Below are 72,089 nucleotides of genomic sequence, written 5' to 3'. Positions count from 1 at the left end.
CTCAATGCAATAAAAAGAGCAATGAGAAATTTAACCCTACCCTAAGAGTTATTTGTGTCATTAAAAGCATGAGCCAATGTCTAATCTTTCCTAGTTCTGTTGATGATGTTAGTTCATATTGAATCATGAACGTAGGAACCTGTTTATTGTGTTTTTTTCCTCTATGAAAAAATATACAACACGCCTGTGGTAGCTTGTTATCTATAATGGATTTGGCCAGTACAATCATTAACAGCACTAAAATAAAATACCCCACAGTCCAGCAAACTTAGCCATTCTTAATCCAGAAAGAAGACTAAGAACAGACATCATCGAATGCCTTGGATGCCAAGATATCAATGTAGGCTTTTAAAAAGACTCTGCATCTGTTCCTCAAACTCAATGTGGAACCTTCTGCTTTTTTCTCAGAATAATTGCCTTATGGGTACAAAATGGCAAATGGCAAATTCAAGAGGATAGGATTTTTAGACACAGGACAATCAGACCATCAGGGTAATTTACTAAGCTATCTCCTAAAGTCCTCCTCCTGAAGCTGATTCTTCATGTATCAATATTAGACTATTCCTTTAATTTTTTCTTCTGGTGCTTACCATCAGAGCTCGAATACTATGTATGTGTCCACAGGTAAGACACACAATGTTTAATAATGTATATGTCACAGGCACCGAATAATCGCAAAGCCCTTGTGTTCCAGTTGATTAGCACTCTAAATTTTAACATTTTTAATGACAATTTAAAAAAAAGTACTTGGTAAATTTTTTGTCTCTTGGGCAAGATTTGTAATACAGGATAAAATTGGCATATTTATCTGACAAATATATTATTGTGTTTTATCATTATAAATTAGCTTTGTAACTTATTATAAAATAACTGTCTTATAAATGTTCAAATACAGACACCCTAGTTGAACACTTTCCTGCTTTCCTTACATTAAGGGTTCATACCAAATTTGTTTTCATAGTTAGAAGATACACTTATCATAAGATCTTTTTAAAATGTATTTTTAATTGCCTTCCTTCTCCTTGATGACAATAAGAATATTCATATTCCATCTATCTCACTGTTAAATATTCTAGCTCATATTTAACTTTTTTTCTTGCAAAGCTATCATTTTAGGACATATTTTACTACATTGCCATTTGTCTTGGATACTATGCCTTTTTCTGACATTCTCCAGTATGTGACTTAATGTTTTGGTGGGGGAAAAATACCTCAGTCTTTGATATTCTGCTTTATTCTGATTTCTAATATTTGTTTGATAACTGATTACATATTGTTAGTTTCAAAAGCATTTGTCCTTGAAATTTAAAAGCTTTGCTCAACTGTCTTCCATTACAATTTTTAAAAAGATTCCATTTATTTGAGACAGAGAGATAGCAAGAGAGGGCATGAGCAGGGTGGGGAGAGGGAGAAGCAGACTTGCCACTGAGGAAGGGGATGAATGCAGGACTCGATTCCAGGACCCTGGGATCATGACCCGAGCTGAAGGCAGAAGCTTAACCAACTGAGCCACCCAGGCACCCTTGTACCATTGATACTGAAAATACTGCTGCTGTTAATTGCAATTATATTATTATTAACAAACTTATTTTCCATGGACCTTCAGAAGCTTTTATTTAACTTTCATATCCAGAACTCACAAAAGTTTTTCTAAATGTCTAAGGTATAGGGTTAATTATTTTCCCACAACAGTAACATTTAATTGATTTTTTTTTTGTCTGAGAGATATTGTAAGATTTCTTTAGTTTTTTTTTTTTCTTTATTTCCTCTAGTCTTTTTTTTTTTTTTTTTTCAGTATTATGAAATACCCTTTGGCCTATATGGATTGATGCAGCATGTACAAGGTTTTTATCAAATTTTATCTTCCTTATAGTCCTTAGCCCCATTACACTATATTATTTATTTTCTTTATATTTCGGATACTTTATTATTTTCTTACTGCCTTTCAGTAAGTTTTTTCATAGGCAAACATTTCCCAGTTATCATTATAATAGCCTCTTCTACTTTTATGGATACTTATCTTCTTAAATATCATGGCACACTAAATATGTCATTTAAGTTCTCTTATGTTCTGAATTATATGTTTCCTCTATGGTTAACTTGTTTTGTCATCATTCATGCACCTCTTTTTACTGTTGATAGTTTTTCTCATTTGCCTTGAGATCATTGTTTGCTTTTTACTCCAAAGATAGATTCTTAATAATGTAATTTTTTTCTAATATATAAAGATACAGAAATGTCTACTTCTGTTCAGGGATGGATCTATTCACTGGCAGTTATCCCTTTTGTGTGCTTAACAATCAGGAAGTTATGCCAACTCCACTCTTAACTACCATAAGCAATACCAATACAAGAATGCTCTATTCTATTCTAGCCTTGGAAGCACCTAACCTAGTGGAGTCTTTTTTCAGGCTTAGTTCTCCAGTTTTAAATTGGTGGTAAAGATCTCAGCCATAAATATGATAGGAGGGACGGAGAAGAAGTATGCAAACCTGAGCTACAGTTTGGCTAATACTATTTTAATATGTCATCTTAGTTTTAGTCTTTTTCCTCACTTTTGCTTTTAACTGAGGATTTCCAGGGTTCTGTAATGCTTCCTACTATACATCTTTCTTTCCTGTCATGTGAGATGGAATTCTCTTAATATTTGTTATTAATGCTAATATAGCTTACTTCTCCCTCATTGCTTTTCTGAATGTATCCTTAAATATGTTTAATAATGTAATTTCAGTAGATTTGGGAAAGAAAATAATCATCTCTGTGAACCCCATCTATAGTCTATTACATTTTAGTTTATTTTCTAGGTAGAAGGTATTTTGGAAAAAAATATAATGAATCAGTTATCAGAAAGATAAAGTTAGTTTTAAAAAGCTTCACAAACAGAAATTTGTTTTATTATAGAGTGATCTAGATTCGTACTTTTCTTATGGACCAAAGAAATTCTTACAAAATTGAGTTTTTTTCCTCCTTATATTGAATAGAAGTGATATGCTCTTTTAGAAATTATTAGTCATTGACACATATGAATCCTCTCTATTTTAATGATGTTCATCATCTAGTGGTTATTGCCTAATGGAGAAAGTTGATTGAAGGTGGAAATCTTAGAAAATAAATTGACAGTTGATAGGATTTATACACAAATATATCTGAACTGTGTAATTTCTTAATAATTTTAGGAATATGAAAACTGCTAAGGAACACACTTAGTGTACCTGAGATCACCAAGACAATGATTGCAAAGGGATGAGAGAGAATATCAGACATTCTTAATTCCAAAGAATGAAGGCATATATATTAGAAAATGTAAGTGTTCAGGAAAGGAGAGTAGAGAATAAATTTAGTAATATTCATGTTACCTGATTTTCTTCATGAAGAGAGATACAAGTGACACATGGATCAATGGATTAGAATAGAGAATGCAAATATGAGCCTGTGTTTATATAGTCAATCTGGGACAAAGGAGGGAATAAATTGTAATGGAGAAATGACTATATCTTCCACAAATGGTACTGAGAACAGTGGATAGCTACACGCAGAAGAGTGAAACTGAACCACTTTCTTAAACTACGTACAACGATAAACCCAAAATGGATTGAAGACCTGAAGATGGGTGTGAAACCACAAAACTCATAAAAGTGAACACAGGCAGTAATCTCTTTGACATTTTCTATAGAAATATTTTTCTAGGTAGGTCTCCTTGAACAGGGAAACAAAAGCAAGAATAAACTATTGAGACTACACCAAAATAAAAAGCTTCTGCAGAGAAGGAAACCACCAACAAAATGACAAGGCAACCTACTAAATGGGAGAAGGTATTTGCAAATGATTTATCTGGTAAGGAGTTAATATTCAAAATAGATAAAGAAGTTACACATCTCAACACCAAAAAAACAAAACAAAACAAAAACAAAAAAACTTCCAAACAATCCAATTAAAAATGGGCAGAGAACCTGAATAGGCAATTTTCTAAAGACATACTCATGGCCAACAGACATATGAAAAGATGTTCAACATCACTAAACATCAGAGAAATGCAAATATAAACTACAATGAGATATCACCTCACAGCTTTGAGAATGGCTAGAGTGAGAAAGACAAGAAATAACACTTGTTGGGGAGGACAGAGGAGATGATGTGTGGGTGGGGGAAAGGAACTCTCATGCACTATTGGGGAGAATGTAAATTGGTGCAGCTACTCTGGAAAAGCATATGTGGGTTTCTCAAAAAATTAAAAATAGAGTTACCACCATAATTCCATTACTGGGCATTTAACCAAAGAAAATGAAAACACTAATTCAAAAAGATGCATGTACTCCTATGTTTACTGATACATTATTTACAAGAGCCAAGACATGGAAGCAATCCAAGTGCCAATCCATAAATGAATGAACAAGTAGTGGTATATATACAATGGAATATTAACCATAAAAAAAGAATGCATTCTTGCCTTTTCTAACGTGGATGGACCTAGAGGGTATAATGATAAGTAAAATAAGCCAGAGAAAGACAAATACCATATGATTTCATTCATACAAAAATTTAATAAAGAAAAGAAGTGAACACACAAAGAAAAAAGACAAATAGATTCCTCAATATAAAAAACAAACTGATGGTTGCCAGAGAAGTGGGTTGGGGGATAGGTCAGATAGATAAAGGGGATTAAGAGTACATTTATTGTGATAAGAAATCAGTAATGCACAGAATTGTTGAATTATGTTGTACTGAAACTAATATAATACCATGTTAATATTACTTCCTTAAAAATTAAGTGGTTTGGACTAGAGAACTTAATATAAAATGTTGTAAATTATTTTCCAGAAGATAGCAGATCCATGAAACACAATTTAGTAACAAAATATAATGGAAATATTAAATCCTAACAATACATGCATAGATTTTTAAAAAAGATATTGTACTGCATCTGGAATTCATTACTAAGTGCCGATTGTGGAATGAGGCATAGCTGAGTTATTGTTCCAGTGCTCCACCAGTTGCTAGTTGTGGCACCCTGGGCAAGTAAATTATATTAAGACTCAATTTCCTGTTGTCTAAAATGGGGAAAAATAATTGCACCCTCCTTAAGGGATGTGTATAATTAAATCTGATAATGCAGGTAAAGCACTTAGCATAATCTGTGACGTATTCCAAGTCCCCAGTGAGTGTTGTATCTATTTTCCATCTTACTAATAGTAACCACCTTGAGGTGTCATTTTACTACAGATTGTGACTAATACACCATTTTACAGATGAATAACCTGATCCATTACAACATGTAGTATTTATCATAGCAAAACCAATGGCCAACTGGCATTTTATTCCCAAGTACCATCTCCAGAGCTCATTGACTAAACTTGGAAATTAATACTTCTTTCATATAATCATGACCAGTGTCCTTAGATAATTTAGGTGGAATATTTTATCTACTCTCTAGGGACACTGATTAGGATTCTATGAAGGAAGTATTCATTTAAATAACTAATAAGCTATTACTATATTCAAGGCATTAATGTAGTTTCAGTGAGATAGGCAAGCAGGAAAAGGACAAAGCATTTGTCCTCAAACAAGTCACTTCTAGAAAAAATATGAATATTAAAACAAGTACACTGAGCAGTTTCCTGTTTCTGGTGGGCTAGTTTACCGGCATTAATCCTCCTGCTGAATTCAATACACAGTGATAAATGTGATGGTTTTTGTTTGTTTCAATCATGAAAGCATCAAGATGTTGTCAAGTCCCAATATTTAATGACCTAAGAATTTAGATATGCAGTCAAGCATGAGAATTGCTCTTGCCCTAAGGATATTTCTCTTCTCCACACCTTGGAAACCTGTTTTGATGGACTTTTCAGGACAAGGAGAATATAAAAGTTCAAGTTAACATCCAAGGAGATAAATAAAAGCGAAGATATTTCTCCCTCAAACATACAAGAGCAAATTATAGCAACTTCAGAGTAAAGGTAGCCAATGCAAAAATCATAGACCAGTTTTAATTCCCTAGCTAATACAAAAAATTTAGTCTTGAAATTGACTTAATGTGGTCTTTAAATGGGGAAGCCACCAGATGCCTCACAGAAGCAAATAGTTATTTCCATTCAAAGAGGATTTGTATTTCCTCAAAGTAACTTTACTGTATTCTTCAATTTTTACTGTATATACATATAAAGATATTATTCTTCAAATATTTTATTTAGCCAATGACTAAAAACAAAGCACAGGAGTAAACTAGACTCAAAAACCAAGAGCCAGCCAAAATACCTGAGACACATTAAATTTCTAATAATTTTGGAAAGAGAATATATACAACACTAAAATATAATGAAATGAAAAGAGTAAATTTAAGGCCAGAAGAGGCAAGGTGGAAATTATTTCATGATCTGGAATATCTCAAAAAAATTAGTGAGAATGTGTAGGCAAGAAAAAAAAGGGGGATGGAAAATGCTGAAAATAAGTTTGGCAGAGCAAAAATGAGCTCTGATGAACAAGTAGTAAAGTATTTCGTTTTCCTCATAGGAGTCTAGGTGAAGAAAACAAGATTTTAACACTAAGTTGTATTAGGGATTTAAGCATAAGGGATAGTTTTTGTGTGTGTGTGTGTGTTTGTTTTTGGATTTTGTTTGTTTGTTTATTTATTCATTCATTCGTTCATTCATTCATGAGATACACACAGAGAGAGGCAGAGACACAGGCAGAGGGAGAAGCAGGCTCCATCCCAGGACGCCAGGATCATGCCCTGGGCCGAAGGCAGGTGCTAAACCGCTGAGCCAGCCAGGGATCCCTGAGGGATAGGTTTTTTAGAAGTACTCAGTAAAACCTACTACACATGAATTTAAGTGTTAATGAAGAAGATGGAAATGAGCACCACCCCAGTATTTCCAGATCAGAAGACTGGAGGAGCTACAAAGTAGAGTGAATTTTTCCTTTGTATTACACATAAGGTGCCTGTGAAAAACCTGAAAAGAGACCTTTAGCAGTAAAGAAAAACCATGGGTAAGGCAAGAAATCATCATATCCTAGTTTTATCAGAAGATTTGCTCCTTTTCTTCCTTGGCAATACCTAAGATAATGATGCATTTTATGACACATGAAACTTCAGCTTAAGAAATACAGGTAACAAAGGTAACTGACTATTGATCATTAGAGTAAAATATTCTGGACTCAATTCGAATATTTCACATTAATAATGTTGCAGATATTTACATTCATCTATTTAGATCTCAAATTCCTGATGAACAGAAATAGAGATATTTACTCTATTTGAAACTGGAAAATTATTACTACAGAGCATAGAGCTGATTACCATTTTACTTTAAAAATACATATAAAATACAAAGATTTTGATTTAAATATTACAGAAATTAAAAATATAAAATTGTAAATGTATTAGTGTTACTATGTACCATGAAAAGTTCACATATATACAAGTTCTATACTTTATCTCCTATAGTTCTGAAAACTTACAGCAAGAAATTAACTCTACTATAAAATATAGGTTCTGCTTCCCTCATAATTAGCCAGTGGGTTAAAACTTCAATAGTCATTTGGCAATTTTGCCTTCTAATTTATTCTGAATCTCATTTATTTGTTATATTTCATAGGTTTACAGCCTATTGTAAGTAGATCTTAAGCAAAACTTTTTGGTAAAATACAAGATTTGGTGTCATAGGTATTATCATTGTCAGAGATGTTCTTTTAATCTTTAAGAACATCAGGGCTAAAAATAACCCCTGATTTTACCAAAATGTAGTTGATTGCCTATTACCTTGGATACTTTGATGAATCTAAGTACACTTCAGATGTGAAGGGACATTATACTCCCATTGAGCACGGGGAAACGATTTCATTGTTGAGCTTATGTAGCATCAGTAGCACCATAAACTATTCTGCAAAAGCTGAAATTGAACATCCTTCAGTGACACTGAATGAAGGGATATAAACCTCAGAAAATCTAAAGAAGCAATTTCATCAAGTTCTTGATGTTTTGACTCTTTAGAAGAGGGACTTAAAGAATTATACTGATGATTTTTAGTGCTAATCCACATGGGTCCTTGTATTACATTTTCCAGGTTCTAAACCTAATATTTCAAATAAAAGATTTTAAATAAATTCCAGAAAGCATAACCCAGATGAATGGTATCAAAGACCTGAAAGAATTTAAAATACGTGCTAAGTTAAACTTGAATGCTTTAAATTAGAAGCAGATTGATGCTTTTTGTTATTTTGAGGATTAGCATTATCAAGGTATGTATTTCCCCAATATGCCAATTCAAGATAAGGATTTTAACCAGACATCTAAGGAAAACAAACTAACTCCTTCAGTGGTCTCTCCATTGTAAACAATATAAAAATAATTCCACTTTGCACTAAGAAGTGAACCATGTTGACGTCAACAAGTTATTGATTCAGTGTGTAACAAGCAAACTGGCACTTTAGAAAAAAAATGAAGTGGCACCATTAATACTTCATTGGTTATCAAATACGTCCCAAATGAAAATTGTTCTGCTGGGGGAAATGCCTAAAAAGGAAAATGTCATTAGTTATCAAAGAACTCCTAACATAAAAATCAATCATTCATTTCATTTAATAAACTATTCTTGGAGGTATTTCTAACCACAGTTTAGGTAATTGCTGTAAAAACTAAAGGAAAAAGAGTAAGTCCTACTAGAATATTACTTTGTATTTTTTTTAATAATTCTGTTCCACTCTTATTATACACCTTAAAGGGAAAACAGACACTCCGAATCCAGGTAGAATGAAAAAAATATAGTCAGGTAGTATAATTATGAATTTGTTCCTTCTGGTTTGATGAAATGCTTCTATTCTATGCTGTATAGTCTACACACTTAGGAACATCAGTACTTATATTGTTGTGTAAAATGAACAGCTACTGAGCTCTAATAGGCTTCATTCTGGGTTTTAAAATTCCTCAAAATGACTTTGAGATCATTAGCTCTGCAAGCACTAATGCATGCTGCACTCATAAAAGAGTGTAATAAAGACGAACATGAATAGCTAACCTTACATCTGCCTTAATTTTAAGAAGAAATGTGTATACGTTTTTGCCATCAAGGCAAGGAATAAAAAGACACATGATATATTTTTTTAAATCTTGTTTTTAAAAAAAAAACAGATAATGGATTTGTAATAAGCAGAATTTTTCCTAGGTAAGGTGAAGGAAATTCTCAAGGCTTTTTGCTTGTAACAAGGCTTTTTGTAACAGTTTAGTTACCTATCCAAGATCAGGTGATCATCTCTGGGGACTCAACACTAACTTATTTTTTCTATGAATACTTCTTTACACTTTTTTTTTTATTCATAAAAAAATAGTGTGTGTGGGGGGGAAACTTACTAGTTGATCAAGTTATCACTTTGATACACAGATCAAGTGCCCTCCTCTTTCCTTAGCAATATATTAACCTTGGTGCGTGGCATTATGCAAGAGGAAATGGATTGTCTACATTGCACATATAACGATTACATCTGCAAAACTTTCCAAACAATGGAAAATAAGTAAAGTGCTTTCAACATCAGATCCAGGTCACGTGCTAACTCTGCTTCCCCAGATCGCCATTCATAGCCTCGAAATGCTGCCTCAATATAACTCACCCAAGTTATCAACTCTACAGGTCTGAATTAAGTGATGTTCCGTTTACTGAACAACATGACCAAATGAAAATTGTAAGCTATTTTCATATTATTTTAATATTAGAATATGATTTTTCATAGCTGACATGGGTAAATATGAAATTTCCTAATACCTCTGTCAGTGAGGTACAAAATTATGATACTGATAATGCAAAAGAAAATTTTATCTTCAAATTTCAATTTGTCCACCAAAACTCTAGAGCTTTTATTTATAAGACATATTTCCTGAATTTGTTGCAAATATATTCATGTATTCTTACAGTATTAAAAGGAAAACAGTCATCAACTGTCTTATAATCAAAGGTTAAAGAATTCCATTAAAATACATTATCTGTTTACATTCAAAGTCTATCAGTGTTTCATAAGTGTCTTTCCATCCAGATGAGTGCAAGTCTATAAAATGTGTTTCCCCCCTCTTCTCCATTGAAATAACCCCCTGCTAATGACCATAGGGAAGATATTTAGAATGTGCTTCAGTATTGAGAGCCACAGGATGTTACTAACACTTAACAAGCCTCAACAAATTTGTTAGATCAATGAGATAGTCAATATACTTTAAGATAGAGAGAACTAAATCATATCTTCTGTTCCCAGGAAAAATTATTAGAATTAAGAGATGTATTAGAATCTTTCTACATACTCCAAATCGAAGAAATCATGGTTGAAGATCCAGCTGGGTGAGGAGATATTTTCTCCACAGAATTCAGAACCAGCTTAAATGAGAAGGCCAAGGACAAATAAACCCACACCAAAAAGAAAGCAATTAAGTGACATGGATTATTCTTCATGTAGATTTTTTCTGAAGCAATTGGTTATTTTTTAAGATTTTATTTATTTAGTAATGAGAAACAGAGAAGAAGCAGAGACATAGGCAAAGGGAAAAGCAGGCTCCCCACGGAGAGTCCAATGTGGGACTCGATCCTGGGACCTGGGGATCATGACCTGAGCCACCCAGGTGTCCTTTTTTTTTTTTTTTAATTTTTATTTATTGGAGAATGAGAAAGAGAGAGAGGGCATGTGCCCAGGCCCGAGCCACCCAGACGCCCCAATAGGTTTTTATTTTATGTGTAATCACTTCATGAAGGCAGTAGAACATGACACAAAGGGAACCCAGAATGATGACTCACGTAAGGAAAGCACAGGGAATCAAGTTGCCCCTTTCTTTTAGTCCTCTTTAATCCTGAATATGCACAGCTGAAGTAAAACAATTTCATACAGAGGACATGACTGGTACTTTCTAAAGCTTTGTTTTTGAGCCACATGAATAGTAGTATCAAGTTCATCTTAACGGCCTTGAAAGTTCAACAAATTGTTAAGTCTGATTCATATGCCACCAGAGTACTGAGATTACTTCTACATGCAGTCTTTTGAAGCTCCGTGCATAAACATCATTTTTAAAAGAGAAAGTTAAAGTAATGCTATAGTTTTGAATGTTGATTTATTTACCTGTTTATTACTCCTGTGATGATATGTTAGTTCCATTTTGGTAATAGTTGCAGAAAAATATTAATAAATAAAATGTGATAGTTTTCCCTTTTTTTTTAAGCTACTCAGACAAGCAAATTAGAACACTGATATTATTTCATAAATATGAATGAAAACTCTTTTTAGAAGGTAGTATGGAAAATGTAAAAATGCAGAGGTCAAGGTTCACATGTTTTCCCACATAAAAACATAACTCACTAAGCACCATTTTTAGAAAAAGCCATCCTATCTCTAGTGCACTGTTGTGTCACCTTGTTTGTAATTCAGGTAAGTTTGTACATGCATATGGGTTTGTTGTTGGACTCTGGTCTGTTGCTATTTGTGTGGCAATCACCTTATCCTATTTATTGAAGTATAATGATTAATATTTTTTTAAAAAAGATTTTTATTTATTCATGAGACACTCCCAGAAAGGCAGAGACCTGGGCAGAGGGAGAAGCAGGCTCCCTGTGGGGAGCCTGATGTAGGACTCTATCCCAGGACCCCAGGATCATGCCCTGAGCCAAAGGCAGACGCTCAACCACTGAGCCACCTAGGCTTCTCACGATTAACATTTTTTAATTAAAGTTGAGATCAAAAGGTCAAATTCAGGAAATCTTATTTCCTGGTGGAAACCGAGACTTACATAGTTACTTTATGTAAAAGATAGGATTACTTATTTTTCTCCTTGAGAAAATTCAGGAGGCGAGAGAGATTTGTTTTCACTAACCATGTATATAAAATGTACTTGCTTGTAATTTGGATTGCCTCAAATCTTAGAAAATGGTTCTATTAATTTATATTGTATCTATTATACAATATATATATATATTTAGATTTTCTCAAAACTATTTTATAGCTTGGAATCTTTGCATGTCATTTATTAGCTTTATTCATAGGTATTTAAATACATTGATGCTACTGTAAGTGACATTATTTGTTAAGTTTTTTAATTGTTTACTTCTGGTTCAAGGACTATAATTATTTTCTCTCTACTGACCTTGCAACAAGTGACTATTACTTGAAATGGGGAAATTTTGATTTTCAGCATTACTATAATATTAAAATGTCCAATTTTCAACCACTACAAAAAAACCACAGGAATTAAATCAAGATAGTAAAAAAATAAAATTAAAATTATATATAACATGACCAAGTGGGGCTTATTCTATAAATATGATTGGTAAAGTATTTGAAAAATCAGGGTAATCTATGTATAATGCTTAAAGATATTCACTGTCAGCACTCTTATTCAATATTGTGCTAGAATTTTAGTCTAATTAAAGAGCAATAAAGGAGATACAAGGCATATAGATTAGAAAAAATAAAATTGTCCTTATTTGCAGATGAAATAATTATCTGTTTAGAATATCTCAAGTAATCTAACATACATGCACAACTAGTTAGCAAGTTCATTCAGGTCACAAGAAATATGCCAAAAAATTGTAATTTGATATATTAGCCATGACCACAAGTATATCAAAATTGAAAATACCAATTTCCGTTGCTTAAGAAAATGAAATATACTAGTGTAGATCTAACAAAACCTGTACAGGACTTGTGTCCTGGAAAAATCACAACACTGATGAACCAGTCCAAAGATGTAAATAATGAGTTACTTTATCTTCATGGATTGGAAGCCTCAGTTAAAATATCAATTTTCTCAAAAAAAAATTTAATCTAATTTCTCTCAAAAATTCTGTTATTGTAGACATAAACAAAATTATTCTAAAACTATATGGGATAACAGAACTAGAATAGTTCATATAAATGTGCATAAATTCAAAACTTTAATGGCCACAGTAATCAATCCTGTATGAAAATGGTAGAAGGATAGGCATACAGATCAGTAGAAGAAGAGCTCAGTAATCCATTGAAACAAATATGCACAACTGAGTAAAAGTAAATCAACAGAGGAATAATGTTTTTTTATTTTTTTAATTTATTTTTTATTGGTGTTCAATTTACTAACATACAGAATAACCCCCAGTGCCCGTCACCCATTCACTCCCACCCCCCGCCCTCCTCCCCTTCTACCACCCCTAGTTCGTTTCCCAGAGTTAGCAGTCTTTACGTTCTGTCTCCCTTTCTGATATTTCCCACACATTTCTTCTCCCTTCCCTTATATTCCCTTTCACTATTATTTATATTCCCCAAATGAATGAGAACATATAATGTTTGTCCTTCTCCGACTGACTTACTTCACTCAGCATAATACCCTCCAGTTCCATCCACGTTGAAGCAAATGGTGGGTATTTGTCATTTCTAATAGCTGAGTAATATTCCATTGTATACATAGACCACATCTTCTTTATCCACTCATCTTTCGTTGGACACCAAGGCTCCTTCCACAGTTTGGCTATCGTGGCCATTGCTGCTATAAACATCGGGGTGCAGGTGTCCCAGCGTTTCATTGCATTTGTATCTTTGGGGTAAATCCCCAACAGTGCAATTGCTGGGTCGTAGGGCAGGTCTATTTTTAACTGTTTGAGGAACCTCCACACAGTTTTCCAGAGTGGCTGCACCAGTTCACATTCCCACCAACAGTGTAAGAGGGTTCCCTTTTCTCCGCATCCTCTCCAACATTTGTTGTTTCCTGCCTTGTTAATTTTCCCCATTCTCACTGGTGTGAGGTGGTATCTCATTGTGGTTTTGATTTGTATTTCCCTGATGGCAAGTGATGCAAGAGCATTTTCTCATGTGCGTGTTGGCCATGTCTATGTCTTCCTCTGTGAGATTTCTCTTCATGTCTTTTGCCCATTTCATGATTGGATTGTCTGTTTCTTTGGTGTTGAGTTTAATAAACTCAAAGACAACCTACAGAATGGGAGAAGATATTTGCAAATGACATATCAGATAAAGGGCTAGTTTCCAAGATCTATAAAGAACTTTTTTTTTTTTTTTAAATGGTAAGCTACTGGACCCAAGTTAAATAGAAATGAACCTTGACTTAAGTTTCATATTTTACAAAAATTATTTAAAATTGATCAGAGTAATATCTTAAACATAGAGTATATAATTTTTAGAAAAAATATAGGAGAAAATCTTACATCTAGGGATAGGAAGAATTTCTTAGATTTGGCACCAAAATATAATAAAGGAAAAACTTAAATATTAGATTTCAAAAATTAAGAACTTAATAGGTTCTTGCTCAGTGCAAGAACCTATTAAGAAGATGGAAAAAAAAAAAAAAAAAAAGAACTCCCAAGTGGGAGAAAACATTTCACACTGCACATCTGACAGACTAGTATATAGACTAAGTCAACAACATATTGACAAAACACAGTAATAAAAGAACAAAAAAATTCAATTAGGAAATGGGCAAAATACAAACAAAACTTTTCAAAGAGGATATACAGATGACAGAAACACGTAAAGATGTTCAACATCATAGTCTGGAGGGAAAAGCAAATTAGTGCCACAATGAGAGATCAGAACACACCTATCTAAATGGCTGAATTTGGGATCCCTGGGTGGCGCAGCGCTTTAGCGCCTGCCTTTGGCCCAGGGCGTGACCCTGGAGACCCGGGATTGAATCCCACGTCGGGCTCCCGGTGCATGGAGCCTGCTTCTCCCTCTGCCTGTGTCTCTGCCTCTCTCTCTCTCTGACTATCATAAATAAATTTAAAAAAATTAAAAATAAATAAATAAATGGCTGAATTAAAACAAAAGAAAAAGGAAAGAAAGAAAAGTGATACCACCAAGTGCTTCAAGGGTGAGGAACAGAACTCTCACCACTGCTGTTGGAACAGTAAAATGGAAGATCAACTCTGGAAAAGAGTTTGACTGTTTCTTAAGTCTCAATATACAATGATCATATAAACAGTAATTGCACTGTTGGGTATTTGTCCCAGAGAAATGAAGAATTACGTTAGCAGTAAAACCTGTACCAAATGTTTTTTAGCAGATTTTTAACATCCAAAAATTGGAAACACAGACATCTTTTTAAACAGATGAATGGTTAAGTAAACTGGTACATCCATATCGTGACTACTTCAGAGCAATAAAAAGGAATGGATTATTGATATGTGTAACACACTGAGGATGAACCTCCAGAGAATTATAGTATTACAGAATATCCTGGAAGGTTATATGGTGGAAGATTTTGTTTTTTTAACATTGTTGAAATGAGCAAATTGTAGAGATGGAGAACGAATTAGTGGTTGCCTGACACAGCTATTAAAGAGCAACAGGAGAGATCTTTGTTGGAGAGATGGTAATATAGGAGATTCTAACTATATTAATGTCAATATCCTGGTAGTGATATAGTTTTGCTAAATGTTATCACTGTAACCAAGAATGCATGGAATGTTTGTATTATTTCTTACAATTGTATGTGAATCTATAGTTATCTTAAACTTTTAAAAGAGAAAAACCAATCGTAGTTTTTCAAGCATTGATACAGACTAATTGCACACAGAATTCAAGCTTTAATATTTGATTTAGCTTCCAATCTCTTGTGCAGTACTTCTAGTTTCCTTTTAGTAAATGCTTAGCTATCACTGCCTACTTTCACACGTAGAGTATAGCAAGTCCATGTTTTCACCACTGTTTGAATTTCTCTATCTTTCCCTATGAATATTGTTTTTGAAACTAGATATCTATTTTGTATTTCTTATAAATTAGCATCCTGTCTCTTTATATACACACTCATGTCAATTTATCTAAATTTATCTTAATAAAAGTGCTTCATACTATTTGTTATGCAATCTGGATGGGAAGTACTTCAGCATGAAAATAAATGTTTAGAAAACTTGCTGTCCCCAAACCCTTGCTCAGTGTGGAATATAAAGAAACTTATTAGATCTAATAACATTCAGAATTGAAAATTTGTTTAGAATCTAGAGTTTATAAGGTTAAAGTTTCATCGCATAAAATAAATGGTTGGCTGTTTGAGCTAATAAAATTTTCTTACTTGTCTTCAGTGTTTAATCAGTGTGGGGGAAGTTTATTTGGAAAATGTCCTCCCAGAAGGATTATAATAGACCAGGACAGGAGTTAGAGGCGTGTAATTTTGTAAAACATAGAACAGCAATATTTCAAAGATTATGAAAGCCAGCATTTGTCTAACACACAACTGAGAAACCTCGCAATGATGATCATGGTGTGGGTCAAGTCTTTTGGCATTAGAAAAATGCCTAACCTTTAGCTTCTGATCAAATACAACAGAGACAAGGTGAGGGAGGAATGCCCCAAGAGAATGATTGGACTTGCTACATATTTCCTGTTTTTATTCAATAATTAAAATATACATATTCAAAAATATTTATAGGGTAGCTACTTGATGTTAGATACGGTTTTTAGATAATGGTGACAGAAAAAAAAATGTTCATTCCTCTACTATGGTGCCTCTATGTTATTTTAATAGATAAGTGATACTCAAGTAAACAAAGGTGCCAAGAAGACAACATAACAGCAGTGAGTTTAAGACAGGCATGTTTTATGCAGTTTGTCAAGTGAGTAATTCTCTTAAGAGTTGATAATTTAGCTGACATCTGTAAAAAAAAGAATGGCCTATTAGTGAATTCTTATGCAGAAAGATATTTTTGAGCATAACAAGTGAAAAATGCCGAGAACAAAAATTGTGATATTTACACTCAAAATGTGTTTTCATTATGCAAATATAAAACTATATTGTTGAATTTTAATTGTAATTAAGAAAGATGGACTCATCTTTATACTAGTTCCTGAGATATATTTTTAGATGTGAGAATTCGTAATTGTACCTGAGAAAAGTACACATTTATACATGGCTATCCTCTCCTAATATATAAATGTACATTAAGCTATGTTTATTTCTGCTAATCTTGTGTCCTAAATGCTAAAAACATCTTATCTTAGCAAAAGATATGGATATTTTGATGCCATTATCATGTTTATAAATAATTTTTTGTAGTGTAAGACCTGTTAATACCTACCAATATTTCCTCGATAAAATGTATCATTTGTCTCATAAAGGTCTAATTTATTGGCAATTTTGGGGGAAAATACAAGCTAATCCATGAATGGATTAAGTAATCACACAGATACTTTCCATAGGGTTTGATGTGTTGACCACATTTTTAAGAGTTAATAGCTTACTGAATTATTTCCTACCATACTCTAAAGACAGAGCTCACATCTTGTAATCAAGTAACATCACTAATATGTCCAATACATAATAGTGGAAGACTTGTCTGAGATAAAATTAGGTCATTCTCAGAAAAAAGAAAAATACAGGAAAAGAGGAAAAGGAACTTAATTTTTAATACTTACCAACTTGACAACTTAAGTGCTGTCAGCATGAACATATTCTAACTGTAAAGAAATTTAAACACAAAAGTATAAGTATGCAATATGACCTGATCACTGTCCTTTTCATAATTACTTTCCTAAACATTTATGTCATATTTACTCTTTTAAAACTCAGGAGGAATACATAAATATATTTTCAGTTAATAGTATTCAGAGAACAAAGATGAAAATTGAAACCAAATACTATCATAAACCCTTGATCTTAAATCCTTAAGTTCAGTTTCTTTTAAAAAGTATGGAGAGAACCCAGATGTCCATTGATAGATGAATGGAAAAAGGAGATATGGTATATACAAGGGAGTATTACTCAGCCATCAATGAAATAAAATCCTACCACTTGCAATGATGTGGATGTAACTAAAGGGTATTATGCTAAGTGAAATAAGTCAATCAAAGAAAGACCAATGATTTCACTCATATGGAATTTAAGAAACAAAAGAAAGGATTGTAGGAGAAGGGAGAGAAAAATAAGTTGAAATCAGAGAGGGAGACAAACTGTAAGAGACTCTTGATTATAGGAGACACCAAGGGGAGGTGGGTGGGAAGATGGGATAATTGGATCATGTACATTAAAGAGGACACTTGATATAATGAGCACTGGGTGTTATATGCAACTGATTAATCACTAAACTCTACCTCTGAAACTAAAAAAATAAAACTAAAAGTTCCCAAGTGATGCCGAAAAAAATAAAAGTAAATTGATAACCATTTGGATATGTCCCTTTTAAGCCTTCTGTTCAACCTGTTAGCGAATTTTGGATTCAGAGGATGGCTACATTCCTTGTCTTTTCCCTTTCTTCTAATACTTTATATTTCAGGATTCTCTTTACCCCTGGATTTATATACTACTACTAACGTAGGTGTAAATTTTAGTTCATCTAGTCTGTGAACAAATTTGAAGTTGAGAGAAACTAATCAGTGTTCGACTTCAGTTTGCACCTCTTAGAAAGTAGATAAGAACCACACCAATATAAATATACACATACATATAAATGAAGTGTTAAATATTAACTTAATTAGGGAGCCATGAATGCCAAATCTTGCCTCTAAGGATATCCCCCATGTATTGACTCTAGGTTCTTAAGGAATTAAGTATTCACAAGGATTAACACATAAAACAAAAATAAAACTTTTGGAACTATTCTGTGACCTCAGAGTCAACAGCTGACATCATCAATGAACCACAGTAGATATATAAAATGCCCATTTTTGCTAATTAAAGTCCCTAGAGCAAGACTTTGATATTGTTTCCGCTCTTAAATTTAATACTCAACCTTTTGATTTTATACAACCTTCTGACTACATGAAAGCTACTATTTAAGAGGATAGCTGAGAGCTAGGAAAGTTGGCCCTTCCTAGGCCTCTTTGAGCTTAATAGTTTAATCTAAGAATGATCCAAAAGAGGTCTTTTGTGAAAGGTGAGATGAATTGCATAGGAGGAAAGATGAACCTAAATTTTGGACCGGCTACTTTCTAGGTATTTTTACTATAGTTTTAGAAACCCTCATACAAAGACTTGGATAGTTCCAGTATAGCTTCTAGAAGCATATAAAATGGGTGCAAAGAAGGCTTTAAATATGTCAAGTTAAAGATTGAGTCTATAATTACTCAGATACTATCTCAGATTATAGCCAGTTATCGAATGAATAGAAGTTTATATGGTAAATATAACCTCAGAAACTGAAAAAAAAATGATTGAAATTCTCGATAAGAAACTCATACACAATGTTAAAAGAAGCAAACAAATATTCATTCATTGCAGGTCATCAAATCTATAGATCGTCTTTACCAAATTTCTTCTTTGTGTACTCCTATCAGAAGAGTCTTCATCAAGGATAGGATTTTTCTCAGTTGCATTGTGAATCAACCCCAAGTGCAAATTATATGGTTCCTCCAATATCTTCAAAGGTTATCTTGACCTCTGTATCTTGACATTTTGTGAAGTTTAATATACAAAATTTGAAGATATTCTCTGAACGTTATCTACATTTAGATTATAGATACTTTAATAAAAATTCGACATAAGAATTAAATATGCCTATGAAAGTTTAAAAATCTAGCAAGTACTCACTTGTGCAAGGTATAGAGTGAGGTATGCATGAGCAGAAGCATATTTATCAGAAAACTATTCTGCATTTCAAAATGTAGCAAAGAAACAAATATTGGTCACTGAGTATGGCTATAATATTTTTCTCCAAGAAATATCTAGATTGACTAATGCGTATATTTATCACTTTAAAAAAACACCAACAAATCTTAATGCTTTCAAATAAACTATCTTAATAGAAACTCCTAGTAAACTACCAAAGGCTCTGCAATCACAAAATACTACTTTGCATAAGTAATTGAGTTGCTTTGAGAGTTTTTAAAATTTTTTAGCATTCAGTCTTCAAATCTACATTCAGTATGTTCAGATTGCTTTGGAAATAGTTGGTTTAATGTCATCTTGGCAATAGTGAGATAGCAGAACCAGTGGCCCATCAAGCACACGACTTTTTCCACAGTATTTTGTAATGGGGCTTATAGGATAATGTACCTCTCTCCCTTAAAGGAAAATACAATGAATCTTGGATATAAAACTTGAACACTTAGGAATCAAGTACCACTTAAAGGTAAGAGTTTGGGTAAGCACATCACTGGATCAGCTTTCTGACATCTTTACCTGATCACAAGGCCATGACTTTTCACAGCCTTGAATTGGCTAGAATTTGTTAATACATATTTGCCTTAACTTCTCTGGGACAAAACTTCTCAGTTTTCATACAAGCATGTTTTCAGTAGCTTGAGATGAGTAGAATAAGCTGGCTTTTGATTATTTCCAGTTGAAGCTCCAAACATTAAAAAAAAATGCCATCCTATATAATATATGTAAATGCAGAGCTTAAAAAAATCCCTGAGTAATAAAATGTTTTATAGCACCATAATTTTCTGCGTAGCAGCAGCATATGGAACAGAAATGAAGTAAGCATGAAGGAGGAAAAAGATAAATTCATGGTTACAATAGAAAACCAGGGGCGAAGAGAGGGCAAGAGTTATTTAACTGTCTCCTAGGTCTTCAAACTGACAAAATTCAAATGACTGTGACATTATACATTTTATTTATTTTTTTAGAAATCAGTGTTACCTCAGACATATTTCATAGACATAAAGCCCTTGAATATTTTGAGCATCTCTCCAGATATTTAAATATACATAATTTAGGGTAAAACTTGGAACCTATTAGCATTTCTGCCTTTTATAGGTATTAAGGTGAAAGTCAATTTCAATTTGACTTCCTTCATCTGTATCCCCAACCAAGAAAGAAAAGCCTTAATAAGGAGATCTTCTTTTAATGCTTTTATAAAGGTTCACCAGGTCATTCAGACCAATTGTTCCACTGAGGACAATCAGAAAAGCTAAAGGATTTGCATTTTATGGAGTCAGGAAGCTAAAAATATAGTGAAGAACTATCATGCAAAAATCAGGGAAAAGATGGGAATTTTGGATACTGACCTCATCATCTGGGGCCATTTATGCCCTTAGGGACTTTAGCCTCTCCTGACTCCCATGAAGTTGGCATATCAGACATAAAAGCAGATCAACTTTTGTGCACAATCAGAAGAGATTGGAAAATTACCATATACCGAGGTACGAAAAAAATTTCTGAAAATTTTCAAAACCTGGTATATTATATAAATTAAACTAGTATTTAACTACATGAAGAACATAATTATATCCTTCTATGTTTGTGTTATGCTTTGAATTGTGTCCCTGCCTCCTTCCCTGCAAAGCCCTATGTGGAAGTCCTAGTCCCCAAATGACCATATTTAGAGATAAGGCTTTTGTAGAGGCAGTTAAGGTTAACTGAAGTCAGAAGAGTGGGGTCTTCTTAAGAGGAAGAGAAATCAGAAGTAAATACAAAGAGAAAAAGCCATGTGAGGACACAGTGAGTGGACAGTCCTCACCAAAACTAAGCCTGCTGGCACCTTGATTTCGAATTTCCAGCCCAGAACTGTGAGAAAATAAATTTCTAGTATTCTTTTGTTTTGTTTTTCCTGTTTAGCTTGATTGCTTTCCATTATTCTGCCCTCTGGATTGCTTATCTGTTCTTCTTCTAGTCAACTACTTATGCCCTCTAGTGTATTTTTAATTTCAGTTATTTTCTTCCTTTTAGGTTTTCTTTCTTTTAGTTGCAAAAAGAATGGAGGATCCCAGTGAGACCCTCAAGACCAATGAGTATCTTTAGGAGTATTAATTTAAACTATCAGTACATTAGTTGTTTTATTTAGATCTCTTGCTGTGATTTTTGTCTGGTTCTTTCATTTGGGGCTTATCCCTCTGCTTCATTTTGTCTGACTCTGTTTCCACATGTTAGCAAAGCCAGAGACATCTCCTGCTCTTACAAGTAGGGGCCTTATGAAAAAAAAAAAAAAAATTCTGTAGCATCCCCTAGTTCAATGTATCCTCTTCACCTGGACTTCAGGGTTATGTCCTACAAGTGTTGTGTGTGCTCTACTTTTGTGGCTGAGCCATCTTTGCCTTCACTTCAGTCATCCACGAGGACTCTCTTTGCATTTTGTGGGCAGGGTTTGGTCTCTTTGTTGTTAACGGGCAGTCTAGAACTGCCTTGGGCTTGAGTTGGGTCAGCCAAGCATTTGCCAGAGGTGAGGTCACACAGAACCCCAGGGCCTGTGTTGATCCCTGGAGGCTTTTGTTGGGGCAGGGCCTGCAGTTAGGATGTCTGCCCTCAGCCCACCACTAGGGCCACAGTCAAACTGATGTGTGTAGCCAGCTTCCTTTCTTCCTGGGGCCAGAGTCACTTTGGAGAGGTGCTGGCCCTTGTTGGGGCTGTTTGCACACCATGCTTATGGCAGTACTTTGAATGGGGTCTTGCTTTGGATGGAGGCCAAATTGGAGGGGGCAAGTCCATGGTGGAGCACAGGAGTGGAGTGTGCCCTTAACAAGCTAGGCGAAAGGGTTTACTGCATTGGTTTCTACAGGTGTCTGTATATCCAAGCTGGTGAGCAGGGAGGGAAAATGTTGCCACAGCTCTTTTGTTCTTAGAGAAGTCTCCAAAGGTCCCTACCATTTCAGCCCATACTCTGAGATTAGTAAAGAGATCTTCCTCCTGTATACCCCACACGTTTTTTTTTCTTTAAGATTGTATTTATTTATTCATGAGAGACAGAGAGAGAGAGAGAGACAGACAGACAGAGAGACACAGGCAGAGGGAGAAGCAGGCTCCAAGCAGGGAGCCCGATGTGGGACTCAATCACAGGACTTCAGGATCACGCCCTGGGCTGAAGGTAGCACTAAACTGCTGGGCCACCAGGGATGCACCCCCCCCACCCCTCATCGTTTTTCAAACTGTTTCTTCTGCACTGTATGTCAGGCGGCTATTGATTGTGCCAGCTTTCTTAGGGTAGGGGCTCAGTGTACTCTTGCCTTAGCTCTCCCAGAGCCAAGCTGCTGATTTTTAAAGCCCAGATGTTAAGTCTAGCTGATTTTAAGAACTGAAAAAGTGATGCTCCTCTTGTTTTCAAAGTCAAATGTTTTGGGTATTCCTCTTCCCAAGGCAGGTCCACCATGCCTGTTGTGCTGGTGTGGGGTTTAATTTTCTCCCTTCTCTGTGCCTGCTTAATCCTTCTCCTAGGAAGTCTCATAGGTCAACTTGGTTCCTAGCTGCATCTCCATCCTCCTTACCATTTTACATGTGGCCTGTTCTCTACATTTAGCTGTAGAGAGAGTCTGTTCTACTAGTCTTCCAGTCATTTTCTGAATCATTTACACTGATAGGAGGGTTATCTAGCTATATTCATGGGATCAATTGAGTTTAGGATCCTCCTACTCCACCATCTCTCCTGGAAACACCCATATATTTTCTTAAGCCATCTACTCTGTGACATTTTGTCATGGAAGACTGGGGAGACTGAGACTGTTTGGAAAATATTTAGTGCATTTTTCAACAATGCATGAGATTTGCATTTCCAGCCATGAAGGAGTGAAAGAGCCCACTATTACCCTTGCTTCATTAACAAATAGAAATATGGACAAAATAGAGGACTAAAAATCATATTTTACTCAAATAACAGGCAAAAAAAAAAAAAAAAACTGATACCTGAGAAAAGGGAAACAAATTTGGTAGGACCTAGGATCTAGGACTACCAAAAATATTGTTTTTTGGACACAAAACAATTCTCAATGGAATCCCAAACAGGTTACAGACCTCTTTCTCGAAAGAAAACACCAGGAATAGAAGAATTCAGGGGAAAAAAAATGGCTAGAATTCATAGGGCAAAATAGCCAAGTTACTGGAGCTACACAAAGAAAGAACTGTAGAAATTTGCATGGAGTCCCATTGCGTCTTCAGCTGAATACCAATCTCGAGCATGAAACAAACCAAGGGCAGTGAAGACAAAGTTCAGAAAAAGAAGTTATTAGTACCTCATAATTGTAAGTTTAACAACTACCTGTGTTAAAATAGGACTAGACATTGTTAGTTTTTAGCAGCCCCAGTGATGAATGAACCAACAAGATAATGAGCAAAAAACTAAATGTCCTGCCTTAGAATTAGAACTCCATTAGCTATAGAATAAAGACAATCACAGAAAGAGCAGAAAAGCAAGCTGAAATGGTCAAGCTGGATATTATACAATCTAACTTTCTGCAACAAAAGTCAAACAGTCCTTAAAGATAGAGAGGTATAGTACCCAACATTTAAAATTATTACTACACTTAAAAGTATACAACAATCAAGGGGGAAAAACCTATCAATACAAATGGAATAAGGTATGAAATGGATAATTGAATCAGCAGAAATCGAAAGCAATTTTAGACATACTCCTTATGAACAAATCTAAGACTTAATATTAATGAGAAAAAAGGGAACCCTGGGTGGCTCAGTGGTTTAATGCCTGCCTTCGGCCCAGGGCATGCTCCTGGAGTTCCAGGATCAAGTCCTACATCGGGATCCCTGTGCAGAGCCTGCTTCTCCCTCTGCCTGTGTCTCTGGCTCGCTCTGTCTCTTGTGAATAAATAAAATCTTTAAAAAATAAGGAAATGCATTTATTAAAATGTATTAATGAGAAAAAAAACAAGACCGAAATTCAAATTACAAAGATTAAAAATACAATATAGGATGCCAAAAAAACAAAACAACCCATTTCTCCAATGGATGGAATTATAGCTGATAAGGAAGAAGGGAGAATTAATGATTCCTAATAGCAATAGAAATCACAAATAAAGCAAGAAAGAAAAACACTGAAAAATAAATGAACAGATGATTAGTGGTGGGAAGGAACAGAAAGAAATAAAGATGTAAGCAGTTTAATATATTTATTAGAGTCTCATGTGTAGAGTTTAGGGGAAGCTGGATTGAGGAGAAAGAGCAATTTTTATTAGACTATAGTTTGGAGATTGTCACTTAAAGACATAGTGGAACATGTTTTAAGAAATATTAAAACATACATCCTAGAAAAAAATTTCCTAGATAAAATCAAATCTTAACAAGAATTGTAAGAAAAATCCAGCAAAGGCACATAATAAATGAATTACTTAGAAACACTACTCAGATTATCATTTTAAGAGTAGGCAGAAAAGAATTGCATATAGAGGAATATGTATCATCATTACAACAGACTTCTCATCAAAAACTATGTAACCCAGGAGACAATTAAAATGCAGTTTAAGTATTAAAATTAAAAAAAAAAATGCCTGTCAACTCAGAATTCTTGACAAAGTGAAAACACAAAAGTTAAAGTGAAATCACATCTTTTCCAGGCACAAGAAAAGCTGAGAGAAGCACTGGCAAAAAGATGAACTTCAGAAAATGGTAAAGATAGATTTTCATAGAAAATAAATTACTCTTAAGGGAGTTATAATGAGAGAGAGACTCCCCTCACCACCACACACACCCACGGAGAAAGAGGAGACCTCTCCACACACACACAGACATACACACACACACACAGATGGAGACAGACACATGCACAGAGACACAGGCAGGCATGTACCTGGACAGATGTGTGGATACACACAGAAAGACACACTTGCAGAGACACATGCCTGAATGTAGACACACTAAATTATGTGATTCCTAAGTATGAAGAAGTGAAAATATGGCACCTGCCAAAAATATGAAAAAATGAATTATTTAGTTGAAAGTCACTAATGTATATATGAGGTGATACAATATCATTTTAACATAGATTATTGTAATTTTAAGACTTATCATGAGGGGTGCCTGTGTGGCTTAGTGGTTGAGCATTTGCCTCTGGCTTAGGTCATGATCCTGGGGTCCTGAGATGAATCCTGAATCCCGATAAATGGAGCCTGTGTCTCCCTCTCTCTCTGTCTCTCATGAATAAAATCTTTAAAAAAAAGACTTACCATAAAATAGGACAACCTCATTTATGCACCCACCTATGAAAAGATGCAGTTCATAACTCAATAGTAGAGATAAAGGGATTTTTAAGAACAGTAAATTAATAGAATAAAATAGTAACCAAAACCAAATGGAACAAATAGAAAATAACCAGTGATATACGTAAACATAACTCTTGTAAAAATTGTGTGAAAACTGAATGGTATAAACAAAGACCTAGTACCTAAATATGATTATAAAGTGATACCCAATGTACACTGCCTATATCAACCCTTGTGAACTATAAAGTCATGGGTGTATATAGAGTACGACAATGGGGGAGGGGGGAAGCATGTACCATGACACCATTGATAAAAATAAATGGAAAGAGAACTATTTTATGATAAAATGTTTAAATTATCAAGAATACATAAGAACCAGAAATATGTACAGGACACCAAGTTGTATGTATGAATCTAATAGAATTCTAAGGGAAAGAGAAAAATCCACCAATATAGTTTAAGATTAAAAAAAAGAAGAAGATTATTTATTTATTCATGAGAGACACACACACACACATAGAGAGAGAGAGAGAGGCAGAGAGAGAAACAGGCTTCATGCAGGGAGCCCAATGTGGGACTCAATCCTGGTACTCCAGGATCACACTCTGGGCCAAAGGCAGATGCTCAACCGCTGAGCCACCCAGGCTTCCCTAGTTTAAGATTTCAAAACTTCTCTCTCATACCTAGTAGACAAGAAAAAAGAAGTATATAGAGACCTTGATCAGTAGTAACAGATTCTAAGAGAATAGGGCAGACATTTAGAATACTTTCCTCAACACCATTATTTTAAGTCCTTTTTAAGCCCAAAAGAAACATACACTGATACAGTTAACAGTGTGGATTTTTAAAAAGTCTTCTTTAAAAAGTTTCAGTAAATTTAAAACAATTTTAAGCACACACAGTAAATTTTCTGATCACAACTAAATTCCCAAACAGAAAGTTTAACAGAGTATCAGTTAATATTTATAGGCTAAAGAAGAAATCATAGGGAAGATAATACATGGAAATCAATGACGTTGAAAATATAGTATATCAAAATGTGTTCAATATAACAAAAGGAGTGCTTTGAGGGGACATTCATATTAAACCTCACATGAAAAAGCATAAATATCAATGTTTTTAAAGAATCTAAACTTCTACCTTAGGAAGACAGAGATCCAAATTAAGTAGAATTTTTTAAAAAAATAGAAAAAAGACAAAATAGTTTTAAAAATTAATGAAACAAAAGTAGGTTCTTTAAGATAATTGGGATTGATAAACTATTAAAAACCAAAGATTAAGAAAAAAAATGTAGCAGAAATGACCAATACTAATAAAGGATTAAAGTTCAATATTAATATTGAACTTTTCCCTATCAAAAGAAATTGGGAACAAAGGATTCAACTCTAATCATTTCTATGTAGTATTTTTCTGTAGATTCTAGGGACTGCAATTCAACAATAAAGAGGGAGGAAGGAAAAAACAAAGATAAAAAAAAAGGTATAAATTTTGTAATGTATAAAGTCAGACCATTTTTATTTGCAGAGAACATGATTTATTTAGATTCCTAATGAATTTTCAAAAAAGCTATTTTTATGTTGACATCAATAGCATTTATAATATTATACATAACAATTTGAGGAATGCAAAGTCATACATTAAAAATAAATCTGTATCCTTCAATACATGTATTTTCAAAGAAGAGTGGCAAATTATGTCCTAATTTTCCCTCCCAGTATTTTAAATGAATAACAAATTAAACCAAAGGTGATAAATGTAAATAAAAGAGAAGACTGACAATGCAATATTCTACACTTCTGAGATGGCAAGTATTTTAGGAAATAAATTTTTTTTATTATACTTTTATTCAATACTCTTCTGGAAGTCCTAACCAGTACAGTAAGAGGAGTAATGGAAACCAAAGATAAAGATTAGAAATATTAATGATTTGTGTGTTTATACAAATCAACATAATCCATAAATTATTCAAATTAGTAAATTAGTATAGTTATGTTTACAAGAAGCAAGTTCGCAATCTATCCATTTCCTCTGCTGATGGTACAGAGATTCTCCTCCCAGGAAATAAGGTAACCTACTCAAATCTTCTTGTAAGATTACCGACAGACGTCTTAGCAAACAAATGGTATTTTCGAGTACACGGTGTTTGGACAATATATATGTAGCTTTCCCATATTGCTTATGGAATCTATAGATTATCACAGAAGCCAGGACTCAAACTTCTATAAATGGGTCAGATGGTAAACATACTAGGTTTTGCAGGTGCCATGTGGTCTCTTAAAGAAAAAAACAAAAAAAAAGAAAAAAGAAAAAAAAAGAAAGAGAGGGAGGAATTTTTGACAGTAATTTAAAAATATAAATGGTATTCTTAGCTCATGGACCATAGAAAAACATGCTGTAGGCCAGACAATGGGCCATCATTTGTCAATCCCTCATGTAAACTAGGCGAATAAATGGAGGGGTTTCATGTCCAAAATGACTCTACTTTGAAAATTATGTAGTTGCATACATTAGAGACTTCATATTTTAACCTGAAAAAGGAGTAGGCTAATCTTACTGCAGCTCAAAATGCAAAGTTTAGTTGAGTTGCCATTGGGTACCTCTTTTCCTGCATATTGTAATTACTTGTATCCTTGAAACAAACTGTAATGTTTGACACAAGGTGAGATCTCTGGGTTGTTTGAATCTCACTGAAAATCTGAATTATTGAAATATTTCATGGTCAACATAACAATAAATCATTATCTCCCTTATTTCATGATTAACAGAAAACATAGTTAGCCTACCTTAAACAGACAAAAGGCCAGACAAAACATGAAAACATGGTTTTTAAAGATTGATCAACAGGAAGCTAAGATAGCAATCCATGAGCCATGGAGAATAAAGGAGTAGAATCTTGTTTAATGTAGCTCTTCAACTAGAAAGGGTTTTGGACTAAGCAGAAGGAATTAAACAGAGCCACACTAGCAACCTAATTTTATATGAAAGTTGGAGGGGGGGGGGTTGGTGTGGAGGCTAGGTTTCCAGAAATCCTAGAGAATTCAGTCTACAAGAAAATCACTTTAAATATAACAAACTCAGGTTAAGTAACAGAAAACTGAAAAAAAAGTACACCATGCTAACACTAATGAAGATAAATGTGGACTAGTACATTAAGACCAAACAAAATACATTGGAGTATAAAATGTTACTAAATATAAAGAGGATAATTTCAAGTAATAAAAGGGGCAATTCACCAATAAAACCCAACAAAACTCAATGTGTAAATGTCTATAAACATAGTATGAAGCAATAAAACAAAGTCACAATAAATCAAAATTAAAATAATTCAAAGCATATCCATTGATAATAGTAATAAACTGGTATTACAAAAAGTGACAAGTATCAAAATATTTGAGAATTAAATAATATTTTCCTGACTCTTCTATGGGTCAAACAAGGAATCACAAGGCAAATTACAAAATACTTTTAACAAAGTTATAAGAAAATAAGAGATGCTCAAAGCAGTGGGATGCAGCTAAAGCTTCTAAATACCCATATTAAAAAAAAAAAATCAAATGTAGGACCTACATTTCCTACTAAGAGTAGGATAAGCCCTATGCTAGCAGAAAAAAGGAAGCAATTTTTTTAATCAAATAGAAAAAAGAACCACAACAGAATGAAACCCAAAGCTCATTATTTGAAAAGATCAATACTTTTGATAGGTCTCCTGCCATAATTACCAAAAAAGGAATATTCAAGAAATAACAAGCAGATACTATTCAAGAATGATAAAAGGAATTGCCACTAGAGATCTTAAGGGTATTTTAAGTATAATAAAGGAATATTATGAAGAATTTTGTGGAAATATATTCCATAGTTAAATAAATTGTTAAACTACTTGAAGACAAACTACCAAATTGATAGCTTAAATAGCCATAAATCCATTATACAATTTGATTCATAGTTTAAAACTTTCCAGAAATAATATTCCAGACCTAGATGGTTTCATGGGAAAATTCTATAAAATATTTAGAGAGAAGTTCAAAACAAACTCTTTCAAGAAATACAAAAAAGCAAATATTTTCTAACATTCTATGAAACCAGAATTTTCCTGATACCAAAACCAGAAAAAAGCATTATATATAAACTCCAGACCGATATCCTCCATGAACATATGTAAAAATTCCTAAAAAAACTAAGTCAAATTTAAAAATATGTAAATAAGTAAAAAGATCATGATGAAGTGGCTATTATCCTGCATGTGTGAACTTGATGCAACACAGATTGTATTCATCATGTCAATGATCAGAAGTACAAAAATAATTCTTAGGATCATGTCAAAACATACAGAAAGATATATTAACAAAATTCAACGTCTTTTTTTTTTTTTTTTTTTTTTGAGGATTTATTTATCTGGGAGAGAGAGAGCAGGGGAGGGGACAGGGCGGCAGATTCCTCACTGAGTAGTGGGGCAGACGCAGGGCTTGATCCCAGGGACCTGGGATCATGACCTGAGCCAAAAATCAAAAGTAGGCTGCTTAACTTACTGAGCCACCCAAGTGCCATGCAAGATTCAACATCTAATAATGATAACCACTAGCCAAAACAGGAATAAGGACAACTCTTTCAATCCGACAAAAATAATTTATGAAAAATCTGTAGTACCTGGTATCAAACTTAATGATAAAGCACTACGTTTAACCAGAGACCAAAAAAAAAAAAAAAAAAGGGCTTTCATATCCGAAATCCGCTTTCATATCTTCTATTCACCATATCAACAGAGGTTTCAGCTAGTGTTATTAGGGGAGAAAAATAAATGCAAATTAGAAGAGAAATGGTAACACTGTGCTAACAGAAAACATAATTACCTCCATAGATAATTCTGAAGAATCTACCAAAAAAACAAAACGTTAAAATAATTTATTTAACAGTGTTACAGGATAAAGTAAGGGTAGAAATGCTAATTGCATTTTACATGTTCACAACTGAAAAACTGAAAGTTAGAAAATGATTTAAAATAGTGTTGGTAAATATGACGTAGTATGCAATGTTTGTTAGACGATACGCCCAATCTAATCCCTAAAATCTGTAAGACACTGCTAAGAGAATTTTTTTAAATATATAAATCAATGGAGAGATACCATTCTCTCTCGGAAAAACTCAATGTACATAATAGTTTTTAGATATGTATGTTAAGTGTCCGTATAAATTTTAAAATAAAAATTGTCTTAATCTACAAAATTCAGATTGTACACTGGAAATATATCCTGACCAAACGTAACTTACAAAAACCCATAGAATAAAATGCCAAGTACTTAAGACTAAATATATAGGGCAGCCTGGGTGGCTCTGCGGTTTAAGGCCACATTCAGCCCGGGGTGTGATCCTAGAGACCTGGGATTGAGTCCTACCTCGGGCTCCCTGCATGGAGCCTGCTTCTCCTTCTGCCTGTGTCTCTGTCTCTCTCTCGGTCTCTCGTTAATAAATAAATAAATTTAAAAAAAAAAAATCTTCTTAAAAAAAGACTAAATATATAAAAACTCTAACATTGCTTTAATGACATCTAAACCACTATTGTGGTAAACTGAGGAGGACAGAAGAGGTAAAACGTTTCATTTATTGGGCAATCAGGAATGAGAAATGAGGAGCATCATTCATTTAGTATAGATTCATCATAATACAATCCAAATATCAATTCACTGGTGTATTTGTGTGTAAACAAACTGATCCTTGCCAATTATACAAATTAACAAAGAACCAATAATAGCCAAAACAGTCTTCAATAGAAACAAGGGTGTGTGTATGTTTTTTTAAACCAAACAGTATAGGCCTTGTATCTACAGTAATTAAGGTGGTGTGATACTGACACAGATACCGTCACTGACAAATAGACCAACACAACAGACTAGAGATCACAAAAGCACACTTCTGCATATACTGGCCTTGATTTGGGTCAAAGTGGCATTCTAGATTGATTCACTACCATTTATCTAAAATACAACTAGACATTTACGGGGTGGGGGAAAGTCTCATATACTCCCTATACTATGAACAAAAATTCAATCCTAAATAGAATATAGAACTAATTGAATAATATAAAGTTACCTATCAAACTTCTAGAGGTCAATATATTAGATTATAGTCATGAACGTGGACTAGAAAGAATTTATTAAATAGACTATCAAAAGCACAAGCTGTAAGGAAAAAGAGGAGAAGTGTGATAGTATTCAAATTAAGAACATCTATTCACCACCAAATAAGACTAATTTACTAAAAGCATAACCCTTGGAGTAGAAGAAGATACTTGGAACCAAGACACAATGCTGGTATCCATTATCCTTGATGCAAAAACAAAGTCAGATAAGATTGTAGTAAAATGTCCAAATAAATCTATCTCCCCATAGTAACTGGGGACACGTAGCATCATTTGTATTAAGCAAAACTTTGAAAGGACCCCAGTGGTCAACAGTAATATTGTGTATATTCTTGTGATGGAATGCCATGCACTAAAGGAAGTCTTTAAACTAGATGTTAAACAACAGGTTTCAAAAATGTGAATTTGAGGGAAAGAAGTTAGGCAAAGTAACGCATGCTGTGCAATTCCATTTATCCAAAGCTTAAAAACATACAAACCACCCGGTAGTCCTGAGGAGTGTATACTTAAGTCAGAATAATAGAAAAAAATAGGAAAGCCTGAGTGGCTCAGTGGTTTAGCACCGCCTTCAGCCCAGGGCCTGATCTTGGAGACCTGGGATTGAGTACCGCGTCGGGAGCTGGCTTCTCCCTCTGCCTCTCTCTGTGTATCTCTCATGAATATATAAACAGAATGAATGAATGAATGAATAAATAAATTTAAAAAAGAAAAATAGAAATGATTACCATAAAGTAATAGAAGTTTCCTTCAAGTACAAAGTAGTGGAGAAGTTGGACTGGTAAACACGATAACCAGCATATTAGATGTGGGCAATATTAAACATTCTCAGTTGAGCCTCTACAAGCATCTGTAGTGTAAGGACTTGAGTACCCTATATTTACACCATAGTTGCTGTATTTAAATTGAAACACTTAGGTCTTTATCACACTGGTCTGTTTCTTCTGGCAAAGTTGAAGAGAGTGATTTCAAAGGCTTTGCTAATGGTTTGGATGGGCAGATACTACCCAATAGACTAAAATCTGCATTTCTGCCCCCAACTGATAGACTTCCATACTCCACATCGAGCAAAATGCTTTGCATCAATTTTTTAACTGAATGGACTGATTCTAGATTACCTTTGTGCTTGCCCAGCCAGCAAACTACTAGGGTAGCAGTTTGAAAGCTAGTTGAAAAGCAGAATAAAAGAACTGCAAAAATGATCTCACACACACACACACACACAAAAAAAAAACCCACCAGCTAGAACCAAAGATAGGTTAGTTTTCTTTGAGCACCCTTAGAGGTATACATACATTATTTTTTATTCAAATAGATAGACTCAAATTCCTGTATTTCCTCGTATTTTCATTCTCGTCTGTCTCCTTGATTCTGCATTTTGCTTTGCCCTTATGGTCAGCAGAGAAAGCACCCATGCTTTGTTTCAAGGGGATTCTTGCCTTGTGTCTAGGGAAGACAGAGACCTTGTTCAGCAGTAAGCTGAGGTCTGCTTCAGAAGGTTCCATGAGGCATTCTCGTTATTACTGTTTTCTGTCCTGATCAAAATGTTAACGTTACTTAAGGATTCTAGACAGTTGTGATTTGTAAAGTCAATCTCTGGATTTTATCATTTAATACCATAAAGAATAGTATTGAGTGTGTGATATAAGTTCCCAAGATTTTATCCATGATTGGAGGTTAAGGTTGAGATATGTCCAAGAACTCTGTCAATCATCCTTTTATTCATGTGTTATCCATCCGTTCATCTGCTCATCCCTCATCTACCACTGTACTATCCTACACAACCACCCCACCTTCAGATTTTGTGATTTTCCTTTAAAATGATTTCCAGCAACTCTTTCTTGGTCCCCAAAGTTAAATTGTCAGAGGCCTCATGTTTTTGGGTAACCTAAGATAAAACTTGGTTATTTCAGTACTAGTGTGAAAGGATAGCAATCTCAATAGCTGTACTCATGAGACGTTCCTTCAACAGGTTGCCTTGACACCATTGAGTTCTAATAGACTACTCTCCTAATAAATCGACACAGAGGTAAAATTTCCCCAAAGAAATCTGCTCCAGTGAGGATTCAGGTCAAAAGCCTGTTCTCTGGATCTGAGGTTTTGAAATTGGTAGACAATCAGAAATGTGTAATAGAATGGAGACAGTCCCTCAAGCAAATTGATGCTAAGAGGTAAAAAGGAGATGCTTGGTCTGTTACGGAATAAATAAACATGAATTCAAGTTCCAGTTTTGTCTATAATTAGTTGTTTTTCAATAAAACTATGAGGATAGTATCGAACCCATAATGCAAAGACAAGCCTGTACAAGTTGACATTTACGCCTCCTTCAGGCTCTAAGATTTTCTTAGGTCTAGTGTTAGGAAACGGCCATTTACATATGTTGATGGAACTAATTTCCCCTTAATCAGGCCTAAAGCTGAGCAGATGCTATTTCTTCTTTTCATCTCCTTTTCTCCAATGAAAGCATATAATTCTGCAGTGAAACTAAACTGGAAAAAATGTGGATTTACTACTTCATAGTCCACAGTTGACCTTGTGACATACTTAAAATTGCTTTCTCTGAAAGCACAGAGGCTGCATAGACTAGGAAGGGGGTCAGCTTTCGTAAATCTAGCTCTTTATGTGAAGATTTTTGTGCTTTAACAAACTTCTCCTTTAATTTTTTAAGAGTCATGTTTTACCAGAATCAGGCTTATAGATAAGTTTATATATAGTATGTAAAATTGTATATGGATTGTTTGTCATCTTTTTTCCGGAGCAGTAATCACAGCATTTGTAATCATACTGCAAGAATTTCAAAAGCTCTAGAAGTACCTTACCATAGATTTATATTCATGAATCTCAATCCTTACTAATTAGAGTGTAAAAAGATGTTTATGCATTTTCTAAACATTTCGAAGCACTTCATTCTATATTGCACCTTTGTTAAAAATTTAAGACAAACTACTAAATTTAAACTGCTGACTTTTCACAAATCATGGAATTTTAAAAAGATATTTATTAGAGAGAGAGAGAATATCTCAAGACAACTCCCTGCTGAGTGCAGAGTCCAATGTGGGGCTCAATCCCATGACCCTGAGATCATGGCCCGAGCTAAACTCACAAGTCAGATGCTTAACCGACTGACCCACCCAGACCCAAAATTTATGGAATCTTATCATAGGTTAATATCATCATTCTATTAACTCATTAAGTATATCCATTAGTATTTCATAAAATTTCATGTAAATTAGATAAAAATTGCAAGTACAGCTAAGAATGTATTTGTGATCTTTATGAGATGATTCACCATCGTGTACCATGGTCCCTATTATGATTTTTTTTTCCTGTTTCCTGGTCTCTCAACATAAGCTCATCTTTATTTTAGAGAAAATAAAACAGTTCCTCCAGGTTCTACCCCCACCAAGTGTCCAGCCACTGTGTTTGGACCACAGGTACCTGCCTATCCTGTGGATAGCTGAGATCTAGAACCTTTAGGGTTCTTCCGCAACATGTGACACATAAGCCTTCCCTAGGAGGTTCGTACAGGAATCTACCATAAAATGTTTCTGGGGAATTTGGGACCAAATTAAACTGGCTGTTTCAATTTCAACCTGATAAATATTCTTCCAGTTGCGCACTTCAGGCATTATCTGAGGTTCTTTATTACGACATTCCTCATTGGGTGAAATGCCAGAGTCTAATGTGGCTCTGTTAACAGCATTAACTGTTTTGTTGAGACCATTTCCATTCCTCCCATCTACCTTAAAAAGAAACAGTTGGAAGTAGAGGATTTTTCTCACCGTACACACAGCACAATTCAAAGCGATCTACCCAGATGGTCATCTCCTTTGGAATTCCCAGGTGAAAAACTTACAATTCACCTTCAACACAAGCCCTTCCTAGGATGGGGCCTTTGTTTTCATTACTGTTTATGCTGAGACACCTGAAGACTTGCCCATTAGAAGGGCAATCAGCGTGCCAGGAACTCCTGTATGTTTCAAACAAGATAGTCATCAGCTGTTCTGCAAAATCTACTGACTCAACTTCTCATGTTTTTTCACTAATCTTGTGACAAAGAAGACTGTTGTTACAATTCTCTCTCTCACGATTCAAGTAAATTGTAAGAGTAGATCATTAAAACCTAACTTTATCCTCAACAAAAAGTGGAAAGACCAACCATACCTAAGTTTCTGTCACCCACACCTTTGTATCCTTTAAAAACAATTACCAACGAGTGGCCCAGAAATTTAGGATCTTAATTTCAAAACCATTTCTAATAATTTGTTTATATATGTGGTACAATACATCATTTTTCAAAAATTCGTACTTTTGAAAGCAATCAACCTTCATCTGTCTCCATGTGCCAATGTATCTTTCTTTGAAGCTATAGCTGTTGTAGGGTCTATAAAAGCAACACGGGGGATCCCTGGGAGACTCAGCGGTTTAGCGCCTGCCTTTGGCCCAGGGCCTGATCCTGGAGACCCGAGATCGAGTCCCGCATCGGGCTCCCGGCATGGAGCTTGCTTCTCCCTCTGTGTCTTTGCTTCTCTCTCTGTCTCTCATGAATAAATAAATAAACATCTTTAAAAAAAAAAAAAAGCAACACAGTCACACAAAGGCACATAAAGCTATTATCTCCTGATTTATATTCAGTTATTTCAAGTTTCAAAAATTTCTCAGGTCACAATTTTTGTATCATTTGCTGTATGTGTAAAAGTAACTTTAGGATAAACTCCCAGAAATGGAATAAGAGAGACCAAGAGCATATTTTAAATTGTCAACAGTATTTTCACATTGACTCAACTAAGGTTTCCGTCAATTCACATTACGTAATAAATATATCTACAGACATACAATGTTTTATTCATTCATTTTATTCAAAAATGTATTAAACTTACTTTTGTAGTTCAGAAGTCCAACTGGGGCCTCAAACAAGAAAGTCAAGGTGTCAGCAGCGCAGCCCTCCTTTCAAGGTCTTCAGGGCGTAATCTGTTTCCCTGCCCTTTCCAGCTTCTAGATGATGCCCACATTCACAGCCGCCTTCTTCATCTTCAGTAACAGCAACGCCAGACCTCACCACGCTTCTCTTCCCTAGTCACATCTTCCTTCAACTCATAGTTTTGCCTCCCTCTCCTACTGATAGGTGCTCTTCCAATTAAATTATTTCATCTGGATTATTTTGGATAATCTGCCTATTTTAAGGTCAGCTGAGTAGCAGCTTCAATTCAATCTTAATTTCTCCTACTTTAAGGTCAGCTGAGTAGCGACTTTGATTTAATCCTCATTTTCCTTTGTCATAAAACTAAATATAGTCACAGGTTCTAAGGACATCTTCGTCATAGGGGACATTATTCTACTTACCACATATATAACAGCTTTATCTTATTTTTTAATATCTTATCTTGTTATTCTTAGAAAATCTCATTTTTGACTGGATTCCTACTGAAACGTAGAAACTCCCAGGAGGGTAACCTCTGTATCTTGGCAATCTGTTCTTGGCATTTTTCTTTGGCCTCCTTCATTCTCTTCCCCAAAAGTTTAGCATTTTCTGCCACCCCTTACTTATTTTTCTTGATACACTGTTTCTTCAAAGTAACACACCCACATTTGTTGCACGGCAGGTGGAATAACAAGGCGCTCATCACTTTGGTCCTTGGCTTCCTGCCCTTGCTTATGGGCTTTTCCAAACATAGTGGTGAATGACATCTTCTTTAGAGAGATTGAAAATCTTATGGATTCTGCTATCTCTTTTGGGCCCCAGGAGAGGATCATGGGGAGTATCAATAAGTCTAGGAATATCGTGCTCTCCTTTTTTTTATTTTACAATGACCAAGTTCAGAACACTCAGATTAGCATCTTCAATGCAAACCCAAACCCAATTGTGTTTTCTTCTCCAGTTGTTAGTCTATAACAGGAATGACCCTTGCCCAGTAGAAGGCAGACAACCATGGATGAAGACACCTTACTTCATGGGGAAGCCTTGTCTGTAATTTCACCACCAATTCCAACCCACAAAACCCATCCCTTCTTCACCTAGAATATCAGCAGCAACTTCTTTGACCATACTTCTCATAAAAGGTACAGAATATGCATTCATCACATACTTCAGTGAGTTTCCAGCAGCCAGTAGTTGGGAAAATGTTGTTCAGCTTCTCCCTTGAAGCACCTGACCACCTCCGAGGCACCACAAAAAAGAACTCCAGTTCTCTTATTTTGAATGGGACTGATCGCCACATTTTAAAGAAATATTTTGACTCATATAGTGAAAAAACAATGCCCCATATATTTATTGTGTTTTATGTTGAATGTTACATAAAGGTAGAAGTATAATATTCACTAAAAAAGTAAAAATCCTTCAAGAGCCTTGGAGGTATCTTTCATCTGATCTTAAAATGAGACACTTGACAAAAGATTTTAATAAAAATGTCTTGAATATGTTACTTATTCAAATGTCGACTGTGATGAGTCATTCTGGTACATTTTCTTTCATGTTTATTCAAAATAACTCATTTTACCTAATCATTTATTAGCTTTTCAAAGTTGCCTTAAGTCTCTAAAGAAAAAAATTCTCTGCTGTTGTTCTCCCAAAGACCTGGTAAAGGAAAATTCAGCTTCAGCTGGACTATATAAGATTCAGTTCATTTCCTCCATTCCAGCTTTCAGTGGGTACAATTCCTTGAATGAGGAGCAGCTGAAGATAACAGCCATCCTTCCAGGGAGCTTTAACATTTGCTTTCAAATAAGCCATCTGAGAGTGAATTCAAATGCAAAAATGAAACATTTTGAAGATAATATATTGACTATTTGTATTATCTGTATTTTAGTAATATATCAGAATGTTAATATACTAGCAACCGGTAATACGGTTTATGTTAGGTTCATACTTGATACATATGAAAGGTTCATTTATAAATTAATATATATGTATATATATAAATTAAATTAAAATTCATCTATATTTTCTATAAACTACAAGTCTACAACAGGTCCAATAAAAAACATTATTACTTTTTGTGATGGAATTTTTAGGGGGAAAAAGATATGTATTAGCATCAGCTTGGAGAATACAAATGTATGACCATTTTATAGCTTGTTATGAAAACAAAACAAAACAAATAAAAATATGGTGTGTGGTAATAAGGCCACAGTTGATACTTGTGAGTACTTATGTACCTTATATTCTGTGTAGTTTTTTCTATAACTTATTATAAACCTGAAAAAATGAATACACACTTTGTAATGTATAATGTCCTGATTAATCTAACAGTTTTAAATAAGAGTAAAACATCTCCTTAGTTATTGGACTGATAACTTTCTGTTCCCTTTATTTTGATTTCTAATAACGTGTCACATATTTAGTGGATAGCAAATTGAGGAGAATCTTTTACAGGCAAAATAAATGTTTTTCTTCTTGTGCTATAGGCAAAATATTTCCCTTTGATTTATAATTCTAATAAAAAATTGCAATGCTCTGGTATTATAATAAGTAGAATCTAAAGTCACATTATTGAATACAGTCATAAAAAGGGACTAGCAGTATTATGGTTTTATATTAAGTAGTAGTAATTTTGTCCACTTCAGTTTACCAATTTTGACTGGTTTCAGTTTCTTTGACTAAAAACATTATAGTTTAGGTGTATTTTCTTTTTTTTTCTGACAGAAAACTAAGGTTTTAAAACAAAAATGATAATAAACTTGATAATTTCACTGAGTCTTTGGTTCATGTGAAGTTGCATTAATTCAGACAATCTGAAACTAGTGTGTATATTTTAAGATTAACAAGGTGAATAGTTCCAGAAAGAGAGTTAAGAGGTAAAGTCTACTTATAAAACCATGTGAAAAAAGCTTGATTATGTACTCTAATATCTGTCAACTTTTTTGCTACTAACTTTATCAATTTTCATAATAAACTAATTCTATATTCACTTACAATTAATTATTTTTATAATACAAAGAGGTGAACTTTCAAACATCTGATCTGCAACACTAAGTACAAAGATCACAAAGACATTGAATTGCTATTATCGTGTCCTTGCAAGATGTATTTAAAATACTGGCAAACTCTAAAGTGAGATGACAGACAGTACACATGTAGCACGTGGCATTTTCAATTAGGATTTTAATTATGCTTTGTGAAATCCAGTGATACTTTTTTTATTTCTTAAAATAAATGAGGTAAATCTCATCAGAATTATTTACTCCTATGGATACCAATTTATATGATAAACCACTTTGTTCTACAACTGCATTACAAAAACCCAATTGTCTCATGCTGTTCATGGAAGTCAGTAATAGGACACAGACTGTGATGCTATTAAAGCAATTCAATAACAGAATATTAGAATGTCTACTAAAACATCACAAATGAGTACCGGAATTTTATATAATGCTAGTAGAATGTTATAACATTTCAGTGTTTCCTTTTGTTTTACAATTTAGGCAATAATATTACTGATGTAATTATGTTTCATATCCGTATAATCCAAGTTTAACCCCAAATCATAGTATTACATTTATCATATTGAAATGAATTTTTTCCTATTCTAGAAATGGCTTGATACTTCTGCATGATTTTCAAAGTGTAAAAGTTTTAAATTTGCATTTATTACATCTTGACAAGCTAAGGACTAAGTATTAAACCTTAGAAAATTTTGTTAATTTCAAAATATATCAAAATCCAGAGCATCAATTTTGTTTTTATTGTTAAAAACTTAGGTAGAGCAATACTGTCTGAAAGTGACGCTATTACTGTCCATGGCCATGAAAATTTTCCCTTTGAAAACAAGTTATTTATCATCTCACTTATCAGTAAATTCTCATTGATTTTTCATCCAGTTCAGCACCAGTTAAAGTCATTTAATCACAATACAGATTTTTCTGATTTTAAATGTGGAGAAATTGGACCCTTAATATTCAATAATTTTTCAAAAATCAAACTCAGTTACTGAACCTATAGTAAAGATTAAATTCTAAACTATTGCTTAGTCATTCAGACAAAACTATTTCTTTCTGATGGTGCAGAAATATTTTTGTGATGCTTAGATTATGAGATATTATCAGGTGTAAGGATTTTGGTGTTGATCAAACTCATGTCAAAATCATGGATTGTGGGGAAAGTATGGAAAACTTAATAATTGTGTCAGGGAGGTTAGGGGGTGGGAGTATCCTAAGAACAATAAGAATAATTTTGAAAAATACCCAAATATGTATAAATGAGCTACCATGTATTGTGAACACACCCCATTCCATTGGAAGGAGATAATGAAGTTTAGCTCAACAGGCAATGTTGAAAATTGTCGCTTTTGGAATCCACAATCTTCTCCATAACAATATCCTTTGGTACTTTTGAACACTATCAGCACTTTTCCCCTGATAAAATTCATGGGCAACTGGACAGACAAGCTTCTGAAAATAGACTGGGATGGTTGTCATAATACTAATAAAAGCTGAATGAAACTTAAAACTCTCTCATAAGCCCAGATGGACTAAGGTTCTATTAGAATACTTGCTGTTTCTGTAGTTAGCTCAGTCTAGGCTGCTAGCTTCCTTCCACAGAAACACCATGTCAGTGTGACATGCCCTGTGGCAATGTAAGGTTTCTCTGGAAATGAAGTGTTTACCGATGAATCTTTTGGACTTTTCAAAAATAAATATGTGGAGTTATCCAGTGTGATTTTTATCACTCAAAAAATACTCAAGAAATTTCCTTTCACATGGCCGTATCTATAGCTTGCTTGCCTCCTCCTCTCCCGGACAACATGTTTCCAGCGCTTAGAAAAAGTAATGTTTCTTTTTTTTTTTATAATAAATTTATTTTTTATTGGTGTTCAATTTGCCAACATACAGAATAACACCCAATAATGTTTCTGCTTAGCTTTGACCATGAACCAGAGCAATCTAAACCACACTCACACAGTTTAGCGGGTTTTTGGTTTTTTGTTTTGTTTTGTTTTTTGTTTTTATGGTTTGTTTTGTTTTGCATGCAGGACTATGTCTAGAAGCCTAGGCTAAGTTTTCTATTCTGTATGCATAATGATAAATCTGCACTCCTCCTGGGGGCCATTTTCACAGCTTCCTCTCCCATAATTAAATGACCACCAGTAAGCATATTGCCCATGGAATTTAGAGAATCGAAACATTTTTCTTAATACTCCTTTTAGCAAAAATGATTTTAACATCTTGCTTCTATTTTCTTAAACATTTTAAATAAATTTACCACTGATTAAGGCAAAGGTTATTTCTTAGCACTTTAATCCTCTTTACATAGTTAATTAGCAGCGAGTGATTCTGTTTTCTCGTAAATTTGTTGGAGTATAAAGCTCTGGGTGTGTGTCTTAAATATATGTGTTTTGGTCATGAAATATACAGCATTCACAAAATAAGTGTCTTTCCTGTTAACCGTTTTTTAATTTGAAAAATGGTCTAAACTAGTTTACTAATCTGAAATACATTTTAAGAATTAAATGATTATATTGTATATTTTTAATGTTACAGCATGTGAAGAAATCACATCTTGCAACAAAATGGAAATTATATTTTCCATGTTCTGTCTTGCAAAAATTTTTTCTTTATGTTTCTAGAGATCTTGTACAGAATCACATGTGATGGAGCTAAGAAATACTGTGAGATACCTATTGCATAAATGGAAGCCTTTGTCTCTGACACTTTGGGAGGGATAAGATATTCAGACTAATTTAAACTAAAAACTAAGTTGAGTAATGACAGGAGAAAATGAATGGGGTGTCCTGAGGAGATTTTACAAATTTTTTTTTTATGAGAAAATCACATAAGATGTAGAGAAAGTCAGATACTTGGCATGGTAAAAGTTTTTTTGATGTTGTGCTTAATTGCAAACATGGATTCTTCCAAGGGAATCAAATAAATGCTGTTGTTCATCATTTAGAACAAGAGAAACCAATAAAAAATAGGCCTTGGTAAAGAAATCTCACTTCTCAGGAAAGAGGCAGGTTTGACTTAAGGAAGGACTTAACATTTAACTTACTAATGTTTGCATAATATCCCTTGTGTTCTAACTTTTCTAATGAAATAGAATAAAATAAAGATCTCATTAGATCACAAAGAAGAAATCATTCTCTTTAGATTTAGAATAGAGGCAGTAGAGGGATTGGGGCAAAACTTGGGCCTCCTAGAAGTTATCATGTGTATTTTACCTCATAAAGCAGATAATATATCAAGGGTACACCTTGATAATTCTATACTCTTATCTCTGCAACTTAAGAAATTAATATCTAAGAAACAAAGAAGTATATGATCTGACTTTGCCAAGTTCAGATATAAATCTGTGATTTTTCATATGATCTTATCACTAAGTAGATCTTATTAAAAAATCCCTAGAATAAATGTACTAATTTAATTCCCATTTCTAGAAAATAAGTTTGGAGTATCTTAGTGTACTTTATTAAGAGAGTCTAGTGAATCATGATGAAAGACTTGGAACAACACCTTTTCTTTTTCTTGTGTAGACCTTTTATATTTAAAGACCTTCTAATTTTAAACAGTTAAATTTTGAGACGTATGTTACATATACACTTTTCTCTCCTATTTCCAATATTATTTTTTAAATGTGATTTTCTCAATTATTTTCTACACAATTTAACATGTTCACAACCCTACTGCCATATTTTAATAGGGTTCATCAAGCCTTGGTTCAAGCTTTGTTGGGCAATGGCAAAGTATATACCATAAAGTAAAGATAAGGCCATCTTCAAAGGTATTTTTATATATCCCAAAGAGCAATATTGTAGACATAACTGGGAAGGAAAATCTATGCATACTTGCACAGTTTCATTTTCTTAAGATCATTTTAAAATCATCCCAGCAATATCTTTTTTTTTCTGGAAATCTTGTAAAATGCTTTTATTGGAGAATCTATGGGTTCTCTGCTGTCTTTATGAAGCAAAGGAGAACTGCTTCTTCTTTTTTTTTTTTTTTTTTTTTTTTTATGTGGCATTCTGCTCACCTCTTAAAAGAAACAGAAAGAAAAGTGTTCATTTTGAGTGTGACTTTTTAGTTGCTACTCTACTTTCTTCACTTTCTCCTAAATCACTAAAAGGTTGGAAAATAGTAGGAAATTTCAGAATTGCAAGGGCACATGAATCAAGTCTTCAAACTTAATGGTGAAATAGTATTGTGTATGAATCTAGGAGCTCTGATGAAGGGTTATTTTCAGTAAATGTTGAAAGGTTGACAGTAGTTGCTTTGTAGATGTGGAAAAAAACATGTTGATACCAATCATACAAAATTGCTCTTTAATGGTAAGAATTTTTTAAAAAGAAAGAGTTTCTTTGGAGTACTGATTTTAAGCTGGGGAATACAATTCCTGGAAACTTCCTACAAAGTTATAATTGACTCAAATTAAAAATGTCAGGAAAAAGAATAAAGTAATATAAAATTAGTTCTCCTGCTCCTTATTGTATATTATTCTCTCTTACTCTATTTTGCTTCTTTTTTTTTTAAGATTTTATTTTTGTTTATTCATGAGAAACACAGAAAGGAGAGAGAGAGAGGCAGAGACACAGGCAGAGGGAGAAGCAGGCTCCATGCAGGGAGCATGACTGACATGGGACTCGATCCCGGATCCTCAGGATCACCCCCGGACTGAAGGCGGCGCTAAACCACTGAGCCACCCGGGCTGCCCTTTATTTTGCTTCTATGATAAAAATAATATTTGGAGAATTAAGTACCTGAGCATCAGTCTATGTTTATATACTTTTGAGCATGTTGCCTCTAGTCTGATTGACAAACCAATCTCAAGATATAAATTTGGTAAGATTAGGATGCCAAAAAGACCATTTTCAGAAAAGAAAGCATTAAAAGCTTTATTATTTTCAGGAAAAAATAGATGGATTTTTATCTGAATTCTATATTCCTTAAGAGATTAGAATGAATTAATTCACAGGAAGAAGTAACACTGGCTTATTCGATAATGATCCATCAGTGGTTCCAACATTGCATGGTCTGGGTATTTCTATTTTCTTTCCACCTTCACACAAAGCAAGGCTTTGGGGATCATATGAAGCAGTCAGAGATGGGAATAGAAAAAGAAAAAGTAGGGCACAAAAAATAAAGGAGCAGTCATATGGAATCCAAAAGTATTGTCTTCAAGGCCTACTCTAATGTCTACTACATCAGATGCTTGAAATAAACCTGTTCGAATCCATATTTTTTCCTTTACCCTCATATTACTCATAACATATTTATTCATGTATCAAACTTTGTATTATACTTAGTTTTTAAAATCTTTTAATACATCTTCCTCTTGCAGGTAAATAATTTATGCTGAAGCAAATTGTATTCTATTATTTTTTTAAAAAAGTATATTGAATTAAACATGAAGGTTCTCTTTAGCCTTTCCATTTTTAACATTTAAAAAATTATTCTATTTAAAAAATTATTGCTGAGGAAATTATAGCTGATAATTGTGCATTTATCCTTCTTTAAACACCTAGCATAATATAAATACAGGTAATTTAGGTTTGATGTTTACGAAATCAACTGAATTAAGCAGTGATATAGGAAATTTACATTATAGGGCAACTATATCTAACCACATGCTAGCATTCTGAGTATGACTGCTGTAATTAATAGAGTTAACAAAGAAGGAATTCTAAATAAATATAAATAATATGTTTAAGAGAATAAAGAAGTGTGAAGAAGTGTTGGTATATAACTGGAATACTCAAAGTCCTCACTTTTGATGACAAAGGTAGTAACTGAAATATGTGTATGTCGAGATCATGTTCTTGCTCTGCATGGTTCCACTGACTAGAGAGCTATGCAAAGGAAGGACAAATTCCAGTAGCAAGAGTTTCCGTTACCAATACTGTCTAAAATGAGGAATGTCTGCATATAAAGAAATTCAAATGGAAATTCTAAAATTGAACAGTGTAATACATAAGATTAAGAACTCAACTGATGGGTAAGAAAATAGAACAGACCACCAATGGGAAAACTGAAATGGAAAGCAAGTAGATAGAAAAAATAAAAGCTGAAGCAGAGGCAGAAAAGAGTAGAATATCTAGAAAAGAAAACAAGAGACATGTAGAACAGAATTAAAGGTCTACCATATGTTCCACTGGGATCACAGGAAAAGATGAAAGGGAATTGAGAAGAATAATATCAGAATAGTTAATGTCTGAGGTGTTTCCAAAATAGATGAACAATGGCAAGAAGCTCTGTGGATCCCAACATTCAAGAAGTTCTGGATCCCAATACAGATTGACATAAAGAAGACCACATGCAGGCGTGTCTAAAAGAATATTTCTTACAAGAGTATTTTACATTCTTAAAATATTGAAGTCCTCAAAATGCTTTCCTTGTGAATGTTTAGTGTTTTAGAAAATAAGACAAATAAAAAAAAAAAAAAAAGAAAATAAGACAAATATTCAAAATAGGCACTTAATTCATTTTTAAAATACCCTGACTATATCCATTTAATGTAACATAACATATATTTTCAAAACCTATCTTTTCCAAAACAAAATATAATTAATGCTATAAGTAACTCCCTCACGTTTTTGCAAATACCTTTCGTATCTGCTTTACTAGAAGATAGCTGGATTATCACATCTGCTTCCCAAGTCAGTCTGTTATAATATGTTTTTTTGTTAGAAGACCATAAAGAAAATCTGGGCTCCAAAGATTATGTAGTAAGAAAATGGAGGAGAAATGGAAAGGATAAAACTTTTAGATAACTGCGGATAATTTTCTTTGATATATACACAAAAAACTGACAAGCAGTAAGTTTTATAAAGATAGTCGTAATATGGAAAATGAAAGACTATCACCAGCTTTTTGAATTCTGTTACATTCAAATCCATTGACTCAGCTTGGACTTGTTTTTTTTCAACTTTCACTCTGATTTAATTTTATACCCATATGTTCATCTTGTAACATCAAGCATTGATCACTTTGGAATAATTGCCAAAAACCAAAGACAAACAGAAAATCTTGAAAACAGAAAAAAAACCTTCATTGGAGAAACACTATGGAAAAAGCCAGCAAATGGTGGATTGATATCTTCAAAGTGTTGAAAGAAAATATCAATCACATTCGTCATCAGATAAAAACACAGGAAAAAAAAAAAAAAGGAAGATAAAAACACGGAAGTCCATGAAGGATTTGCCAGAACATTATAAGGCTTAAATATATGGGTAAATTTAAATAAATACTGTTTAAAATAATAGTAATGTTCTGTATGGTCTCAACTATATGGAAATTAAAATGCATTATAGGAATGAAACAAAAAGAATAAACTGAGCCCACAGAGGGAAAATGTTTTAAATTTCTAGTATTGCTGGAGAGAGGCAAAATACATTCTTCCATGGCATATTCATTACTCTCAAAATCTGTACTACTGTCATAAGTATGCAAGTATGTATATATAACCTCTAAGTTAACAACTAAAATAAATTGGAAACACATAAGGGAAGTAAATAAAAACCATCAATTGATTCCAAAGAAAGGAAGAAAAAATAATCTTGGGACACTATGGGACACTATGTCTAATGAAAAATCAATGTAAATACAAATGTAAATAGATTAAATAGTCCAACGTTTTAGATATGAATTTGAGCCTATAGGTGGTCTATCAAATAAATGATGACATTTATTTTGAATCTTATTATTTTTTCTTCAAAAGTAGGACTTATTCATTATTTCACTCCTTCCTCTTTACACATTTTTATGCACATCAGGAATATATAAAATATTTAGAAACAAAAATTAATACAGTTAAAATGCTATGTTAGGTAGTTGGAGAAATAATGCATATACAAAAATAACTACGATAATACAAGACACAATGTGCTAGAAGCAGTAAACATTGCATCAGTGTTTTTTCAACATATAGTTTGAGACCAATGGCATCCTACACAAAAAAATGCTGGTGAAGTTAAAAGTATGATCTTGCCTTGAGCCAGGTTCACTTTTTTGCAACAAATGTTTAGGACAGTTTGGAAGCTGAAATTTTTATTGCTATAAATATCTTTAAGTTAACTAATGAACCAATGAATTAGTGTTTGTTTCAGGAGAGACTCAAATTCTACTGCAAAGTCTAATCGTGTACTTTAAGGCAGCTCTTTACTTTTGCTACATTTTCACGTTTCTTTATTGTGATTTTGGTAGCCAACCCCCTCTTCATCCTGATTATCTTATCGTCCTCTGGAACTAAATCTGAAATGACATATGGTCAGTCGAATTTTCAATTTCAGTTGCAAAGTTGCTCACAGGAACTTTAGAAAAACCACATGAATCTTTCAGAGCAAATTAGAGTCAAGAAAAGCTTCACCAACACTGCTGCTAGTAAAAAGTCACTTATAAAGATATCTCACTGCCATCATGGCATATATACAAGCTAAAGGAGCTCCCAGGACTAAATAATACTTTATTAAATTGCCCTCACATCTGATAGTATAAATAAACTATGTTCAGTTAATTAATTTTAGAATGTCTTTACTTTGGTAATTACTAATAAAAAGCCAATATTTACCATGCACTCTATGTTAAGAAACAATTTTTGACATTATCATATTTATTTTTATGCCATGGTAAGAAAGGTATCCCTGTTATCATCATTTTATAGGTGACATAACTAGGCCTGAAACACGATTAACAGATAATGTAAGTTCCCTGATATTTAGCTGGAGTAAAAACTCAAGCCTAGACAATTTGAGTCCATGGTGAAAGTGATTTTTCTGTCAATTAATTAAATTATGAAGAATAACATATATGTGAACCAGAAAATAGTATCAGAAGTTAACAAATCATCATGTCTTAATGATGTGAAGAATGTGATATATCTAAAAGGAAAACCAAATTGTTACTCAACAAGCACTACAGAATTCAGTTACATAGAAAAACTAACAAGACTGAAAACACATGAAATTTCATTTCTCAATAAAAAGCAAGGAAATAAACATATGGCTACCTCTTACATAAGTACTTATTCTCTGGATCACTAGTGTTGAAGGGTACAGCTTTTGATAAGACCCTACTTGAGCAGGCAATACATTTGTCAGGTTCAGAATAAAAAGGAAAAAAGAAAAGAAAGAAATTCCAGGAAGTAAGTCCAAGGATAAAAAGAATCCTCTTACTGCAGTTCAATCAATGAAAACCCTAGTGTAAAGTAAGAGAGATGTGCACAGAGAGATGTAGGGAAGGGGGTCTAGGAGTTAGTGACTACAGCACAGATTCAGGTGCAATGGTAGGCAGTTCTGGCATAGCTAATACTCATGAAAATCAGGAAAATCATGATAAAAGTAACTGCTCTCATGATGGGTACCTATCATCAAACCCAATTTAATACAGTGTTAAGAATATAGGTTCTTTAGTTGGGAAGGCCAAAGTTTGAATAAAGCTCTGACATTATTTCTACAACACTGTCACTCAACTTTCTCTGCCTCACCTTTTTAATGCTTGAAAGAATCAACCCAGCCAAAGTACTCAGGTGACTTAGCCTCACAGAGAAAAGCAAGGCTGCAAATATTTGCAAGTAATTCAGTCTTCAAGACCTCAGCCTAACATAAAAGGAAGAAAGCTTGAGTAATCATTTTTAAATTTAGCCTGTAGGATTATCTTTGTGTTAGGAGTCATGCGGTGCGCTGCAGAAGTAGGCCAACATGTAACAAAAAGTCAGAAAGCTCATTTTCTAGACTTTCACTTCCAGTCAATTTCTCTGAATCACTGAAGAAATAGTAACCTAGCCTTTACTTTTGCCTCTCCAAGAATCCCTGTTTTTCTCCTTTTTCCTTTTTTCCTACTTCAGAGAGCAGTAGGACAATCATTTTTTATCTACTCTCTGTGATTTCTGTGTCTGCAAACAACAGCAGAGGCGGCATTGATTTGGTTCCATCTCAAACTAGAAAATGTACCCTTTGTATGATCAAATACACTAAAAAGAGTAAGATATTCACAGCGATTCCTGTTCTCTCCCCTCTTCCTCCTCCTTCAGTGGTTCCGCTGCCTTGACTCTAAATGATTCATGCAGACAAAAAACTATCATAAAGTTCAGATAATTTGGAGATTATGGAATCTAAAATCTTTCATATTTTTTTAAGATTTTATTTATTTATTCATGAAAGACAGCAGAGAGAGAGGAGAGATATAGGCAGAGGAAGCAGGACTTGATTCCAGGACTCTGGGATCATGACCTGAGCCAAAGGCAGACACTCAACTGCTGAGCCATCCAGGTGTCCTAAATGTTTCATATTTTAAAAGAGACTAAAAATGTAGCCCTCAAGGATTAAGCACCTACAGTGTGTGTATGATAAGTAATAAATTAAGATCAAAGCTACTGAGCGGGAAGTCTATAGATGGGTCTCCTGAGTTTTAGGTAGTAACTGTTCCATTTGCCCTAGTATATCTCAGTTACTGATAATATAAATATAGCACCATAAAATAATTTTCATAACTCAACTTATTATCTAAGTATACATATTGTATAATAAGACAATAAATTTATTTTATTTTTATTATTTTTAATTATTATTTTTTATTTTTTTTAATTAAAAATGTTTATACACCAAAATTTTAAATTGGACATTTTTGAATTCTAAAGATACACCAATGTTTAAATTCACAGAATTAAAAAAACTATAGCATTATGTATAATAAAAGCTACCTAGTAAATATCTATTAAATGAATGAAGGCATGATGAAACACACACTCTAACATGTAGATGCTGGGATTCTAAAACATTATAACTTTCCAGAAAGCAATCAGACATACTGTATTAAGAATCTTGAACTAGGGTACCTGTGTGGCTCAGTGGTTAAGCATTTGGCTTTGGCTTAGGTCATGATCCCAGGGTCCTGGGGTCAAGTCCCGCATCAGGCTCCCCACAGGGAGCTTATTTCTCGGTCTAAGTCTTTGCCTCTCTCTCTCTGTGTCTCATGAATAAATAAATAAAATCTTAAAAAAAAAGAATCTTGAATGAGGTATATATTTTTTTGTTCAATAACTCCCCATGTGGACAAGAGAAGGAAGAGAGACAACAGTATTTCAGTTTGGATACTAAATTCTTTAAAATGGAAACTTTTGAATAAAATATTTACACACATGAATGATACTGCTCAAAAACAGTATGGTATTGGCATTAAAACAGACACATAGATCAACAGACCAGAATACACAGTGCAGAAATAAACTCCTGAATATGGTCAAATTGTTTATCACAAAGGGGCCAAGAATAGGGAAAGGACACTCTTCAATAAATAATGTGAGGAAAACTGGACAGCTACATGCAAAATAAGGAAACTGGATCTCTACCTTACACCATACACAAAAAAATGAACTCAAAATGGATTAAAGACTTGAATGTAAGACCTGAAACCATGAAACTCCAAGGGGGGGTGGTGGTGGCAAAAAACAAGAAAGAAACCTTATGTAGTAGTCTCCTCAACATGGGTCTTGGTGATGAGTTTTTAAATCTAACACCAGAAGTAAAGGCAGCAAGAGAAAAATTAAACAAGTGGGACAAAATCAAATGAAGATGCTTAAGTTCATAAACAAAATGAGAAGGTAATCTACTTAATGGAGGAAAATATTTACAAGTCAAATATCTGATAAGGGGTTAGTATGTATCACAAAATATATAAAGAGCTCAAGACAATCTGATTAAAAACAGGCAAAACATAGGAATAGACATTTTCCCAAAGACATACAGATAGGCAACAGATACAAGAGAAGATGCTGAATATCACTAATTACCAAGGAAATGTAAATCAAAACCACAATGACATAATAACACCTGTTAGAATGACTATTGCTAAAAAGACATGAAAGAACAAGTGTAGGAGATGTGGAAAAGGGACCATTATGCGTTGCTCATGGGAATGAAAAGTGGTGCAACCACTACAGAAAACAGCAAAGTTTCCTCAAAAGTTAAACATAGGATTAAAAACTAAAACAAAAAACAAAAATACTATTTTTTATGAACCTGAACATTATCATTTATTTTGGTTTTGTTTTTGGGGGGGTTATTTATTTTAAGCTTTTAAATTTAAATTCAATTAATTAATATATAATGTATTACTGGTTTCAGAGGTAGAGGTCAGTGATTCATCAGTCTTATGTAATACCCGGTGCTCATTACATCACACGCTCTCCTTAATGCCCAGCCATAAGAAACTCTTAATTGTAGGATATTGAGGGTCTCTGGAAGGGAGGGGTTTGGAAGGATGGGGTAACTGGGTGATGGACATTAACAAAAATTCTATTTTGAAAATAATGCCCCCATTTTCACTGTAGCATTATTTATAATTCCATAAGATATGGAAATAACCTGTATCTAGTGAGGATGGATGGAAAAAGAATATGTGTGTGTGTGTGTGTGTGTGTGTGTGTAATACAATATGATTAAGTCACACAGAATAAAATCTTGCCATCCATGACAACATGGATGGGCCTTGAGGACATTATGCTAAGTGGAGTAAGTTAGACAAAAAAAAAAGACAAATACCTTATGATCTTACTTAAAGTGGAAACTTAAAAACAAAACAAATAAACTCATAGATTACACACAGAGGATTGGTGGTTGCCAGAGGCAAAGTAGGAATTGGGGGGAATGAATAAAAGGAGTCAAAAGGTACAAACTTGCCATTATAAAATAAATAAGCCATGTGACTATAATGTGCAGATAAGTGATTAAAGTTAATCACTGTATTATACTGTATTGTATATATGAAAATTGTTGAGAGTAGATGTTGAAAGTTCTTATTACATGAAAAAGAAATTTGTGACTATATATGGTAACAGATACTAATAAAAGTTAATAAAACAGTGCCTGACATTTAGTAAGCCCTCAAAAAAAATGATAACATTGCTTTTCTAGTGAAAACATTGTATTTTAATTTATGGGCAGTTTTATTTTTTACATTTATTAAGTTTACTAGAATACATATTTATATGGTTTAGTATAAAAAGTTAATGAAATTAATGATATAACAGTTATGGAAACAGTGAAATAGCCATGAATATTAAAGTCTGTTAATTATAATAAAGTCCAAAAATGTGTTTTATAAATATAATTACAAAAGGAATGCATTTAAATCATTTTATGATAATAAATTATTTATCTTGGTTAATGATATAAATAAGACTGAGAAACTGATTAGATACGATTGATAGGGATTAAAATATAATAGTGCCTTTGCATACACGTGGTTTGGATACACTTTTACTCTCAACATTGACAATTAAAGACGTATTAAGGCATTATTTCACCACCCTCCTGAATCCACAGGATTCCTACTTCCTAAATCTCAAAAGAGATGAAAGCAAACACAGGAGAGGAAGAGACACATACAGAGAAAAATGGAAGTATGAAGAAGACAAATTATAAAATAAGGTATCAGAAATTAGTATCTATCAACCAATACAATAAATATATATTGAAAAGCCTTCACATTGAAAAGTCAGCTGATTACTCATGAGTCAGTATCCTTGTTCTACTTATAAATGAAGTATCAAAGAAAAAAATGTGAAGATCATACCAAGAATCAAAACAAAGACTCAGAAAAATTAAATGGCTGACATGAGAATATGCTGAATAACTAATCATATATCTTATTTGAACACAAATGGGAATTATAATTAGGTGTCAATAATAACTCTTGACTACTAGGATTGCTTGGGTGGCTCAGTTGGGTAAGCATCTGCCTTCAGTTCAGATCATGATCCCAAGGTCATGGAATTAAGCCCCATATTGGGCTCCCTGCTCAGTGGGGAGTCTGTTTCTCTCTGCCCCTCTCCCCTGCTCATGCTCTGTCTCTTTCTCAAATAAATACATAAAATCTTAAAAAAAAAAATCGACTACTTGCAAGAAAGTAACACATCAGTCTATATTTTTGTTGTCATTCTGGTCTTAATTGTGGGGTTTTCCAAATTCTTAGTAAAAAAACATTTTCTGCTTTTTAGGTCAGAACAAAACAATCCCTCAAAACCACAATGACATATCACCTCACACCTGTGAGAATGATTAACAACAGAGGAAACAACAAATGTTGGTGAGGATGCAGAGAAAGGGGAACCCTCTTGTGCTGTTGGTAGAAATGCAAACTGGTACAGCCACTGTAGAAAACAATATGGAGTTTCCTCAAAAAGTTAAAAATAGATGTACTCTATGACCGAGCAATTGCACTACTAGGTATTTACCCAAAGGATACAAAATGCGGATTCAAAGTGGGCACATGCACCTTGATATTTATAGCAGCATCACCAACAATAGCCAAATTATGGGAAAAGCCCAAATGTCCAACAACTGACAAATGGGTAAAGAAGAAGTGCTATACATAGACAATGTAATATTACTCAGCCAACAAAAAGAATGAAATCTAGTGATTTGCAATAATGTGGATAGAGCTAGAGTGGATTATGCTAAGTGAAATAAGTAAATCAGAGAAAGACAAATACCATAAGATTTCATTCATATGTGAAATTTAAAAAACAAAATAGATGAACATAGGGGAAGGGAAAAATAAAAAGAGAGAGGGAGGCAAACCATAAGAGACTCCTAACTATAGAGAACAAACTGAGGTTTAATGGAGGGGAGGTGAGTTAGGGATGGGAAAGGGGTGATAGGTATAAAGGAAGGCACTCGTTTTAAGCAGTGGATGTTATATGTAAGTGATGAATCACTAAATTCTACTCCTAAAATCAATATTACACTATATATTAACCAAGTAGAATTTAAATAAAAGTTGAAAAAGAAAACAAGAATAAATTAAATAGAAAACAAGTTTTTACCAAAAAACGAATGAAAACAATCCAATAAGTATAAATATGTCTGGTAGCACTTGATGAAAAAAATGGATAAAAATTTCCAAGTCAAATTAAATTTACTCTGATTTCTCATTCACACAGTGGAAATATGTTCAATATCAGCTAATATTTGGACTCTGAAGACTATAACTACTATATATTATAACTATTGCTATAAGTGTAACTACTGACTTTCCTTGTCTAAGATTTCATCTTCCCTTTTGAAGAAGGGTAGTTCCACTCCCTCATTCTGAGCTTGGACTGGGAAGTATTTTGCCATATAGACAGTCTTCTTAAAACACACAGTTGTACCATGAGGATAAAGCTCAAATTTCCCAAAACTTTCCATCTTAGTTTCACAGAAGCTAAACTTTTATTTTCCAGCCAGGGATTCACTTTTCCCCTTTTCAACACACAATACCAGTTATCATTCAATCCTAAATCTCACCATGGGGGATATCAATAATGATAGGACAAGGAGAATAACCAGAGGTTGAGGAAGACGACACGGTACATAAACTTACAAGTCCATAGTGCCAGAGCCCCTTAAGACCCCTCTATTTGATGGACTATAGAGAGGTCCCAAGGGGTCTTGGAAAACTGGGCTGAGGAAAGACACTCAGAGCATTTAGAATAGTGACTATTAACAATACTCATGGAAATACTTCCAGAATGTCACACCCAACTAAACACAGTTTGTTAAAGATCAGTTTGGTCGGGATCCCTGGGTGGCGCAGCGGTTTAGCGCCTGCCTTTGGCCCAGGGCGCGATCCTGGAGACCCGGGATCGAATCCCACGTCGGGCTCCCGGTGCGTGGAGCCTGCTTCTTCCCCTGCCTGTGTCTCTGCCTCTCTCTCTCTCTCTCTCTCTCTCTGTGCCTATCATAAATAAATAAAAATTAAAAAATAAATAAATAAAAATTAAAAAAAAAAAAGATCAGTTTGGTCTATCTTGGTTGAAGAAACTCAATTTCTTTGAATGAACCTGAAAAATACAACCAACCACTGAAATAAAAAAGCAAAACCATGATACTAGTTAGTGTGTCTTTAAAAGAATCACTTATCCTACTCTGATATACATTTGTCAAACAGATAACAATTTGAAACCTTTAACCTAGATGTCATTCATAATAGCTTCCTTTCTTTTTAAAAAGAACAAGATTAGAAAAAAGTGAGTTTTACTAATATTTTTTTGTCTTGGTCTTGAGCTGTCATTTTAACCTGTTTCTTTCTTTTTGTTTATCTTACATTTTTATTTTATTATTTTTTTATTTAAATTCAATTTGGTTAACATATAGTGTATTATTAGTTTGGGGGCTAGAACTTAGTGTTTCATCAGTTGTGTATAACACCCATTGCTCATTATATCAAGTGCCCTCCTTAACGCCAATCAACCAATTACCTCATCTCCCACACCTCCCCTCTAGCAACCCTCAGTTTGTGTCCTGTAGTTAAGAGTCTCTTATGGTTTGCCTCCATTTCTGCTTTTATCTTTATTTTCCCTTCCTTTCTCTTATGTTCACCTATTTTGTTTCTTGATCTCCACATATAAGTGAAGTTATATGGCATTTCTTTCCCTGACTTATGTCACTTAGCATAATACCCTCCAGTTCCAACCACATCATTGCAAATGGCAGGATTTCATTCTTTTTGATGGCGGAGTATTATTCCATTGCACACATATGTGTATATATATATTATATATATACACACACACATCTTTATCCATTCATCTGTCGATAATCTGTTTCTTAATATGACAACAGTGTAATGAATGCAAGAGTTAATATTATCTAGATATACCAGCAGATATATAGTATAATTAATATCAGAGCTTCATAGAAAAAAATGATCTTAAAATAAATTTCAGTTACCCACCTGCATCAAAATTGGGAAAAAGTATAGACTATATGTTTAAATCTAAAATGAATGATTCTAATTTTAATAAATCCTTCTCCTGTTTGCATGTTTTACCTCTTTTATTTTGGTGTTCTAAATATATTCATTGAATTTTATTTTGTTGCTGATGACCAATTGCAAAAATAACTACTGACCCTATGACCACTGATTAAGGCAAACTCTAGGCAACTTGACCTTCCTGTTCATTTTCATTAAAAATATCATTTGGGAGAGCAAATCAGGCTGAAATAGCATAGACATATAATTTTCTTAAAGATTCTACATATCTAATCATTGAAAAATAGTTTTGATACAAAATGTGTATTAAAATAATGTGGCTCAAAATGGCATAGCTTCAGCTTTACTATCAGTAATCATGGCAATGATCTAATAGCCTTAACCAGGAAAAATGTTTTAGGTAAACTTTGTATTTTTTTTTAATGCTTCACTTTGCCTCAAAGCACAGAAGCACACACAACAAAATAAACCCTAGTTACATCTGAGTGTGGTTGAATTGCACATGTGTCTAGGAAACTAAACGTAAATAAATCAGCATCCCCTGGTAATTTGCTCTAGTCTGTCTATATCTAAAATCTGGTCTGAACATCTTGGCCTAAAGCACAGAGAATCAAGAGAAGAAATTTCAAATTGAGACATATAAACGGATACTTTGTTGTCAAGGGTATAGTATCCGTTGAGGGTTTTTTTTTTTTTTTTTTAATTTGCATTTCTTGGTCTCAACTCTAATGGTTCTGCTTCAGTAGCTGTGGATATAGCCTACAAACAGCATTTTTAATGAATGAATTGATGATTCCAATGAAACCTGTGTAGCCACCAGTCTTCCTTGCCCTGAGACCTCTGCCATCCAAGGCCTGATGGTCTTTAAAATGCAAGTTCTACTGAGAATAAACTACCAACGACTTCCAGTCAGTTAATCTCAGCATAGCTCCTAAATTGGCTCTCCATGGTCACTGCTCAAGATGTAAACCCTTCCAGCCTCAATCCCCTGCTCTAGTTTCATTTCCGCTCACTTACAAGTTACTGCTTTACACCCTTAGCCTCATGACCTATTTCTCTCTCCACCTCTTAGCCTTACCCAGAAGTTGGGCAGGAAAGAACTGAAGATGGAAAGGGGCTGACAGAAACAAACCAGTAACATGCCCTTCCTCAGACATACTCAAGATTCCTCAATCTCATCTCCTTAGTCCTTCAGCTCTGTCATAGGAACCTCGAATACACATCTCCACCTACCTTACTGAAGCCTCTTGTTCACTTCCGCTCATCCTAGCATCTGCTCCGTCTCTGGTTCTTTCAATCACTTTCCATCATGTTCAAATTCATCTTCTTTGCCTTTTAAGATGCATTCTCTTCATCTCATTCTCCATGTGCCCTTTATAGGATAAAGTCCTATGTTGGCTGTGCTCAGAAGAGCAAGATTGTCTGAAAATGAGCAGAAAAGTTGCTTTTTAATACCTGGACAAGGGGATGGCTTTTGCTGGGGATTCTCCTTCTCCCAACATGAAGGACTTCAGTCTACATTTCGTTTCTCTCTCTTCTTTTTTTTTTCTTCATTTTCAGTTTCTTTATTGGTTTTCTCATTGGCTGCAGGCAGAAAATGATGGTGTCAGAGCAGCTCCCAAGCCCACCAGCTCTTTTCTCAGTCTCTTTCACCCCTGGGCATACAAGGTCTGGGACTTTGTGCATGTGAGCAAGAGCAACCAGTGCTAGGTATAGGACTAGCACCTCAAGACCTATGCCAGGTCCATCGAACTCGCGTCTATCATAAACTCGAGTTGCTTATTCTGCACAAACAAGGTTATTTTTGTGGTCTTAGTACAGTGCTCCATTTTCTGCCTCCTCTCTCTCTGGCTCATAAGTGCATGCATGAGTACACGCACAGAGCTTATTAAAGGACATACGTGTGCGTCTGCAGCTCTGGATCTTGGATCCAGTGTTTAGCCCCAGAACAGAAATCACATTTTTTTTTTTCCCATGGGGCCCAGGAAAACACTTATCCCATCTCCTTTTTTATATCTTCAAACGAAAGGAGACAGTGTCTAGATGTGGTTGTGACTCTGCTAATGTTGGAGACTGTTTCAGGGCACTATTTTTGAGCATACAGACTCTTCGAGAAGCAGAATTGCTTTGTTGAGATAAAAGATATGTCAATTACATTGTCAAATCCTTCTTCAGACAGCCTAAAAACAAGAGACTCTTGCATAGTGAAATATTATTTTCTAGGAGAGTTGAATATCCATTGCTTGCTCCTTTGCAATGTTAAACGATTCACATTTTTCTAAAATTTGCTTATGTGGAGCTCTAGCCGAACATATATGAAACATGATATTGATTCTTTATATTGTCAACAAGAATAAAGAAACTGTATATTGTGAGTAGTTATATTTTAATAAAAATCTTTAATAAAATGTAATTCAATTTTCAAAAATTAAATAGTTCAATTTCATCTAATAATCTTGATTTAATTTTTTACATTTGTTAATAAAACACATTTAACTGGGTTACATTTTATTTTAATCCTTATGATCAATGAAAATAATTACACATTGAGATGACAGAAATAAGTATATAGAAACAGAATACAAAAATAAAAAGAAATAGAATGAGGAAACATGGAGCTCTGGATGAAAACTAAAGAAAAGAGAGATGACTGTTTATGTAGATAGTCTACTCACATTTTTAAAAACTGGAAATCTCAGGTGTCTGCTAAAGTTTTCCCCAATCAAATTTGTTAATATGTTTAGAAATCATTCAAGACAAGAAATAATTACTGATAAACTGACCCTTTTGAATTATGGATTTTATCAGAAAATATTTTTGGTTCATATTCATTTTTTTATCAGACAGCTTTGACATTTGGCTGACTTGAGTCATAAACACTATCTTTTGCACATATTTTTCAATTTGCTATTAACAAAAGTACTTTGGCATATTAAAATTATAGCATGTATTTCACTTAAAAATTGTCAGGTCGACTTACAAGTTTTAAATATCTGACATATATGTAGGCCTCCATTAATACTCTTGTTTAAGTTCCAGTAAATGTTAGGGTCCAGACTGCTTATGGTAAAATCATTGAGAAGAAAAACTTGGGAGTGACTCATACTCACTACTCTGGCATGCAAATCAGCTGTGATTGTCTAGTCAATGGGTCCCAGAACACTTTACTTGGGCTGATGGGAAGACCAGGAGACATATGCCTTGTTTCATTTTCTTTTTTTACTTTTAACTCAAAATTTTGAGGTTTTCCTCCAATTATATCTATTTCTAAACCCAGACCATGTGACTTTGGGGAATTTATCCCAGACCTGGCTGAATGATGACAGATTAATCCAACTCAGTGCCATACCCATGCCTATCACCAGGTTACAGAAAACTAATGAAAGAGTCATAGCGGAAAGTACACAAAAGTCTTTATGAATCTAGGGTCTCTGACTTCAATTGAGTCCTCAGTGCTGCTAATTAATTTGGCTTTATTTTCATGGTTTATTTTTGTCACGTTCTAGCCACCAGTATATCAAAACCTTTTCTCACACTTCTTGATTTCAATCCTTCTGCCTCATTTCTCAATCTTAATGATGAATTTCCTTCTTAACACTTCTTTCTAAAACTGAGAAAAAAAATGTGTCAGAGGAGATACCATCAAATGCCCTACACAAATATGAAAACATACCCTATGTTTCCATCCAATAGTTCTCTTTCCTTGCTGTTATAATAGAAGCAATGTTTCTTTACTTTGTTCTAGATACTATTCTTTCATATATTTGAATGGCTTTATCAAATTTTATTAAATCTTCAATTCCTCTCTTTCATAGACTTTTGTCATTAGTTTCTGACATATAAAGAAACCCTACAAAAACTTTCTTTCATTTTACATAATCCTCAATGATACTTTCACATACCTTCTCTTTTTGTCTTCTGACTTTTATTTTTTCACTCACTACTCTCTTCTCACTTTCTTAATCCATAGAAGCTACTCTCATCCAAGGTGCCAGGCACTTTTCGCTAGTTCTCAGTCTATACCTTATTTGAATTTTGGCAATGTTTGGCATTGTTGACCACTCTTCTTCCATAAGTCACTGTAGATCCTTGCCTTTTATAGCATCGCATGTTCCTATTTTTCTTACTGGATATCTAACCCCTTTTCCATTCTATCTTCTAGTCTCTTTTTCCTTTGCCATGTAATTAATAACACTTTGGACACCAGTTCTAAGTGCCTTTCAGATCTCACACATTCTACCGACATAATTTCATCAGTTAGTTATATGGCAGTTATGAATTATAGCAAGAGTCCACAAACATCTTGTATAAAGAGCCAGATAGTAAATATTTTATGTTTGTGAGTCATATGATCATTGTCTCATTTATTCAGCTCTGTTCTAATAGTGTGAAAGCAGCCATAGACAATACATAAACAAATGGCTGTGCTATGATCCAGTGAGGTTTATTTTCAAACAATTGCCAGACCAAATTTTCCTTATAGGTAGTAGTTTGCACACCAGTGCAGTATAATTTTGTAATTTGCAAAATTTCTGAGCTTCAGGATTGAATTACTGAAATAACTGAATACATGATCAATGTGGCTCAAGTCAGCACCTTCTATTTCGTTGTGCTGATTACAGTGATCTTATTAGTTCTTCCCTACTTAAAAGCCTTTCAGAGCTCCCAATTTGCTCAAACATTGAACATAGCTCACAAGGCCCTTAATTAGGTGTCACTCCATCCCTTAGTCCTAACTCGCTGCCATTTTTATATTTTAATCTAGAATAGTAGTGGGAATCTTTTTGGTCCACAGACTATTTATATGAATTTCTGTTTTCATTGAAGCATCTTTGTGTGTGTTTTTTTTTTAAATTTGTTTTCTGTTTATTTTTACTCTTAGTTTTTTGGCTTTGCTCTCTTAATTCCTAATACCTTGTTAAATTGTCATACAATTTATTTGCAAATGAACATATTTTAGTTATACCTTTCACAAAAACCCCCCGAACTTTTAGAAGTCATCAAACACATTAAAATTAAGCTGCAATACTTGCAATTAATTAAGGATGACACTGGAAGGTGGAGTTCCTAGAGACACTTATGTAATTTTTCATTTCTCTATATTAATCACAGTAAATCTCTTTATGCAAAAATATGTTCAGTCATAATATTTAAAACCATTAGTAATTCAGACATATTATTTAAAACCATTTATGATACCTTTAAAATTTTTACTGGGAAAGGTGTTTGAAAGAAATTTGGCATTTAAATGAATTATAAATTATATATTATAGTATAAATGTATTATACAAATATAATTATATAAATATATAAATGTAATTATTTCCCTTTTCATACAACCAAACTGAAAAACCAATATAGCATTTTCTGTGAAATATTTTTCTTTTTATTGCTGTTAGAACATCTTAATCTCATGTAACAGTTGCTTAAATGTTCAATGATATAAAATGTGTTTATGTTTTTTTTGTCACTACACAATCATTTTAGATGTATTATTTGGAAGTTCCAACATGTGTTATTATTACAAATCTTCCAAGAATTTATAAACATTCATATTTGCTGATACTACAAATAACTACTGTGCACTAAGAATATCCTAAATTCCTACTTTTACTTTTTCCTAGCACTTTGTTTTAAAATGTATTTCAAAAGTGACTGATGCAAGGAGTCCATAAAAATCTGGGTATTGCTGGCTGTCTGGCTAGACAGGTAGTTTCCCATGAAGTGGAGTTTATTATGATCAATTATTAGTCATTTAGGCTTTAGTTCCCAGCATTGCCCCATAAATTAAATTTCGTCATTATTACTGATTTGATTAGAATTGAGTATGCTAACACAAATGGTATCAAAGTCACAAGGAACTAATGTTTAAGACCAATTTATCCACTTATTAATTTACAATAAGAATCATAATTGCTAAGTAAACTGGTTAATCAGTTTGTCTATCTCTCTTGGAAAAGAAGCTTCATGAAAATAATACTCGATGAGCTTGAAAACAAAGTATGGAGAATTCTTTATATGCATGAATGTTCAATAGCATTAGGCTATTAAGTACTTTGAGGTTAATATTTACAAGAAGGCAGCTAGGTTCCAGAAAAGAATATGTGATCTTCTTAGAGTACAAACCTTTTTTTGAACATTTATTACATTATATTAAGAGTCTCCCATTAGACAATATATTCCTCCAATTTGCCTGCAAGCTCCTCAAAAAAATTTTAAACTATGTCTGTCAAATTGAAAAATATGAATGATTTTACAATGGTAGCCAAACAATAAATGTTTAGTAAAGCTTGGTGGTTCTAAAATGGGCTTACAAATGTTAGCCTCCTGAATTCTTACACATATCTCATTCTCTTATAGGATTCACAATTCCATTTAAATATTTTAGAGTCAGAAGTCTTGGAGCAAAGAAGTCATTTTTACATTATTTATGCTAAAATTTTTAAAGCATATTTATTCATGGCATCATTATTTGGCTGGGCTCTTAATAAATAGAACTCACAGAGTCATAATCAATTGGTTGGATCTACCTCAGAGATGTGCTTTTTAATGATATATTTGCTAATATTTGAGATTTATGACATTCCACACATTTAAATTATTCATTTTCTCTTAAAAATGTGTTGACTGGTGATATTGAGTCCAAATCCAGCATGACAATCACATAGGGCTGAATGTTAGCCACTTGTTTTAGAAAGAGAATACAAAGAATAAGGACAATAAACTTTCATGTCCACCAATGTTTGCAGCGATCCTGATGATAGAGTATTTGTCCAGACTCACTCACTTATGATATTGTCTGGCAATTGTGTTTGTGATTCGTATAATTTGACAATATCAGAGTGGCCAAGATAAAACATGCTGTACAGGGAGGTTCCCAGAGTGGCTGCCCAAGACTGCTCTGCCTTCTTTGTTGAGGAGGTGGTGCCGTTTCAAACAAATACTTTGCTCTTGGCTTCAGTGGAAAATTATGAAGATGGACTTGAGTGCCCAGAGTTCTCTGTTACTTAAGTTTGAGACTAGACGTCTCAAGCATGAAGGCTGGATTCTTAGCTTTCTGCTTTATTCTTGTCTGTAATCCAGTCATGTAGGACTTTGAGAATCTCAGGAATGATAACTAAAATAAATGTCCTATCTAAGATCGTAAAGAAATGTGAAAAAAAAAGTGTAGGCATGTAAAAGAATTGAATAGATAATAATCACTTTTTAAAGCAAAATATATAGTGAGGTGAGTAAAATTGATTTGGTTATTATCCTCTCGTCTTACCTCCAACTAAACTTCCTTAAAACACAGATAAGTGTTACAGGATTAATCTGTTCTCTGTTGCTGAAAGTACTACCTTAATTATGGAAATATTTTTTTATAGTTCAGCATCTGAGGTATGAAAGAAAACAGACTAAAGGAGGACAAAAGACCAGTCAGAAACTCCATGAGCAAATCTACTCAACTGGTCTGACAGTTCTCATCCTTCCCGTCTTTGTCGTTTTTGTCCTCTTCTTCCTTCTTCCCTTTTTGCTTCTCCTTTGATTCCCTCCTCTTTCCCCTCTTTCTTTCCTGTCCTTTGTTCCTTTACACCAGTTAAAACTAGATGTTTCTCGAATGCCAGAACTGGTTTGGGGCACTGAGTGTGATATTGCGCCTTGCAGGCTTTTAAGAAAGTATTGGAAATGGCACATTTAGGCAGACCAACTGTTGCACATCTCATCTGGGATTCAGCACACACAGAAAGGCCTCTGGTTAGCATCCAGGGGCTGTGTCTCCTGATTTTATCTTTGGCTGTTATGAATGAACCAGAAATGTTTTTGAACCCTAGAATTTCCCACAGGAATGCCCAATGTCCATCAATGACTCAGAAACTTGATGCTTTTTATAATGTTAATCTGTTAATTATGTATCTTCTCATAACTCTGAATGGATGTTCTGGGCAAAGAAAGGAGGCTGAAATTTGCCATGTCCTCAATATCTCTAGGAATGGAACAATAACAGTTTATTTAAGTAGTGCTGTTAATCAATTCAACAATTTAGTTTGAATTGTCACTTTTGGAAAGAATTTATTACTTCCAGCACCACTGGACTGTAAATTTAGAAAAAAAATCACTTAAATTTAACCCTATTTTACCTTTGGGTTATATGGTATTTGAGTTACATAATTATTCAAAGAGAATAGGATAGTTACCAGCAGTAGCTATATATGATCCAAGGTTGTCAATAATAAGAAATGATAGAGGGAACGTTTATGAATGATAGAGATGGCTAGTTACCTGTTAGGATATCAATTATATTTACTACCCCTTATTTAATAATAGTTAAAAGCTGAGTACAAAATTACTGCTATTTAAAAATGTTATCTTCCAGTCCTGATCCTAAACTTCACTGAATATTGAGACAACTAGCAACTTGGTGAAATTTTATAACTGACCCTACTGCTACGTAAACAATTGATACATACTTAAATATAAATAATTTTGAAATCAAGGTGGTAATGGCAGTTTGCCACATATAAATTAAGATCTAGCTACTTTCAAATTATTAAAACAGTAGTATTTTCTAAACAAAAAAAACCCACTAGATTTAGCATTTACATATCAGTATTTTGAGGTTAAATTTTCTTATAGTCTGCAAAATGAAATCTTGTATGATACAGTAAATTCAATTTACATGTTGTTATTAAATACTTTAAAGCATAAAATTCATTGTACTTATCTTAATGAAGGTGAAGGTATACAAGAAAACACTTGTTATACTTAACATCTGTGAATACAGTTATATGTAGTTCATGGAAGAGGATTTGATGTAAATGTACTTTTCAATTTTTTTTTATTGAGGTGAAATTCATATAAAAATATTAAGCACTTTAAAGTGAACAACAAAGTGGCATTTAGTATATTCACAATTCTGATATGGACTGAGTTGCTCCCCCCGCCCAAATTCATATGCTGGAACTCTAATCTTCATTATGACTATATTTGAAGATAGAGTGTTGAAGGAAAAAAAGTAAGGTTAAATGAGATCATAAGGGTATAGCTGTAATCCAGTAGGACTTGTGTCATTATAAAAAAAGGAAGAGACACCAGGAGTGCGCATGCACAGAAAGAAAGACCGTATGAGGACATTCCTACAAGGTGGCCATCTGGAAGCCAAGGAGAAAGGTCTCATTAGCAACCAATTCTATGGACAAATGGTTCTTGGCTGTCTAGCCTCCAGAATTGTAAGAAATACATTTTTATTGTGTAAGCCACCCAGTATGTGGCATTTAGCTACAGCAGCCTGAGCAAACTAACACAAGTTCCAAAGTATTTTCAATACTCTAAAAAGAAACACAACCTGTAAGCAGTTACTCCCCATTTCCAGACTGTGGAAACCACCGGTCTACTTTCTATCTCTATGGACTTACCTATTATGGATATTTAACATAATATATAGATGACTTTTTTCTGGTTTCTTTCATTAATGTAATTTTTTGAAGCTCATCCCTGTTGTCCTGTGTAATTTTTATGGGTTTCATCGTATTCCCAAACAATATATGTTGAAGTCGTAATCTTCAGTATATCGGAAGGTGGTTATCTGAAATAGGGTCATCGCACATGTATGTAGTTAAAATAAGGTTATACTGGAGTAGGGTGAGCCCTTAGTCCAATTTGATTGGTGGTCTTATAGGAAGACACTGTGAAGTCACAGAGAGAATGCCATGTGATGACAGAGACAGAGACTCAAGTTACACAATTCCAAGCTAAGGGATATCAAGGATCTCTGAAAACACCAGAAGCTAAGAAAGAGACATGTAACAGATGTTTTTCCTAGAAACTTCAGGAGAGCATGGCCCTGAACAATTCCTTGATATCTTTTAGCTTCTAGAATTAGATTAAAAAATATACTCCTGTTTAATTAGGCCACTCTATTTATGGTACTTCATTATGGCATCCCTGGGAAATTGATACAGATTTTGGTAATGAAAAGTAGGTTACTACTATAACAAATACCTAGAAATGTGGAAGCATCTGGATTGGATTTAGGTAATGATGGTGACTAGAAGAGTTTTGAGATGTATCATAGAAAAAGCCTACTAAGCTTTGAAAAGACTACATAGAAATATGGATGTTAACGATTTTAACAAAGTCTCAGAAAGCAAAAAAGAGGAAGCACCGACACATACATCAAAATGAATATAAGGTTGCTGGAAATATAAACATTAAAAGTGCTGCCGGTGAGATCCCAGTTGGAAACGAAGAACATGTGGTTGGAACGTGGAAGAAAGATGCTTTCTGTTGCAGGTGACAGAGGACTTGGATGATGCCAAAGATAAAACTTCCCCATGTGTTTTGTCCATTTTTTATAGCTGTTTCCAGTAGAGACCCAATTTCTAAATTAATGGCAGTTACATATGCTTATTGTAAAATACTTAAACCGCTCAGAATTCTATATGATGAAAAAGTATATCAAATATTTTTAAAATTATAGTTAGTAAAATAGTTACACACTAATAAATTATCCATTGCATTTATGCTAAAACAAATACTTGTTTATATTTAACTTTATGACATTTCATGTTAAGTATTTTGTTCACAAAACTTTTATTCTATTATGCCTGCTTCTTTGTATGTGTACGTACCTATGTGTGTGTTTTTATGAATGTGTTTTCCATTTTTTGTACATGCGAGTATATGTGTGTTTGTTGATATGTTCCCTTATGTACAAATTATTTGCATACCTAAAATAGATATATAATTAATATAGTATATTAATATTATAATTGTATTATATTAATATTATAGTTATAGTATATTTTTAGTTATCTAGTCTTTGAAGCCTTGGAGAATATATTTTGCTTTTGGGGGGGGACACTGGACATAGTTTAATTATGATAAAGATTTTTTAAAAGTACGCTTGTAATTTTACCTGCCTTCCACTTTTTACTTTCTCATATTTATTAATTGTTATTTTGCACCATATAGAGTGAATAATATGCCCAGACTCATTTAGCTTTATATTCATAATTTATATTTAACAAATTTGACCCTCAATAAAAATCATTCCAAATCAAATTTTCTCCATTTCTGAATCTTTAATTTGAATTAAATTGGTATGTTAAAACAATAACTGTGTTGGTTAGTGTATTAGTTTCCTATAGCTGCTATAGCAAATTTTTACAAACTTTGTGGCTCTATTAGGATTCTCCAGAGAAAAATAATCAAAAGGATGTAAATATATATGTAAGATTTGTTGTTACAACTCAAGTCTGAAGACAGAAGATAGAATTCCCTCTTCCTCAGAGGACCTGTCTGTTTTTCTCTTTTCAAGTGATTTGATAAAGTCCATCCACATTACACAGGATAATCTGTTTTACTCAAAGTCTATCGATTTAAATGTTAATTGCATCTAAAAAATACCTTTACAGCAACATCCAGATGACTGATACGTGAGAAATAATAAAATGAACAATTCAACTGTAAAATACTATTCTACAGGAATTTAACTTTCCAGAGATATTTAAAGCTGTCCTGAATAAAGCAAACTTACTTCTGCAGGATTTGTTTCTGTAATCGAAGAGAACTACCAAATAGTTTATGTGGTATTTTATACTTCTAATATCCATGGCTTAAAAAAAACTTTATTTTCTGGCTTTCATTTTTTTTTTCTAAGCAAAAGCCATGCAAAGACGATGATTGTTTAAAAAGTGGTGTGTATTCCTGATGAAGTTATTTTAGTTCTGTGTAATTATAAGCTATTTCAAGAGCAGTGCTAGAGTTGATTTTATTTTTATATTAGACTTCATAAGGTATAAGGTATCTGAGGACAATAGCAGAAGTTTAATTCAAAAGAACATAATACATTTTTGTAGCATTTTAAGTAGGTAATTTTTTCACAAGTCAGTTTGTTGCAACATTATTTGCACAAGCAAAATATAAACGACATCCTGAAAGTTCATAAATGAGGAAATGATTGACTAGATCATGATTCCTAAACTATGTGAAATAAAGAAAAGTGAGATTTATACGTACTGACTTAAAAAGTTATCCATGATGGATATAGCTGGGTGACTCAGTAGGTTAAGCATCGGCCTTTGGCTCAAGTCATGGTCCCGGGGTCCTGGGATGGAGCCCCATCTTGGGCTCTCTTGATCAGCAGGGAGTCTGCTTATCCCTCAGCCTCTGCCCCTTCCAAACCTCCTGACCCTGATTGTGAACTTTCTCTTACATGCTCTCTCTCTCTCCCAAATAAATAAAATAAATCTTTAAACCAATAAGTTATCCATGATGGAGTATTGAAAAAAAGGGTAGCAGAGTAATCTCAATTTTTATGAAAAATTAAATAAAATAGCACTAAATTAACCAGTTGTACATTCAGACAAACATTAGAAAAAGAATGAAAAATCATATTATTTAAAGCATTGTTTAAATTTTATGGCTGGGAAAATTAATGAGTGAGGGGAAAATATTTTTCTTCATATACAACTGCACTGTTTGGAATTGCTGTAAACAGTATATATTATTGTGTAAGTTTTGAACATACAAAATTATCATATAAATTAAAACGAATATAATGGTGATTCAAGAAAAGCACCCAAACATTTTGTAATGTCTGACTAGTGTGTTTGTTAGATTACAGATAGAAAGACCACAATACTGATTGAATCAACTACAAGTAATTATAGATTTGGAATTTACGGAGAAATTTACATTTTTATGCATGAGCACATGTATATTCGAGAAGACCAACTAATAATTAGAGTCATAACTATAGAAGAAGAAGTGATATCCAAGGATAGCTGTTCACTTCGAATCATCATTGTGACCAGGAAAATAATAATTCATAATAAAAAATAATGCTGATACTTTCTTTTCTCTTTCTTTTCATATCAGCTTTGAAATCCATATAAAATATGAAATTGCTACAACTAGAAATATAGGGGTGCTTACAGAATATAAGAACCCTCAGAATATTCCAGCAACTCCTATCATTTTAATAAAATAAATTTAACATCTTTAGAATATTTACCATTGCTTTAAATACTTTACTCAGTAATTCAAATCAGGGCTCCAGAATAATGTAAGCATATCATTATATCATTGAGATATTTTACAAGTATAAAAAAAGATCTCACGATGCCTAATCAGCACCATGTTTTGTCCTGGAATGGCATCACTTGGACACCTGAGGATGTTGAATAATCACATAATGAATATTATGAGCATGTGTTGCAAAGTTAGCAAAGGCACAGTTTTAGAGGAAAATTCACTCTGTAGTTTAATCAATATTCTGAAAAACATATTTAGCAGGGCAAAAACATCTTGAGGAACCTCTATTACACAGCAAAAGGGTCTTTCTCTGTCTTCCGCTAGGGGCATATCTCGTTAAAAATGAAGAATGAATAAAACATAGTGAAATCATGTAGAGGAGGGTCTTTCCGATCTTAATATTTGGTTTTCCCATAGCTTATTGTAGAAATTCTCAACTAGATAGTGAAGGGTAGGAAATGACAAACACCTATCAGGCAATTTAGACACAGGGTTACATCTCTCCCATGTATCTAGCCATTAGGTACAGCATTCCAGAATAAATGAGATGTTAGGACATTCCTTCAACAGTCATCTCCGAATTCTCCTTTGATGTTTTCATGTTTCTGTGTGCTCCAAGAATACTAACCAGCCTCCTTATCTTTTGCTTAGTCGGTGTTTAGTTTTAGGAGATCTCTCAATAGCCTAGAGTGAAGGCATAATTTGGATCAGAATCTGATTTATATTTTAGTTGCATTAATCCCAGTGTGTCTTGGCTTCTGTATTCTATATCGATCTTTGCTAGTTTAAACTGTGATAGTGCTCATAGTCTCATCTATTCTGTAAATTCCCATTATTGGTGAAAATGATAATCTCATCCTCTAAGGTGATCACTGATAATAAAAAACTAAATTATATTAAATTCAAGTCAGGATTAGTGGGTGTATAGAAATATCAAAAACACATTTACTCATTTGTATATTTATTCAGCAACTGTTTAGAAATGCTTACTTAACCTACTCCTGAGCTTAGGAAGAGAGAGATAAAAAAGCATGGAATTTCAATATAAGCCATGCTACCTGGAAGCTTTCCTTCTATTGTCAGTGACAGCAGATCAATCAAATAACCCAGGCAAAGAAAAGTAGGAGAGGTGCTAATGTAGAAAATGATCTGTAAGATGAATAGAAAGGAAGAGGATATTGATGAAATACAGTGATCAAGAGAGAAAGTGGTACAAAATGAAGTATGAGAATCACACAGGGGCCAGACCATGGAGGACATTCATTATAGGTTATGTAAAAAGACTTGTTGCTTTAACCAATCCAATGGGAAACTACTGAAAAAAATTAATCAGGAAAGTGTCAATATCTCTACAACATTTTTAAAGGTGCAGGATAAAGTACTGTGGAAATGGTGGGGCCAAAATTTGGAATCGCAGACTTAAGAGATTATCTTATTATTCTTTATAATTATGATTATAAAGAAAAGAGATGACAACAGCTAGGAGAAAGATGGTAGGCATTCAATGTAAAGAGTGGATATTTTTAAAATAAATTCAAAAGTAGAACTATTCGGGGAATCAAGAATATTGCTTTAGACTTTATTAATATTTAAAATGTCTGCTCTTCAACAAACATTCTTGAGAGAAAGAAAAGATACACCATTTGCAAATGACGTACTTGATAAGGAACTCACACTGAAATACTTAGAACAATCAAAATTAAATAAGAAAACAAGCAACTCAACAAAACAGCATAATTTAATTCATTTGTTAATTCAATAACTTCAACAAAGAACATGTATAGATCACAAATCTGCACATGAAAACGGTAAACATCTTTTAGTCATCAGAAAAATGCAACATAGAACCATGATGAGATATCTCTATACACCTATAAAATTGGTTTATATTGAAAAGCCTGACCCTATGTTGGGCTGATGAGGATGTAGAGGAACAGGATCTTTCATAAGATTGCTGGAGGGAGGGATCCCTGGGTGGCGCAGCGGTTTGGCGCCTGCCTTTGGCCCAGGGCGCGATCCTGGAGACCCTGGATCGAATCCCACTTCGGGCTCCCGGTGCATGGAGCCTGCTTCTCCCTCTGCCTGTGTCTCTGCCTCTCTCTCTCTCTCTGTGACTATCATAAATAAATAAAAATAAAATAAAATAAAATTGCTGGAGGGAATGCAAAATGGTAGAGCCACTCCACAAAACAGTTTAACGGTTTCCTAAAAATTTTAAAATATAAAAGAATGAAAAATATAGCTCCCATATGATCCAACTTTCTCACTCTCAGCTATTTACCCAAGAAAATGAAAGAATGAAAGTTTATCTTCATTCATATATATATATATATATATATATATATATATATATATACACAAGTGTTCACAGCACCTTTCTTTGTTAATAATTCAAAATTTTAAACAACTCAAATATTCATCAACAGGTGAATGGATATGGGCGATCCCTGGATGGCTTAGTGGT

The 72,089-nt window shown here is 33.8% G+C and overlaps 1 long non-coding RNA gene and 1 pseudogene across 1 annotated transcript; both read right to left on the bottom strand.

Annotated features, from left to right (window-relative positions):
• Nucleotides 1–35,403: 35,403 nt before the first annotated feature.
• LOC100685550 lies at nt 35,404–36,222 on the bottom strand (annotated as a pseudogene).
• Nucleotides 36,223–36,865: 643 nt separating this feature from the next.
• LOC111095090 lies at nt 36,866–66,248 on the bottom strand. The gene is made up of 3 exons (XR_005356589.1): nt 66,004–66,248; nt 57,842–58,030; nt 36,866–38,660 (listed from the first exon to the last, which is right to left on the bottom strand). It is a non-coding gene; the product is annotated as an uncharacterized LOC111095090 (long non-coding RNA).
• Nucleotides 66,249–72,089: the final 5,841 nt, after the last annotated feature.

The sequence above is a fragment of the Canis lupus genome, chromosome 3, assembly GCF_011100685.1.
Source record: "Canis lupus familiaris isolate Mischka breed German Shepherd chromosome 3, alternate assembly UU_Cfam_GSD_1.0, whole genome shotgun sequence".
Classification (NCBI taxonomy): domain Eukaryota; kingdom Metazoa; phylum Chordata; class Mammalia; order Carnivora; family Canidae; genus Canis; species Canis lupus.
The sequence above is the reverse complement of the archived record's forward strand: the minus strand, read 5'-3'. Positions and strand labels throughout refer to the sequence as shown.